This window comes from Hirundo rustica, chromosome 1 (genome assembly GCF_015227805.2).
Source record: "Hirundo rustica isolate bHirRus1 chromosome 1, bHirRus1.pri.v3, whole genome shotgun sequence".
NCBI lineage: Eukaryota > Metazoa > Chordata > Aves > Passeriformes > Hirundinidae > Hirundo > Hirundo rustica.
Genome location: NC_053450.1, coordinates 40,652,084 through 40,724,172, shown reverse-complemented (window position 1 = coordinate 40,724,172; position 72,089 = coordinate 40,652,084). Strand labels below are relative to the sequence as shown.

General features: G+C 38.2%; 1 protein-coding gene across 1 annotated transcript; it reads right to left on the bottom strand.

Annotated features, from left to right (window-relative positions):
* Nucleotides 1–18,383: 18,383 nt before the first annotated feature.
* On the bottom strand, nt 18,384–54,732 carry ALKAL1 (ALK and LTK ligand 1). The gene is made up of 5 exons (XM_040080352.1): nt 54,426–54,732; nt 28,040–28,093; nt 24,132–24,212; nt 21,857–21,933; nt 18,384–19,026 (listed from the first exon to the last, which is right to left on the bottom strand). Exons 1-4 carry the CDS (start codon nt 54,730–54,732, stop codon nt 21,869–21,871), a joined length of 507 nt encoding a protein of 168 aa, XP_039936286.1. The 3' UTR covers nt 18,384–19,026; nt 21,857–21,868.
* Between the last annotated feature and the right edge of the window lie 17,357 nt (nt 54,733–72,089).

The following is a 72,089-nucleotide window of genomic DNA, read 5'->3' as shown; positions in this document are numbered from 1 at the left end:
TATTTCTATGGATGACTTAGTGCCAGTTGTGTTACTGAGGGCTGCAGATATCAAGCTTGAACCAGATTGTGTCTGCCATCAACTTGCCAGACAGAGTTCATTACTTGCTCTTGCCTTACAAGAAGTTTAAAATGTTTTGGGGCTTCCAGGAACTAAGAATTTTTTTAAAAAACATGTTATTGGAGTGTGTTGGCCGGATCTATGCTCCTACAAGAGCAGACAGCCACCAGGCTCTATAAAAGAAAAGAAAAACTCACTCTCTTCTAACAAGGATTCTTCAAGTTCTTCCAGATATTCTGTTTTAAGAGATGCTTAACTCACAATGAATTGTATAAACTTTGTAAGGTGGGTTTTGCAGAGTCATGTCTGCTCAGCATAAATAGAAGACTGTCTCATGCCTCATGCCTGAAAAGCTGTAAATGCAAGTCACAGGAGAAAAGGACTGCATGGATTCATAACAGTGACAAAAGAATTCTGAGTCAAGCAGCATAACAGGAAATGACATAATTTTTTGTTTTAATAACATTTCCCCTTCCTTCAGATGTTAAGTGTGTAGCTAGAGACAGATAAATCATTTTGCCTGAGATACTACACCACTTTGCAATAGTGCCTTAGGTCTGTGATCAAATAGCATTTGAGAGCATTTTTGCATGTAAAACCATGGTTCAAATTTTTTTAATTTTATTTTTCAGCACTAAGACAAACAGATGTATTTATTTTCCTCCAATTAACTTCAATGTTCAGTGTTCTATTTAGGTCCAATCTGCTGCGTGTTTGAAAGCTGCATTTGAAACTTGTGAATTAGCATGCTACCATGTGAAGGACAGTTTCCTGATGGTGGGAAAGAGTTTAAATGAATGGCAGCTCCCAAGATTTAAGTGGTGCTGCAGGGTGTTAAGCTCCATAGGAGATTTTGAGCATGTCAGAAGTGTCAGGTACTTTATATTCATGGACAATTTCACAAAGGAGTTGATGGTGCTGTCTTTACGTTATTAAAGGTGAAAGGAATGACATGGTTACCGAGTTTAGTGACTTCAAAGAACTGGGCCTGTCACATGGGTTGCTACAGAGCTATTTGTATTGAACTATTTTAAGGCAAACATTCTTGTCAGTATTTGCTATTAAATTGTTTAAGAAAGGCCACATTGAGCTTTTAGTCAAGCCCTGTAGTGTTCTCAAAACACTGAAAATTTGCATGAAAGCCTTGCAGCAATGTGCTAAGTTGATATAAATTAAAACATCTGTTGCAGGATTTCTCCCTGGGTAATTAACTAAACTTAGCATAATGGAAAGGAACAGATTTACCACTCAGCTATAGAAACCCATTGCAGGGAAATAACTGCTAAATTTCTCTTCTTCTTAATTCTTTTCCTAATATCATATACTATTTTTTTGTTTCATTAAAATGAAAAGAATACTGAGTATCCTGTACATCAACACAGAAAACTACAAGTGTGTTTCTAGCATCCTTTTCTTTTTTTTTTTTTTTTTAATTCCTGTTTGCAACTCTGCCATATCATATGAAGAAGTGTGCAAGCTATTAAAACCACAAGGTGTTTCAGGTTGGGGCTTATTCATAATCTCTAAGTGAAGCTTTCCCACTTGATGTGAAACACCCAACACCCACCACCAGCATCCCTGAATGTTACATCACTAAATGAGCTTGGTTTTTCTCTGTGCAACCAGTCCACCTCTAAAGGGACCTGTTTCAAGACAAAGAGCTGGGAAACCCTGTCCCACATTACAACTTCTTCCTCTAATTCAGCAACGAGGAGTATGAATTTGGCAATGACTGTGAAACATCCCAAGAAATTGAAGGATTTTGGACTGGACGTTAAGGTAATCAGGACTGACCTAAGAGGCTGTATTTTTCTCCCCTGCTGTACTTTATTGGGGGATAGTATTATATGCTTATCTAACAGAATGCCTCTCTTCTCTGTGGGGTCCAAAGAAACATAAATCCATCCAACACATTTCCTCAAGACTTCTGAGAGTTCCTCTGCCAGCATTCCGAGCTCATAGACACAGGCCTGTGGTGGCCTGGAAGCTATAGATCCAATTTAGCATGGCTTTGTGCCCAGACTAAAACATCTTGCCTCAGCAGAGCTGCATTAATACCTAGATGACTTTTGGATTGCAAGGGGCAAGCATGGCCATGCAGGATGGGCAGGCCAAGAGCGCTCGCCTGTGTGAGACTTATCTCTGCTCGTAAGCCCCTTGGATAACCGGGCTGATGGAGCTCACCAATTCTGTCAAGAGCGCTGTACATGCCAAGAAAAGGCACCCCTAGGAATCTTCTGCTGCAAACTCTACCACCTCGAGAAATTTAGTCTTCCCCAGAAAAAGGAAAGGATTTGGTGCCAGGTAAGTGCTTAGGGACAAGAGGATATTTGTCCATCATGTGCATAGCCTTGTGAAGCAGCTGAATAACCTTGTATTAAAGGCACATTAATGCATTATAACCTTGAATAGGATTTAGACTAAATATTCTATTGCTGCAGTGTATAAGGTAGCTTGTTCTGATCAGCCTAATTAGAATATTAATAATGCAAATTTAGAGAACATGTCAGATTTTTAGACAAAACAAAATCGATTTTATTTCCACCCAGTATGTACAGTTGCTGCATATACTTCCAAGATTGTGTATGGTAGAAATGATTTTGGTTTTCAGACTCTTCCCAGAAAAGACAAACTGACATTTTTCTGCACTTTCTAAATAATTCCAAGTACAAAATCAGTTGTAGGAATGTGGGGGTGAGTTTTATTTGCCTTTAATAAAAAAAAAAAAAAAAATCATTAAGCCAAAACACTCACATGACCTACAAGAACTAAATGTTTATTTTTTTTTATTTCTGGGAAAATTTTACTGTCTATTTTGGATTTCAATTAAAATTTCATGTTCAAATTTGCCAGTGACCAGACCAAGAAGTAATTCAGGTCACAACTTTAGTGGATGAATTAAAATGAAGAACAAGGCTTATAGAAATTTGAATTATGGTGTAATTGCTTAGTACTATAGGAACATAGGATATGCTGAGTCAGAAGGGATCCATTAGGACCATTAAGTCCAACTTCTGGCCCTGCACAGGACACCTCCAGAATCACACCAGAAGCATTTCATATAGGCTTTAGATTACTGCCAGAATGTTGTTTGCCTCTATAGAGGTGTTCCATACCTGACATATATTCTATGAATATTAAATATTATTAAACAGATAGGAATGAAATAAATTACAGAAATGTATTACTTCATTAGGAGCAACACTGTATTTTTACTAAAATCTGGAGGGGGTATCTCAAAATCTCATGTCTGAGTAGGCAGAATTAGTTTTCTAAATTGTGCACAGGCCCTTCTAAGTGATGCATTCGAGGGAAAACAAAAAGATAAATTGCTAATAGACCATGATTGATATATTAACCATTGCTGTCATTATCAATTTGCTATTTTGAATAACCTTTAAGGATGCAAAGAACTGCAGAGAACTACAAAGAATTCAGACATTTGATAATTCATGTCAATGGATTCCACTTTCTGATGTTCCAGTCAGGTTTGTAAGAAGAATCATGCTTACATAAAACTATAGAAACCACTATATCTCAATATTCAAGAGATTGCTCCAAACATTGCTGAAATAAATATTGAAAAGCTGGTTAGAACTTGCCAGTTTCTTTTAAGTTACAACTGTAAGTTTCGTAAAATATCATTTGAAAAACAAGATCCATTGGAATCCTTCAACACAGCAGTGGAAACAAAAAAATCACGTGATCCATCTGAAAGATCTTTTTAAACATTGCTGCTTTCTTTTTTCCTCATACATGGAAGTACATGAACATTTTGCTATTAGAATCATAAGCCTGAAAACACACTAAAGTTAGGAAATTTTTGAGGATTGTGTAATTAGTTTAACTAAAGCTTTATCACTGCTTTTGTTTGACTCTCTATCCCCATCTCAGCTGAGGTATTAATTCCTATTTGATTTTAATAATCCTTAGCTGTAGGTGTGCTGAAGTGATACAAACACACTATTCTGTGACTTTAACTGCTACCAGTCTTCTAACCAACTGGTGGCCTTCCAGCAGTATATACTCAAATACAGTATAATACCTTAATTTCCACTGGCATTTTGCCATGGCTACACTATTGTCATATTTCTCTCCTCCCAGTGGTTAAATGTTTGGAGCACAGGTTGTTTTATTCTAGCCAGTAAGCTTAATAAAATATAAATATTTATGGATACAAATACAATTCCAGCATCTTATCAAGCTGGCAAAAATCTCCTCACATATCTGGTTCAAGGGATTTGACTACTGAACTTGGCAACAGGAAAAAGACGCTAAATATGACAGTGAGTTTGCAGGAGATCATTAGCAGTGACCTGCAAGTGAAAATACACTGCTGCTCGGATTCAGTAACATAACCCTACACAAAGTGGCTTAGAGAATAAAACAGACTATTGAGGAAATTAGTGTCTTACGGCACATTTTCCTATTGAACCACAGAAATCATACCTCTCTTACTTTTCCATATATTTTCATGCTATCATGAGCTTAAAGGGATAAATATTGTAAGATACAAATACAGAGATTTTTAAAGTGTTTGTTCTACTACTGACCACCATAGAGATGAGGGCGGTGAGCCTAGAATAAAAGCAGTGACTACAACTCTGGGAAAAACATGGGCTATATTACAGAATAAAAGCTAATGAAATTATTCCAAGGAGTAAATCAAAATTGGGGAGTACCAGCAGCAGTTTCTTCTTTGGGCCATTGTTTCCTGAATTCCTTCATGGGTTTACATTTCAGGCAGGGAAGAAATCATGAAATCTTAGGGAAACCCTGTGATCCCATCATCCTGTCCTTAGACAAGGGAATGTAAGTGCAATCACTCTTTAGTTCCAATTTCTGATGTAGATTGGGAAAAAGAACTGGGGAGAATGGGTAGGAAGAGAACTGGGCAAGGGAAAAGCTGTCTCTAGGATTCTGTGGAGACAGCTGAGGTATCAGTTCAGTAGGTGGAAAAGCTTAACCTTATCTGTCTTCTAGATTTTTTATGTAATCAAAGAGAGATCTGCCATAGCATGTCCAGACTTAAATGTCTTATTAACCAAAGTAAAATGAGACTATGTTTGCCAACTCTGTCTTTTCAAGGTCCCTTGGATCACCTGTGCACCATTTAAATCATAAATATACTAATAACTTTTACCCTTTGGGGCTCTAATCACCTAGGCTTGAATAACCCTCAGATCACAGCCTCATATTCAGTTCAAGTCCACTACCCAAACCAGGTGCAGCAAACAGAGATAAGGTCTGCAAGACTTTGTTGATGATTATTGATTTTTCTGAGAGCAGAATCTAATTAGATGGACTGGCTTTAAAACATGCTGTATGTTGATAGCAGCAGTGTTGCCTACAATATATTTTTCCTAAATATTTGGTCCATTAGAATGTAAATATTCAAAGAGTAAAACTTCCACTGTATTAATTGGGAAATAATTCTAGTGATATCACTACAAAATAAAAACAAATAAAGTTGGAATATGATTTTCCTTTAGTTTTTATGTTTTGCCTCATTCACCATTTTGAAAAAAAAGATGCTCATACAAATGTTAAAAAAATTTAGGAGGCAGCTGAATAACTCAATGGTTTTAATAATATTTTCTTTTTACAGAACTACACCATCTACTGTAACTCCAAGACATCTTCTGAAGAAAGCAGTAAAGCAAGAAAAATAAGAGGCTGAAAAACATCAAACAGAGAAAACCTCCTTGGCCTTTTATACCTTCCTGTCAATAATTCTAGGGCCAGTTTTAGCACAAGTCTGCTTCTGACATGGTAATATTTCCTGTGCAATACATTTGCAGGGACATACACATCTGCATAAGAGAGGAGAAACAAAGTAAATATCCTAAAGAAAGGATACAGAACAAGCAGAAAAGCAGAAAAGCTAAAAAAAAAAAAAAAAAAAAAAAGTTTTGCCTTAGCAGAATGTACTCAAATATTTCACTCCCTTTGGAAAAACTCATTGCATCCTCTTTATTGACAGTGAAGCAATGTGTCTTTTTCAGCATATGTGCCCACATATCATCTCCTTGATAGTGTAAGCAAAGAGACATAGAAACAGAAAAAGAAAAGCCAACTCAGGGCAATTATCTCCCAACTTTTCAAGCAATACTCCTTTTACCTGGTAGAGTTGCAATTCCAGCTGTCTTTTCCAGCCTGTAACTTTGCTTTTAATAGCAAACAGAGCTTATTCTGCAAAGAGCTCTACCAAAGCTACTGGACTGTATTATTTTACTGTTTTTAATAGTTAATATTTCAAAGACAACAAAGAAGAAAATGAAGAAAATAACTGATGGATAAACATTTGTAGAAAAGATGGAAAAGTAAAGATAGACCATTGTCTCGAACATGTGACGGTTTGTTCAGGTTTACTGTATTAATTTTGAATGATATTTTATGCCCTCAGGGAAGGTAGTTCTGTTTATTGTACAAAATAATTTCCTAAAATTACTTACCATTTTAAAAGTAGACTCTAATTTTTCCACCTCTGCAAAGATACAGCAGAAAACTACTCTGAAGTCTCCAGATACATCCACATACATCCTACTTTGAAACACAAGTGATGCCTGACAACAAAATTTCATTTGGAAATAACAGTTAGAATATTAAACATTGCTTAGTTACACCAAAAGTAAGAAAATAATGGAGAATAACTGAGCAAATCCAAAACTTCACTTAAGGTGTTACATATTCTTTCTAGCAGCTTACTAGCATTTCATTGATCTATTCTGAGGAAGTTAAGAATTGGCATCACACGAACTGTGGGTAGCAAAAAGCCAGCTGTATGCTTACATGAGATTGTCACTGTGTGGTGTGCTCTGAGAGTTCTGGTTAATAGTAGCACACAACAGGACACGAGTACAGCAGAGAAACAGAAGTTCCATGCACGTTACCAAAAGAAGTGTGTGGAACTATTCATATATTGCCCATAAGGTTGCTTAATGATGTGCTAAGAACAACACTATACTATTGTTTTTGACTGTTTACCTGTCCTTGCAGTGTTCTGACACTGTCTTCATAAGGCGATGCAGTCAATCCTGATGATCCAGACCACTGGAGTAATTTGTGTAACTAAAGTAATTGGTTTTCAAATCACATCTGTGCTGCAGAGTAAAATGTTTTCCTAAGTGAGGATCTATGTAATCATCCATAAGGTCAAAGGGTCACAACACATGTGTTACTACCTCAGAGCAGGTCTGTCTGAACATTGTGGACAAGTGCTGCTGAGTGCCAGATGGCATAAACACAATGCTAATGTGATCTTCTTCTGCTGCACAGAACTGGAGCTTTGCATCCTTTGAAGACACACACCACTGATGTGAATTAAGTGCAAATCTGCCCCCTGCAGTCACCAGCCTCTTGCAAACATGGCCTTCATGTCTTTCCTCATGTTTTATATCAGCTGATCCTTGTCATCGTTCAGATACACAAAGGACATATGGTGAGGATCTCTGGCATGCAGGGACTCGGATTTGGCCAAATGGGAAGCAAGCCATGAAGGACACAGAGAGAATGTTACTTTCATCACAAGCCAAGACTGTGGGAACTGTTCTAGACATTAGCAGACCTCTATGTAGAGGTTTTTCAGCATGGAAGAAGATGCATAGCCTATTTCATGACAGCCAAAGTAAATAGTGTTAGCAGGACTCCCTTATTTCTCTATTTTTGTACTAGACATCAGAGACATTTGCCAATGTGATGGTGACTGATATAAACTCAGTGCACAAAATACCATCTTCATTGCTATTCATTGGCAATATTTTAATGCTGCTGCTGATCCTCTTCTGTAGTGACCAGTCAGGCCAAAAAACTGTTGAATTTTTTTCTTTTTTTTTTGAGTAAATCACCTGAGGGGAAGTCAGGCCAATTTAAAAAAAAAAAAACAAAAAAAAAACAAAAAAAAAAAAAAAAAAAAAAAAAAAAAAAAAAAAAACCAAAAAAAAACAAAAAAAAAACAAAAAAAAAAAAAAAAAACAAAAAACAAAAACAAAAAAAACCCCACCACATAAAACTCTTTTACTCTTTTTAAATACTAGGCATCCTTTTTTTTTTTTTTTTTTTTACAAAATTATTGAATAGTAATTTCTAGTCATAGCCTGTTTTTCATCCTCAGATAATTTAATGTTCCATACAGCAAGAATTCCTGGGTGGTTTGCAGTTTGTACCACTCTGGAGAGACATTGTCTTTTCCATTTCTCTGGTCAGCAGTTATCCAGGACTCACATAACTACTCAAAGTTAATGAGTACAGCATAAGAGCAATGCTGGGAAAACATGCAAGTGTTTTAAACATTTTAGATAAAAAAGAAACATTCGCTGTGTTCTGTCAATTTCAGAAAAAGTTAAGTTACAAAAAACAGTTCTCTCTATCTGATCTCCTGTCACATATACAGCCACTAAGAGGGAAAGCCAAAACTATGAGATGTCTCATTACCTATTAATTCAGTCATATAGCAGGGATGGTTGGCTTGTTCATGTCTGTCCTGTGTATTGAAAAAAGCTGTCAAGAGACAAACTTAATTTTAATAGTTTAGAGAATAAGGGAAAAGAACTGTCATTCAAAATAGTTTTTATAATTTATCCTGGAAGTACAAAAACGTTTCTGACAGACAATTTATTTCAAACTTCATATCTGAAATTTCAGATACGTCAAGGTTATCTCTATGCTATGAGTACAGCATCAAAACTTCTTCGTTTTCTTTTGGAGAAAGGTAGGCCTAAAATGTTTTCCAGGACTTCCTAACTATAGAGTATAGCCATTACCACTCTCCTGAAGTCTTATTAAGAAAGAAACAGGCAAAATAAAAAGCATAAGCTTAAAGACCAGAAAGGATCATTAGATTATCCAATTTTTTACGTGTTTCAGGCCAACACATCTTAATATGTTTAGCCACTTACTAAGCCTAATAATTTATGAATTATCCTAGTACATTTTTTTGGAAACCCTCCATTTTAAAGTATTTCCTCATGCTTCGGAAAATTAAAAATACCTCAATAAATTAACTTTTTTTTCACAGATCATTAGTGATTTAGGACCATTCTAAATTTAAATCTGCATAACACCAGCTTCCAGTTTTCGGTCTTTATTGTGCCTCTCCATACAAATTTATGAAGTCCCTTTGTGCCTTACTCTTGGGAAAGTAATTAAACATGGAAATCTATTCATTGCTTGGTAGCCTTTAAAAATCAACTAGGCAGATTGAGCCCTTTAATTCTGTCATTCTAATGTATACTTTCCAGCTCCCAGACATTTGTATTCTGTCCCTGCTCTCTCTCCACTTATGCAACAAATCTACATAGCTTGAAGCTGTACAGATAAACTACAGATATGGAAATAAAAATATGAGTTAAAGGCTGTGGTGCAACATCTCACAAAGGTAGCACCACTTTTTTCTCTCAGTAAAAAAACTTCTTAGCACACCTTATATGAACCTAGAATTCTTCCCAGGGCTTTCAGGAAGTAATTCTTCATTCTGTATTTATGGTCTGTATTCCATATTTCTACATGTGTAGCCGTAGTTTTGCAAATATTAATGCAATATTATATCAGGCCTGTCTTATAAATCAGTCTGGACATCAAATAATCCATATGATTATATTTTTGTGATTGCTTTATATGACTGTTACCAGCAGTAACTTCATAGTTCCAAATCATAAATCAAAAATATTTAATAAGCTTTGAAAACATTAGTTGATGTGGAACCCCTTTACAAAAATTCTCCCAATAAATAATGAGTTGTCATTGGCAGTTCATTTCAGATTAGCCTGTCAGCTGTTTACAGTCTCTCTACAAAGACAAAATACAGATTATAGAGCATAGAAAGCAAAATATAAGTGAGATTGAGGAAAAAAGATCTCATACTGCCTTTTTAAAAAGAAGCTGATTGAATTCGCCCAATAAAGCACATAAAAGTCAGATGGATAAAGTGTCTACACTTTGGGGAAAAAAAACTCTGAACAGAGTCTTTATTGCACGTTGGGTTCCTCATTTAGTCGTTGTCAGTCAGTTAGGATCTCACAGACTGTGAAGCAGCAAACTGAATAGACATGGTCTCCTCCCACTTCTAATCTGTTTCTCCAGACTCTCAGCCTGTTAAAACAAACTGCACTTCTCTGCTTATTTACATACTCGAGTTTGCTCTGGGAGGTGGTAAGAAGGTAGAGAGTATATAATTCTTAACAAAGGCTACAGCCACAGAAACACTGCGAGGCTTAAAACAAGAATGCACTTTCCAAGACACGTGGGATCAGAATATCTTAGTTAAAACCTGTGCCGTTACTGGTTTTGCTATGCCCAGGCAAGTCTCAACATTTTCTTCCCATTCACCAGTTCACCTCTTCCATATGATTAGATGTCAAAACAAAACAAATTAATCTAACTTTTATCAGTGAAGAGGAGTGCTAAATCTTAGAGCGCGTGAGTCAAGTCTCAAGGTCACCTCCAAGATCTTTTCTTACCGTTGCATTACTTCAGGTAAAAAGTGACAGGAATTCTATTTAAGAATAACAGATTTACTGTACTAACAGCTTCATTTAGTGGAAGTTTTGACTAGATTTCATCTTCATTTAGATATTTTGCAAATATCATGTTGCCAGTTATTATTAGACCTTATGTTAATTTAAAAATAAAAATTCCACTCGACAAAAATATGTACCTCCTTTGGCTCAAAGCTATCAATCATCATGATGAAGTGGATATAAGTTATGAGATTTCCATGGAGGAAAGAGTACCGGACCAGTGAGAGAATGTTATAACCCAGCTGTAGCAATAATTCCAAGCAGCTTTTAGGCAGTGAAGTCTTAATAAACTTAAACACTAGTTTAAGCCAGATTTATTGAAGCAGCCTCACATAATGTGGTTCTGGTTTAGCGTTTTCTATTCTGGGCAGAGCACCAACTGGAAAGAAGCCTTGGAATATGCACTCCCTAGTCCACTAGAGTCCTCTGAAAATGTCATATACCTTTTTCTCTGCTCTTCTCTGTCCTCCCATCACATGTATTACTAATGTTAAATAATAACATAGTCCACTATTTTATGATGAAAAAGTAAAATTAAAGCAAACCAAAAGGATTGTGTTTTTTTCACCAAAAGAAGATGCATGTTACTAAGCCTACACCTGAGACAGCAGGTTTTTGACAGTTCCCATATGGGAATTTGCCGTTGCCTTGAATATCTCTGAAAGCTCTTAGTGTTGCTTATTTCGCTGGTTGGTTTGTTTGTTTGTTTGTTTGTTTGCTTTTAGTTAGGAAAACGATAAGTACACTCTAAATTTTCTATTTGCATACTCTGCTCTTCTCTGTCCTCCCATCACATGTATTACTAATGTTAAATAATAACATAGTCCACTATTTTATGATGAAAAAGTAAAATTAAAGCAAACCAAAAGGATTGTGTTTTTTTCACCAAAAGAAGATGCATGTTACTAAGCCTACACCTGAGACAGCAGGTTTTTGACAGTTCCCATATGGGAATTTGCCGTTGCCTTGAATATCTCTGAAAGCTCTTAGTGTTGCTTATTTCGCTGGTTGGTTTGTTTGTTTGTTTGTTTGTTTGCTTTTAGTTAGGAAAACGGTAAGTACACTCTAAATTTTCTATTTGCATACTTCATGATACATTGTGCCACTCATTCATGCTATCTTGAACTCCCTTTTTTTTGAAGTGTAATTTGCCTTATGTTTCCCCCTTCAGAGTTCTAGAATGGCTTTTATTTAGATTTTGTATTTTATTCATTTCCAGGAGCTCTTGTAATTTCCATGACCACTTATTCATAGGTTTCTTTTGTCCTCCCTGACTTACTCAGAGGAGTTTTTCCATTGGTATCTATTTCATTTCTGTTTACAAATTTAAAGGCATATAATATAATTTTGGGAGTTCTAACAATCATTCCTTCCTTTCAAACATAAGCCAGTCTGGAATTCATCTCTATTCTTTCCAATAAAAATTTATATACATGAAAACATAGATTACTTCTCTTGTAAAGCACATTAGTCTTCACCGTACTGTGGGGTCTCCAGGATCTCTTTAAGTCTAACGAGATTCTTGTTCAGTCCTAGTCTAATAAACTAAAAGCAATGCCTGAAATATGCTGCTTTATATTGTGCTAATAAGCCCTCAAGTTTTTTGCTGCTTCTTCAGAAATTAGTACGGTGATGAAAAGATACAGTGTGACCCGTTCAGTGTTTCTTGTTATTATACAATGTGGAAAACTGGAAGGAGAATTCTCTCAAACTGTCTCTATTACTGATGCCATCAAGTCTTAATGAAAAATTACTAGAAAAAAGCCTCAACGCAAAGCCTTCTTTAAGAAAAGCAGCGATAATGACTCACACTTTCTATCAGACCTGCATTGGGCTTGAGGAACTGCTTTCCATGCTGGCCTGGGGATATCAGACTGTGGAGAACAAGGCAGTTTGCCCAAAACTTTGACACTCAATGTGGTGTCAGTCTTCAGCCATGAGACTCTGTAGGGATTAACTGCAAGACTTCAAACGGTGTCATGGACACACTTATTTCATCTGGGAAAATGCAATATAACTCCATAAACTGACAAATTCCAGTCTCATCAAGAACAATTCATCCCCAGAACAACTTAAAAACACATTCCTGTTGTTCAAGTGAGAACAAAGTATAGGATGGTGATTTATGTGCTGTGTCAGCCTGCTGCATATCCTGGGTCTGCGTGTGACTGGGCATGTTCAAACCTCTAGTGTTCAGAAACAGCCATTTCACACTTTGTCTCTGGTTATCACCTGTAAATAAACCACAAGCCTGGTTAATGTGCCCTGAAAGCTGTACAGTTCATGGAAGAGAGGTACAAATTATTCTGATAGTATGGAAAAGATGAAGGAACTCTTCAGGACCAGGTAACGTTTAAGACCCTTTTCCCCCCCATCTTGCAAACATCAGTTTCTAATGTCATAAGTGTTATTTATTGCTTTTCTTTGGGGTACATGAATGGAAGAGACCTCTTAAGATGCAGAATTAACCTATTAGATGAAGGCATTTTAAAATCTTTTAATTAACATAATTTAATAAACATAATTGTGCCCCCTAATAAGAAATATTTAAAAGAGCCATTATAAGACTGTGTCAGAATCTGACAGTGAAATTATTCAGGGTATTATACTTTCAAAACATCATCCAGAAGTTTTTCTATAGTCAACTCCCATCGAGTACATCTTCATATAGATTTTTGAGACAGCAAATTACACCAAGGAGTTAGTGATTGACACTGTATGGGTAAATGAGTGAGGACGTGGAGATCATTTGAGGAGAAATTATTCCCATTGAAAGCCCTAAATAGCTCAAGTTCACAGAAGTTTAGAGACACAAAAACTTTAAGTGCCATTTCCACATAGCACTATCTAAGCACTCAAAGTGACATTCAGGACTGTATGAGTTATATAGATTTTCATATCTTCTCGTTGTAGCAGGGAGAACACCATAAGGCAGGGCATATTTATTGGGAATAGCAGGGTTCAAAATGGAAAAGAAAGGAAAGGCTGCAGTTTATTTGCTTTCTTAGTCCTCTCTTATAACCAAATGCAAAATATACCCCTCTCTAATGAAGCACAAACAAAAATTGACCAATTTCAAGTACTTTTGTTGATGATAAGAACTCACTTTGGGTACCAAAGACAAAAGCTGACCTGTAAAATACTCTTACCAGATCTTACAATACTGAGTGAGAGGGAAGCAATTAAAACAATAAATTTAACCTGGATAATCACAACACAATGCATATGAGAAAAGCCATACTACATTTTATGCACAGCTATAATGATGGGCTTCAAGCTAACATTTTCTGAGATATGGAAGTGACATATTTCCATGAAAACATAAATTCATTGTTCAGCACTAACTAAAGTGAATGTTACTAGGAAAGAAATATCAATTACACTAATTGGAAATATTTAATTTATATACTATTTAGACAATGAGTTCTAAGGGAGGCAACTCCATAAATGGAGTTCATATTGCAGAGAACAGAAGACTACTGCAAAATGTGTTTCATAAGTGAAGGTGCATCACCATCAATGAATATTTCAAATAAAGGTAACAGTTTTGTTTGTAGTAAATTCATTAGTAATTATTCCTTGAAATTGTTGCTTCATATATAAAATGCAAAAATTGCCATATTCAGTGTAAAAATGGACAGAAATTCCAAGGACTATTCTTTTTAGAAGAAATGTCTTTAACAGGAGGACATAAAAATTTCCTGATACTCAATTAAGCAAACAAATCAACTACTAAAGCAAGGGGCAGAATTACTGCACTTTTATAGAATTACAGGAGTGATAAGGATAAATGAGCACCAAAGCTAAATTAATTACACTCATTGCATGGTGAAGTGTAATTACGTTAATAATACTCTACATGGTTGGTAAAGTGATGCTGGTATGGTTGAAAAAATACTCAGCCTTGGGTCTAAAAGTAAAAACCACATTATCAAATAGCATAAATTTGTCTGCCAAAATAGTTAAGAATTGTCATCTTACAGTGAAGCTATACAAAAAGCTTCAAAAAATATTTGCACCGTGTTCTTTCTTTGGTGGATTTTAATGGTAACGTTTGATAATAATAATATTATTTTTAATGATTATATTTGATTTTTGTGGTTTTTTTGATATCTGTCTGTGAGCAGAAGATAAAGCTTTTGTATTCGTAGAAACAGTGAGGAAGTAAGACTGGGTGGAAAGTTCAGCTTATAGTATTATATATTATTATATGGTTAATGGAGGAGGCAAGAAATTAAATGTAGACCAGCAGCAAGTATTAGGCCTAGGGAATTCAAACCCATACTCCAGATCAGTAAGTGCTGCCTACCATCACTCCTTTTATTTGTACCTCTCTTTTGCTTCTCCATAGTTATATTTCCCAGCTCAGGTCCAGGGCAGGTAGCCCCTGAAAATGGCATGGTGAGAGCAGTGGGACATATTTCAGGCAGATACTTTCTTTCCCATCATGGCAGCTATTCATCCTGGTCCTCTGCTCCAAGCAGTTGTCACAGCTGAAAGTCTTTCATGCCAGACCACCCTGTGCTGGGTAGCTCTGACAGGTCTATAAGCAGCATCTCTATTTCTGCTGACCAGCAAAAGCTTCTGACCCAGGGGAATTAGATATCCCATGGTGGACAAGGAGGATCAGGAGGGATGAAAAGAATGTCTGTGAGGTGCTGGTTTCTTTGGCCATGTTGAAATAGTTAGGATTTCTACATCTCTTATGCCTAATGTATTCATCTATCTAATATCTCAACTTTACCCATTTTGGAAAACCAACATAACCATCTTTTATATATGATCTGAACATATATTCATTTTGTTGTTTTACATCTTAGAAACTCTCCCAGCACTTTTTCTGGTCTTCAGAATAGGTGACCAGTGCATGTGTCCGAGGTTAATCTGACAGTTAATCTTTTCCATATTTTTGTTTATTCTCATTTTTAATGTATGATGGTATAATTTTCTTCTTAAAACTAATGTCTCATTCCATGTTAAAATTCCAGTTTCTGACACTTAGGTGTTCATACCATCACTTATTTCTTGTGTTAAAATGTTGGACTCCTATGTGTAGTGTTGGGTTCTTTTAATTTTTTTTAGAAAAGCCCCTCTACAATGTTCCTTACAAAACTCTGCTTGGCTGTCTTGTTCTCTGCTGTCAAATCTCCAAGTGATGCATTTAGATATCTGACAATGGAGTCATTTTCCACTTCACTGATCATCAACAGTTCATTGTTTTCATGTACATTTACCTCACACTGTCTTACTCTATGGCTTTAACCTCTCTGAGATGAAAATAGAGTCTCTGTCCTGCATTTGAGCAGCACCAAATCACAGACTTGGAAATCTTATACAGTGTTGTGATAAAAAATTAGGATGGTTTCATCAATAAAGACAGAAAATTGAACTTTGGGTTGTAGTATCCATTCACACAGATCCAGGTTAAATCGCTGTTGGCCTTATGCTGTTGGCTTTCTCTCTGCAATGTGCCAGACCAACAACAGTATTTGCTGATAGTGGTTTTCTTTAGTAATTCAGAAGTCTGGTGCAATGAAGTTGTTTGAAAGTGGTGAACAGTTTAGCGGAGTGAAAAATTGAGATGAGGCACCACTGCAGATGCTGGTTCTATCCAATACTCTTCACCGGGACAGAAATTAGACTAAAAAAAATTTGAGCATGCAAGGACAACACGGTAATGGGGAAAGCCTTAATCAGAAGTGTTTCTGAAGCCAAAATATTTTTTGATTAAATTGCATTATAAAAAAATGAAAGAAAATATGGAAGAAAAATCGATCATGTGAAAACATGACAAAACTGCAGTTTACTTGAATGTATCATCTCCTCTCAGCTTCTATGGTATTTGGTTCTTTACTGTGTTTCCAAAAACCATCCTCTATACTTGATTCCTAAAATATAGAACCATTAACACATCTTAGAAGGACTACAACTTGTTTCAGGTTAAACAGGAAAGTGACTGTGCTATGCCATTTTGTGATTTTTATGCTACTAACTTTAGTATCCCTGCATCTAAAAAAATAATGGAGTATAGCCACAAACAAATGTGTAAAGGGGTTGTTAACAAAAGTTGGTTTAATTTTTAGCTATTTAGAGCATACTAAGCATCAAAAAGAAGCCAAACAGAAAAAAGGGTTCCATACCACAAATGTCTCATAGAATAGTTTTTTTCCCAGGGAGGAAAAAAAAAAAAAAAAAAAAAAAAAAAAAAAAAAAAAAAAAAAAAAAAAGGGAAAGAAAAACTATGGGGTTTTATCCTTTTAATAATTTTGTGATTTTTTTTTTTTCCCCCTCATAAATATTTTACCTTGTCATACTAATCTCTGCTTTACATCTTTTTAACGTCTGTGGATCTTCTTTAAGACAGAGACTTGATCACTTTTCTACTCAATAGAAAAAATATTTTATTTTTTCAAAGGCAAACCTCTTGATTTACCACATCAGATTTGAGCTCAAAAAAATCTGTTATTTAACTCAAATTAGGTCTTCTCATTGGAATTTAGGTGTCACAAAAAGTAATTTTCAGAAAACAAACCCACAAAAACTTGAATTCTTTTCAGTTCCTTGAGGAAAGAAAGGAGAAACTTTTTTTTTTAGATCAAGAAGCTAGCAAACCAGAGTGGAAATATCAAAACAGGACTAAAGACAAATGCTTTTCTTGGGGCCTGATTGCCTGTTCTGAGCCTCGTCCTTTCTCCTCAGCTGAAGGGTTTTAGCCAATAATTCTTCTATAAAGTATGTTAATCACAGAGATACAAAGATATCCTTCTCACCATTTAAACCACTGGGGTTTTCACTATGAATATTGCTTTCTACATGGGTTGGAAGGAGACTTGAAAACTTTGCCCTTACCAAAAGAACATGATTGCAGAAAGCTTGAAAACCAATCCAGTTAATAACAAATACAAAGAGCACAGGACAACCTTCTATCTAGGACTATAGATGGAGTAAGTACTTCTAAAATTGTGGGTTTGACTTAGAGCATCAGAGGACACTGCACATCTTCAGTGCAGTAATACACTGAACATATCAAAAGAAGGAAAACCCCTTTGAATAACAAGGCAGCTCTTTGCTATTTGATGAGGAATCCCAGGGCAAAGTTTTCCTATTCTGTAAAGGGAAAAGTGCCGGGCATAGAAGCTAAGGGGCTCATGAAGCCCACAGTAGCAAAAAGGGTAGAGATAATATTTAATCTGAAGAGATTAGCTTGAATGGTCAATTAATCTCAAGAATTGTGATTTGAGCGTAGTAATCAATGTGTGTTGTCAATTACTCTGGATCTGACCATAAACCCCTCACAGGATACTAGGCTCTTTGCAAAGCAATCACATGAGCTTGCAATAAAAGAGATGAAATAGCAAATGGATTGTAAATGTGACCAATACAATTGGATTTTAAATAAAAAATATGTAGCAGTTGTGCCTTGGATTCTTCCCACATGTTTAAGACTGATGTATCACTAGTCATATTCATTCATTATACCCCTTTGATTTATGGTATTATACTTTAAAGCGTTTTTTCTTCTGTTAGACTTTTTTATTACCCTCTTTGCATACTTGCAGATGTTTCTGTTGTTCACACTAGGTACATGATGCATTTTTGTTTTCGCCTTATTCAGCTGTAGCATAAATGGCTGAATAAAATTTACCTCATGAAAATGAAATGTTGTAAAATATTAAACCCACAAGTTTGAAGATCTCAGTGGAAGATTATTTCAAGTTCACCAGTAGATTTAATATATATATGTGTGTGTGTGTGACCTCTTAATATACTTAAATAACCTCTCCTGTAAAATAGTTTAATTTTTATGTTCTTTATTCCACCAAAACTGCATTGCAGTTTTCCAGTCTTAATATTTACATTATTTGCAACTCTTTCCATAAGTGCCGGTACAAATGTAACTGATGAAAATCCAGAATAGTCATACAAATGTTCCTGAAAGCAAGGTGCATTTCTGAGCAAATTTTTTCTGATGCACAATAATATATATGTATATATTAACAAACCATCATAATATAAAATATCTTCCATGGCAAGTAAAACTTCCCCACTTACAGCTTATTCAGATTTCAGTTACACAGACTTCTGCATTTCAAGTTAGTGCAAATAATGAGAGTAAGAGCCTGAGCAGAATGATGTAAATACAACAGAACAAGAGAAACAGCAAAGTTTTACCAACTCCCTGCATACGGTTATAACATTTAATCAGTATATCATTAGTATTCTTCATATACAATGTATTTAAATAATTGGCTTGTCTGAACTATAGGCAACAAATTTACAAAATAAAATAATGTTTCACACAAATATGGAATGTCGGACAAATATATGAAAATAAAATGCATCTAGTAACAAAACATTGTAAATCAAAAAGATAAAAGATGTCTTCTCCATTTTTGAAGATTTCAAGGCACTTTCTTGGCAAATCAGAATTCTCTCCTTGGTAGAAAGTCTGCAAGAGAAAAGGACATGCCATTTCATAACTAGTTTCAAACCAGAGAAGCAGACTGCCTAGTAAAATTCTGTTCATAAACCAGAGTTTCCTGCAGATTGCATAAATCATAAGATCAACTTCAAATGCCAGTGAGTCTTGCCCTCGTGATCACTAATGAATTTTGCTGTGGCAAACCCTCAGCATCAATGCCGAGAGGTTTAACACATAGTGGTCTGCGCTGCTGCACCTTGCAGGGAAGTTCCCCATGCACATAGTCCTACATTCTGAGTTTCATCAAATGCTTTACTTCCATTTGCAGGGATCTGACTCAGGAAATGAAAACAAACCCACCCAAACTTCTAAGAGCTGTAAAGGCAGCATGTGCCCGATATCCCGGCCCCGGAGCCACCCCAGCGGCTGCCCCGGGCGTGGCGCCTCTCCATGGTGCTGAAACATCCCTCCACGGCTTCCACGACCACATCCCGCAGGCAGACGATTGTCTTTCCCCAAGAAAAAGTTCATTTCGAAAAGGGAAAGACCACATATTCTTTGTATACCCAGATATTTACAGACGAGGAAGGAAAATATTTGCGTAATAGCACTGCAGTACTTTTTTTTAATGAGGAATAGGCAGCTTATTTTAGTACTGGCAGGAAAAGCCTTAAAAATAGCTGTCAGCTCTTCAACTGAGAGTCTTCTTCTTCAAGGCAACCAAGAATCTCCAAGACTCTGTCAGATGTTTAAGTGAAGGCATATTTTCTTACAGGCAACAGGATCTATGGCCATGTCCTCTCTACACTAGTGGGAGAGTGGTGAGGAAAACAGATCCCTTGTGCCGAAAGATGAAGTAGAGACAATCAGAGAATCATGTTAGAATTGCAATGTTACTGAGGGATGAACGTAACTCCTTCATTGCACTACTTATTAGCAGGGAAGAGAGAGTGATTCCTGCCACTCTTCACCCTTCTCAAGAAAACGTTTCCATTCCAAGAATCAGTGGATACGAGTAAACATGAAGATCTGAAGATGTCTTATTTATAATGGAAACTATCCACTCTACTTAGTGGGGGAATGTAGTGAGGGAGCACAGAGACAGCTGGGAAACCCTCAGATCATGGCTCTACTTTTTCCTATAATGTTTTCAATATTTTTAACAAAGTAGAGATAAAGCCAGCCTAGATACAACTTTAAATGAATGCAGTGCATACGAGCTGCTAGCAATGCTTGCCATTTAAAACATTTTTTCCCTATTTTTCATGTCTTTGAGTGTATTTTTGGCAGGCAAATTAAACCACCTGGCTTTACAAATCATAGCAACTTTTCATCCTTTTATGTTTTAAAGATGGAAATAGAATGAGATAGATGCTTCTGTACTGTGGATATGTAGGCAGATCTTTGACTCACTCTCTTTAAAGAAAAAGAAAAAAAAAATTGGAACACCAGAAATCTCTCTGAAAGCCCTGATACATGATTCCAGAGGTGTAAATGGATACAGACAAAGGAAAAACAGATACTAAAAAGGTTAAACTGCAGAAAATAAGAGTGGTGGGATGTTTGAGAAAGCTGAGATATAAAGGAGAACACTAAAAAACAGGAATTTAAGTACCCCTGCCCCCTTTTTTTTTTTTGGGGGGGTGGGGGTGGAATTCAGAAAAGGATTCCCGCCTTGAGTCATGAAAAGGAGATACAGGCAGAGTAATGAGATGCCTAGTCAGTCTCTGGTTCATTGTCCTTGGTGTATTCAAAATCATCTGCAACACCTGGAAATCAAGAGGCCAAAGAGACTGAAAATAGTTAAGAAGAGAGGAAGAGAAAGGAATTATGTCATTTCTTCTCAGGACTGAAATATTGCCATATTCTTTAAAGCACAGCCACCAAAATGAATCCCACCTCCATTTAGAAATCTAATCAGCTAACACTGACTCATATCCTACTCTTTTCTTATTCTTGATTAGTATGAATTGAAGTCTTGATGCAGGAAGAAGTGACATACACAACTCCCTCAAGCTCCAAGCTTGCCGTTTTTTCAGGAGGAGGTGGTGAAAGGAAACCATCCTTAAAGAAATTTAAATAAATAAAATTCAATTGTTTTATACATTTTAGTGGTTAATAATAACAACCAATGTATGTATTTTCAAATTAACCTTTGAAGGTATAACCCTCTTATTAATATTTATACAACAGTTCATTAGGAGATGTTACTTTTATCAGTGATAATGCTGTTAAATTAACACATTTGACATGTTATTCATAAACAAGAATGGACTGGTTTCTTTCCCAGACTATTTAGTGAAACCTTTAACTTTCCATGTCTTTATGTTCAGTTTCTTTCCATCACCATGAAGAGGTTATTAACTTTTCAGAAATTCTTAGGAGACAATATGGGAATGAAAAGGGGTCCCAGAAATGAAGTGACAGGCTATCTAAGAAGATTGCATTGGTAGACCTGAGATCAAGACATTCTGCTTCTTCCATGGATTAATAACAAAGTCCTCTGCAGAACGGCCTGAAATAAATGTGCTGATGATGTCCTTGAGCATCTTTATTTCACCAAGCAGACTACTTCTTGAAATTTTGAATAGTAAGGGGCCACCCAGTGCATAATTGTGGACTGCAGTGCCACAGGTGACTTGGAATAAATGGTGACTTAGAATGGGGCCTGTCAGAGCTTCTGTGCTTCTGTGTACTTCCAGGAGGAGCCAGTCAGTTCTGCAATGCCAAAGCTGCATGTTGATACATTCTGATAATACCATGGTTTTGTATGCACACCTGATAACAAGGTACGAGTGTGAAGTAAACCCCTAGACAATTCAACAAATTAGAAAATGAGGGGGAAAATGGTACTTACATAGCAAACATCCTAGGACTGTGTACACAAAGGGCTCATTGCTAATCTCGTTAGCAATCTTGCACACCTTTTGTAATCTATAAAACAAAATTACCCACAGTAATAATGAATCTCAGTTGCCAGATACCCACGAAAGAACTGCATAAAAATAAATGTAAAGTTTGTATTTGAATTTCAGACACTCTACACAACAAAACTGTTATCTGATGGAAAATCATGAAATTATATGTGCAAGATGCAATATTAGATTGTACCGTAGCATAATCAGTGCTCTAGAGGAAAAGTACAAGTGATGGCACGAATTAAATTTCTACCAGGTAGTTTCCTACGAGGATGTGGAACACCAGGAATTTAACTCATTATCTGGGAGGCTGTTCTAACTGTCAGACTATGGCTGGACATCAGGCTGTTTCAAATATTTTATTGTTCCTTTTAGTATTAATATTGATTCAATTCCCTATTTTTCACGCTGAAGTACATCTCCTAATCCTCAGACTAAAGAGACTAACCTCCCACTTCCTCTGCTGTGTGTTCTTGGTTCAAATGACCACTTGGTTCAAGTGGACCATGAGTCACTGCCATCCTTTCTGATATTTGCTAACAAGAAATATATAGATGCTAATTTCCTCTCTTGCTTGATAAGTATTTTAATAAAATTTAATATAAATTGTGCCAAACAGCAAGAAAGAGATTGCTATCTGGGTTTCAGTTCCTCAGAAAATATTTGTACAGTGTATAACCACGTCAGGAGAGGAAATAACTCATCCTCAGACATCCCATGATGACTAAGATGTCCCCAAAAGAAATATCAAAACCCTCTAAAGACACAGGGAAAGATCTTGGCTATGATCAGCCTGAGTGATGGATTAGGTGAAGACAAATCTGAAGCTTCTGCTCTCCTTTGTAGAACAGAACAATTCAGGTGAATGTAACTCATTGTCTGCTTTGGGTTTCCTTGATGCAAGGAGAGAAAAAAACTCTGTTGTGGTTTAAATCACCCTTTTTATTTTATATTTTGCTTTGATAGTTGAATTAAAAAATAAATTTTTCACACCATTCAATATCACAGTCTTGTTTTTAACTTTAAGAAAAGCTATTTAATTAGAAGAAAAAAAAAATTACTGTGTTTCTTTAAAAGTAAAGTGAAACACTCAGGCAATACAGAAGAGTCCAAATAATATTCACATGCTCTGGACCCATGTATCAAGGCATAAAACACGCAACATGGTATTTTTTTTGTACATCATGTAATAGAAATATGCCTTGACTACTCCTCTGTCTACACAGAAAGCTGTATGTATATCTTTTGAGGATCAGCCATGGATTCCTAAATTCCAGCTTCTGATAAGTGTAAAGGCAAACAGAGGTGAGAGCTGCTCCACCCCCTTTCAAACACAAAATCCTCTGAGGTGCTGAGCTATGGTGAAAGAGCATCTCAGCTGCTCACAAGCAGTTCTTCTAAGTAATGCAGTCAGAAAGTGCCATTGTTTTTTTAAATCCTGAAAAGTTTCCAAAACACCAAATTTTGTCCACAGTTTGTTCTTACACATCCCTAATGAGATTCAGCTTCTCTAATTAAAACACACCGACTTTAATTGAATTGTCCATTGCACTAGAGAATACTGGAGTAACTTCTATTTAAGGAATTTCCATTTTGGTTTGCGATTTTGTTTGCTTTTTTATCCATTTTATCCAAGAACACTTCTATTTTTCAGTGTCTCTGACAAAGTTATATTCAGGCTGTGTTAAAAGAAAAGCTTCTGTAGTCTCAGAGGAAGGTTGTTTGATGAGAACTGAAAGTATCAATAAACAGAATGATGAATGAAATGATTTTATGTTAACAATGGCCATATAATAGAAAATTATACTCACAAGCTGAAATATACAAAACCCCTAAGATATAACCCTACTATTAAGCATTAATAGAAGGTAAGGAATGGCTCAGATTTTATCTTGTACAAGTAAAGCTTAAGACAGCAGGAAGGAGAATATGTTTTCACATCTGTCCTGTGCATAAGCATGCCCTACTGACTTTTTTCAGTGTAGTTTTAATTTCATTTCTTTCAGTATCACTTTGAAGGAACTCCATGATTTTCAGCTGACAGCACGTGCATCAACAGAAAATCTTCATATATTAGAATACTTTGGGTATGTTTTGTAATGTAGTGCTAAAGAGCAGCTGTTAAAAAAGGACCAGGACATCAAACACATAGAAAAAGTGCATTGCTTTCAAACAAGTATCACAGCTAGCATTAAAAGGTACTTTGCTACTTACAGGTTGGCGTTGAGCAGTCCCTTGTGTTGTGATACAGTCGATGAAAGTGCTTGCTACACTCTGAGGAAAATGTGACTGGCCCTGTTTGAAAGTAAGGAGGAGTTAACAACAAGCTCTCAGTGTCACTGCTCTACAGTTTTAATGAACGACAAAAACACATAGCAGTAAGTTAATTTTTTCTTGGCTAAAACTGCATTTAGTGTTTTACTATACCTTAAACAACTATGATGCAACACAAGTATAATAATGCTAGTGAAATAACAGAAAGAAATTTTGTTGCTGTGCCTTTATGCTCATGATATAAAAAACCAGAAAAATGACACGTGAAAATGACAGTCTGGCTTAGCCTTGAAATTCCAGTAATTCAAAATAGGCAGTAAAATTTCTTATATGATGAAAAATAGAATGGCAATTACAATAGAATCTAGTTTGTTCAATAGTTGTCTGTAGTCCAGTGTAGAAGGAATAATGCACCTGGACTGAGGATACTATTTGTAAAGTTAAATAAAAGCAACATTTTAAGCAAATATGAGTTTATAAACCCTGGAAAGATTAAGTACTATCATGTACTAATGCTTTTAATTTGCACATAGATGGTTTATAAAATTCTTAATTTACAGTGTGGGTGTTGAGGGGAAAAAAATGACAGCTAAATAACATCTAGGAACCTGATCTACTATTAAAATAATCCTAGTAAAAAAAGCATGCAAAAGATGTGCAGAACACAGGTTGTGCTTCACCTTTGGCATGGCAAATCCCTGTATGTCCAGGGTATAGTGTGCTGCTCTCTCCTCTGGATATACAGTGCCATCTGTTTACATTATTATTTGATAAAAAAGGTGTCCCTGCTCATAGCCAGGGATTGGAACTAGATGATCTTTTGGGTTCCTTACAACCCAAACCATTCTATGATTCTATTTTTCTATAGAAACATGGCTCAGCTGTAACAAGTAGCTGAAGACCCCTTCCAAAATCGCTGATGTCCCTGGGAAAGTATTACTGGTGACATTCAAGTTGAAAAAGAGAGCAAGAATGTAATATTTGCATCATGTAACCTGTTTAGCAAGACTGCCACTGACAGCTGGGGACAAATATCCTGTGGTTTGGACAGAAAACATTGACATAAACTGACATTAAGCAAATAAAACTAAATTTAAATCTAAATTTAGTACAAGTAGGAACCCTGAATAAGAATAGCTTGTTTCAAGCAATGCTACAAAATGATCCACATGAAGCAGACTTTGTTGGCCAATTTTCCTTTCAGAGGAAGACAGGAAGCATTTCTGGGAAAAAAGTACTTGTTTCATAACTTGAAAGATGGTTTATGAGCCTGGTAAAATATATCAAGCTAATTCTCTCTGGATGGTGAAGCGAAACTGCCATGAGCTCCAGAGAAGATTCCTTTCTATGACAGTGAACATACTTGAAGGTTAGATATATTTCACAGCAGTACATGGATTTCAATAGATTTTTATCAACCACAAATAAACTTTTCAACAAACTGGAAGAGCAGCCTTTGCAAGCCTAAACTGGAATATTTTTTTATCTGAGTGAGTAATTAGGCTCAAGGAAAAGTATGTAATTTGAAATTATCCAGCATTTATGGAGACGACACTGGTTTGTTTTTTTGTTTTTTTTTTCCACTAAATAAATTCCATGTCCCTTCAGATAATTTATGGTTTTCTAGCTCTCCCTGTCATCAAAAAGAGGCAGTTAATTTTATTTGCGCCTTACAAAACACCCTGTGTCAGCTGGCTTTCCAAGCTAAATTGATAGATTGCTTTGTGACTCACAAGATTATTTATGATTTTTCCTATAGTCAAACACTGTTACATATGGTTCTTATTTGGTTTTAAAATGTGTCTATTATTCCTGGCATATGAGAAGCATGCAATAATTTTCTTAACCCTGCAACTGTAAAGATAATGAACTATAAAGATAATGTTGATTTCAGCTTCTCTATTTTTTTTTTTCACAACTTCATTAGTTTACAATGTCCTAATTCTTGAGCTAGTAAAGACTACAATCAAAGTTTAATTAATGAAGGTTGCTAGAAAATTATGATTGAAACAGCATAACAAAACTCAAAGTTCCACTGTATTTTAAGAAAATGCCTATGGATTACAGGATCTAATAAAGCTATGGAAAATAAAATAAAATTAAAAACAACAGTAGGCAGAGGACTCCATCACTGAGGATCTTAGGATATATTTTAAAAAAGAGTGAAAGAGAGGAAGAGGAAGAGAGAAAGAGATGGAGAGATAAAGAGAGGGAGAGAGAAAGAGATGGAGAGATAAAGAGGAGAGAGAAAGAGAAGAAGCAAGAAAGAAAAGGAAAGAAAGGAAAGGAAAGAAAAAGAAATAAAGAAACCAACTGTAGGCAGAAATTCTGAGCTAACAAATAAACTTTCAGTATTTTGGAATGATCTTGCTTTCCTCATTCATTCCAACTAATCTTACTCAAGTAATTTCAGCAATTTTGATGGCAACTACTCATGCAGAAAAGGACTATTAATTTAATGAATGGCTCCAGAGACAGGCCTTCAAGTTTGCTTTTTTTTCTCTTTTTCTTTTCTATGATTTACCACTCTCAAACTACCTTCTGTAAAACTCATGGTTGTTTTTCCCTGGTTTTGAGTAATGAAATTCATTCTGTATTCATTACTTAGCTTCTCCAGATTCTTATGTTGTGATTTTTATGGTAGCTGAGGAGTTTCCAAAGCTAAAAATGAAAAGGAAATGGATTAAGTACTAACATAAACAAATGTTTCTTGTCTGTCCTTCCCAGGAGAGGAATATTCAGTATTGCTGTGTTACACAGCATAGCATCGTTGGAAGCTCCATGTTAATTTCTTTCTCAAATGGACTGAAAATGGTCAGGTTCACAATTACTCTTGTTTATTGCGAGGGTGAAGGGCCGGCTGGCTCTGCCACATTTCCTGCAGATTCTGTCGGGTAGCAGAGAGCCATTGGCAGAAAGATACTTAAAGTTCTGCTTTTCCTAAAGGTTTGAATACACTTCCCTCATGCAAAAGAGACCACAAATACCTTCCTTTCTTGTCAGGCACTGCCTGAAATTTCCAGCAAAGAGGAAATGCATAATTATTTCCAATTCTCTTTTTCATGCTCCGATGGCCAACTATTTCTCTAGCTTTTAGTATCAATACTTCAAATAACCTCGAAAATTAGCAAGAGATTTGCCATGTCATACTTTGAGACCTTCACTTTTCTGAGTTACAGAAAGTTGGAACTGGAGAGCAAAGATGAATGCAAGCACCTTGTCATTGGCAACTCATATTGCATATATTCAGAGGGTACAATATTTTTCCTCTGTAGTTACAATATTCTCCCAAAGTTAAGTGCATTAGGGAACTCCACCTGAGTTTTCAAGTACTTGCCTGTAATCATCATAAACTTTCATATTTGAAACAGCAGGTTATTTTTATTTTTCATTTACACAAATTTAATCCTTCCTTGTTCTATCTGTTTCCACTATTAAAATAAGTATCCACATGCAGACATCATGAGACAGATGCAAAAAATCATCCCTGATTTGGTGAAAATTTACTTGGTCACAAAGGTCTGTTTCTTAAAGATATGTGCAGTCCAGTGAGAAGTTCTAAAATCAGTGAATGTGAAAATAAATATGGAAAGCACAATAAGAAGATAAAAGTTAAACAATGACATTTAAATAATGTTTTAACTTAGCACATTTTGATATTTATTTTAGGCCATAATTCAGTTGATTATTCAATGAAACTAGAGTTCTTCAAAAATTTCTAGTTCTAAAATATGCATATTTAACTTTGGAAATGTTAATCTGGTGTTGAGCCTCAAAAAAATTAGTGGTGTGACAATTGCAGCTTCTTAGAATATGTACATGTGGGAAAACACAAGCAGCTGCCTTACCTGTAAAATGTTTTATGAACTTGTCTTTTAGACTAGAATCTCTTGGAAATATTTCTGAGGAGAGAAGAAAAAAAATTAAATTTATGTAGCTTAGGAATTACAACAAAAGCCCTGAAAGCATAATATTCCAAGATGTCAGATGTACAGAGACCAAACAGCTTCCCAAATTAACTATAGATTTAATTTTTCATAGTTGTGGGGGTGGGGGTATGTAAACAACATTGTGAAGTATTTCAGGTAATTCCCAGATAAATACTAAATGGTCATCCTACAATCCACAATCATTTTCTGACACTAATTTCTACACATCTTAGGTCTGAGTAGGCTGTAAGTATAGAAATACTGCAAATAATATAAATAAATTATCATACTTACAAGTATGTGAGTACCTGAAGAAATTATGTAAAATACTTAGATAAATACAAACTAAATGTCACTTTTTGGGTTTTGAAATAACAAGTACCTGGAGAGAAAAGTCTCCTACAAATCACTTAAAACAGACATGGGTGTTGCACATTTTCATTGCAATATTAGTAAAAAAAAAGTGTCCTGTGAAAACTGCTGTGAATTTTAAAATATTCCATTTCCATTTACAGCTCTTTTTTCCCCCAGAAATTACAAGAGAATAGAGCCTCAGAACATATGAAAGAATCACAAAGAACAGAAAAGGGAACTAACACAAAAAGATAAAGTTCCTTTTTCCTTTTTTCCTCTTATTTCAACAGGACGCTGCCTCCGGCTGACAGCAAAAACTTTTGACGCAAGTACATATCCTCAGAACCAGTACACCTCCCCCCAGTCTCACAAATTTTTCACTAAAAACTATTACAAAACTTCTGGGTACCTGCAGTTTTTGCTGGAGACATTAATAAGCTGCCTGTTATGTTAAATTCAATGAACCCTCCCTGGCAGTTCAACAAGAAACATGACTAACTTGCAGCATTAGGACCTGCAGTTAAATACATTTATTCACTAAAAATATTTCCTTTCATCTAAACTAATTTTAAATCTTCGTATTCTCCTACATTTTTTTTTTTCAATTCCCAATCTGAAACAACATTTAGCTCAGAAGAGAGCTAGTTTCCCTTCATATTACAGGAATATGTTGGTCATCTGCCAGGAGAAATTCTTACCACTGGCTTTAGGCAGTTTCTCAGAGGTCACATGGATGTATTTTTAGGCTGGGATTTCAAGATAAAATGCCCAAGTCTTACTGGGCATCAAGGTTAGGAGACCTACTTTACATAAGATTCCTTAAAAATATCAGTTTTAACTAATTTATTTTCTTATTGTAGGAGAAATGCCACCCCTTCTCCAATAAACTTAGAATTTTACTGATAAGAAATGTCAGGTAGTTTAAAATTATATGGAATGAAGAATACAAAAAGGCAAAATAGGGGAACAATTGGTGTGAGTTTTGAATAAGATGCCTCAAGTGGACAAGTACTGATGAATAAACACAGCCTGTTGAAGGATAGGCTAGGAACAGACCCTTCTTGCTTCAGACAAAGAACTTTTAGATACAGACACTTGCAAAGTACATAGAATTTCCTGTGGGAACAGTAGGTCCTTTTTGCCCCATAAAATTCTCTGTGTGCCCACAAAATCCTTTAGGAAAAGTCTGTATACAGCCAAAACCACACCCCTTAATGCCCAGAAGGTGAAACAGGAGGACAGACTGATGCTCTGTCAAAGAGCTTTGCATTGCAAGTATAAAATTGCAGCTGTAGCTGTGTTGGTAAGCCTGAGAAGGAACACTGCAGAGTCTGCTTTCCATGAGTAACCCACACTGGCCCCAGGTTCACGCCAGCCCAGCCCGGCCTACCCCAATAGGGAAATCTAGGTCAGTTGCGTGTTGAAAAGCAGCCGAGCGGCACCGCCTGCGTGCGCACTGCTCCCCTGCTGCGGCTGCTGTCCCTCCGGGCAGCAATCAGCTTTTCAACGTGTGCCCGTGCTTCAGCTTCCTTTAAGTGCTCCTCTGCTTAATAGCACGGTGCATTTGCTGGGTAAAACACAACTGGAGAGCCCCCAGCCCCGCACAAAAACAACCTAAGCTCGTTTGTACAAGAATCACGGGTAGCGCAGGTTACTGGAACGCTTCTGGCTCCAATGGCAGAGGCAACTCCCCCTGAACCATGAATAGCCCAACACAAGCACAGTCATTTTCTCCCTTCTTCCAGCGGCTAGCCAAGCCCTTCTGCCTGTACACAACTGCAAGTCTGAGGTCTCAAAGGACTTAGCATTTCACTCGAACTAATTAACATCTTCTTTGAATAGAATATGTGCCACTGACTCAGAATCACGGAATCACAGAATTTTTAGGTTGGAAGAGACCTTCAAGATCATCAAGTCCAACCCATCTCTAAAACCTCAACTAGACCATGACACCAAGTGCCACATCCAGTCTTTTTTTAAACACATCTAGGGATGGTGACTCCACCACCTCCCCAGGCAAGCCATTCCAATACTTTATCACTCTTTCAGTGAAAACCTTTTTCCTAATATCCAGCCTATATCTCCCTTGTCGCAGCTTGAGACTGTGTCCTCTTGTTCTGTCTGTTGTTGCCTGAAGAAAGAGACCAACGCCCAGATGACCACAGCCACCCTTCAGGAAGTTGTTGAGTGTGATAAGGTCACCTCTGAGTCTCTTTTTCTCCAGGCTGAACAACCCCAGCTCCCTCAGTCATTCTTCATACGGTTTGTGCTCTAAGCCCTTCACCAGCCTCGTTGCCTCCTCTGGACGCGCTCAAGCATCTCAACGTCCTTCCTAAACTGAGGGGCCCAGAACTGGACACAGCACTCAGGTGTGGCCTGACCAGTGCCGAGTACAGGGGAAGAATGACCTCCCTGCTCCTGCTGGGCACACCATTCCTGATCCAGGCCAGGATGCCATTGGCCCTCTTGGCCACCTGGGCACACTGCTGGCTCATGTTCAGCTGCTGTCACCAGTACCCCCAGGTCCCTTAGTCCTGGGCACTGTCCAGCCACACTGTCCCCAGCCTATAAAGTTGCAGGGGGTTATTGCGGCCAAAGTGCAGGACTGGACACTTGGACTTATTAAACCTCATCCTATTGGACTCTGCCCATCTCTCCAACCGTTCCAGGTCTTTCTGCAAAGCCCTTTGTCCTTCCAACAGGTCGACACACACCCCCAGCTTAGTGTCATCTGCAAATTTACTAATGAAGGACTCCACGCCTTCATCCATGTCATCAATAAAAATATTGAACAGAACTGGCCCCAGCACAGACCCCTGAGGGACACCACTGGTGACTGGCCCCAGCTGGATGCAGCACTGCCCACCACCACTCTCTGGGCCCAGCCATCCAGCCAATCACACTGATCACACTGCAGCCAGAAGCAGGATATCAAGTCCGTACGAACTTCTAACAGGCTCTTCTATAAAGCAGAGAAAAATCACCATGTAAAAGGCCCCTGAACTAGCTTCTTCTGGCTTCTAACAAGTTCTTAGTTGCTCCAGTCATATTTCATGCATTATCTATCACCTATTAAGGTGTCCATTTTCACACCAAAAGTTCATATCCTCACAATGCAAGTTAAATTCCTTTGGCATCGTAATTTCACAGAAGAAAAGCAGAAGTGTTAATGTAATAAGATAGATTGGCAAAGTATCACTAAAATCAAAACACCTGAAAGTCACACTGGGAAAAACTAAAACAGAAAAAACAGGAAAATGAAAAAATAAAATGTTTTAAGTGTGAAACCCACATGAATGGGAAATAATTGAGTGGAGGCTACTTACTCAATCCATTCTTGCCCTCAAGTCTATATTACACAAACTATTGAAATACAGCCAGCGTATATCCTATGGGATATATGAACATTGGTTTTAATCAGCTGGGAGAATATTTAAACTGTGGCATTCTTGTGCCCAGGCTTTCAAAGTCTGTACTGCTCACCACAGAGTACATCTGAGTTAAAAGGCTCTTGAGCTATTGACCCTGTGTTCATTCTGGGCATAATCTGAGTTTATAATCATAAATAACCTTAGTTCAAGGATTTATTTCTTATTTACGTTAGGACCTCTACATGTATCCTTAGATATTTACTCATCTGGGGCAAAATATTGCCTGTCCTTCTACAGACAGCACTGGCCATGGGCAACTAATGGTGCTACGATGGATTTGCTACTGGCTCTTCTGTCTAAAATAGCAGGAATATTTATGGTAAACTCTAGGGACAAGACAAATTTAGAGGGTTTTCCAGCTCTGCTTCACAGACAGAATGGTTAATTTTATAATGCAAAGTTGGCTATAAACCAAACCATACTGTTAGTTTTATCAAGCTGTGGCATTTCAGAGATGTCATGACTTTAGGTAAGAGATGACTAGATCTGCTTGAGTTTTATCCCACCTGGGATAAATGTGATGATGGGGAGAGCTAGCAAGGTCTGAGCTGGGAATCAGTAAGCAACAGCTGATCCAGCTCTCCTCTCTCAAATTTTGCTGTAGACTTTACAAAGTTGATTTAACCACTGTTGTAAAGCTAATTCCCCAGATTCTTCTTTCAGTTGTTATTCAGCACCTAGCAGCTGACAAGAATGTCCCATTTTTCACCAATTTGGGTGAAATTACAAAAAGGTACAATATTAAATAAAGCACAGCCTGGTCTCATGTTTGTCTTCAGCTTGCAACTTAAGACATAGATGCTCCACCTTCAACGGATCTTTTCACTTTTCTGTGCCTTCAGTTTATCTATGTTTCGTCTGTTCAGACCGCGAAGTTGTGACAGCAGGTGCTGATTTTTACCCTGTGTTTGCACTGTCTCCATATCATGTCACCATAGTTGTGCCAGAAACATTAATATCCTAATGGAGTATGAATAAAAAGAAGTGTGATCACAGCCCTGAAATAAGCCAACTCCACCCAACAGTTTGTTGACTTGGAACATAAAACCTCCACATCCTCAGGCAGAAAAAAAATCAAGATCTCCATTTGTTTATGCTCTCAACAGACAATTTTTGTGTATTTTTAGTTTATTCAGAGAATTAGTGTCAATCAGACAGCAAAAGTGCTCCACTGGTCAAGGCTGGGCCAATCAGAAGATAAAAAGAAGTTATTGTGCAGATGTAACTGCAGCCAGAGAAGAGCAGATTGAGAACATTGAGAGGAACAACTCTGCAGACACCAAGGTCAATGGAGAAGGAGGAAAAATGGGAGGAGGTGCTCCATTGTGATGGAGCTGAGACTCCTCTGCAGCTGGTAGTGAGGCAGCTGTGCCCCTGCAGTCCATGAAAGTTCAGGGGGATGCAGAGATCCACCTGCAGCCCATGGAGGAGCCCGCACCAGAGCAGGCAGGTGTCTGAGAGGAAGCTGTGAACCTGCGGGAGGCTCATGCTGGAGCAGGCTCCTGGCAGGGATCTGCAGAGCCATGGAGAGAGAAGCCCACACTAGAGTAGGTTTCCTGGTAGGACTTTTGACCCCATGGGGACCCACACTGGAGCAGGCTGTAGAGGACTGTTGCGTGTGGGATGGGCTCCAGCAGGAGAAGTTCATGAAGAATTGTCTCCTGTGGGAGGCATACCATACTGGAACAGCAGCAGAAATGACATGCAATGAACTGACCTAATATCCATTCCCTGTCTCGGTCTGCCATTGAGGGGGAGGAGCTAGAGTTGAGATGAAGTGAGGGGCGGGGGAAAGTGTTTATAAAGTTTTATATTACTTCTCATTTTCCTGCTCTGATTTTTTAAGTAGTAGATACAATTAGTATCTCTAATTCCAGCCTGTTTTGCCCATAATGGCATTTGGTGACTGAACTCTCCAGGTCCTTATCTCAACTCATGAACCTTCATTATATTTTCTCTCCCCTGTCCAGTTGCAGAGGGGAGTGATAGAGTGGTACTAGTGGGTGCCTGACATCCAGCCAGAATCAACCCACTACGGTTGTGCATTTTCTTGTTTCTATCTGTGAAATGGCAGAAGATAACTGTCAGCAGTAAGATGTAGCTGACTCTTCTATTATCAACCCAGATGCAGGCTTCCAAAACATTTTGGCATGAAAATAGCATGTGGGTTTGGGGTGACGTTTTAAAGGACAAGACTCTACAAAGTTTCAACTTACAGCTATATTGGTTCATAATATACAAATAAATATTGCAATCATTGAAATATCAAGCTCCCAAAAACATTGGAACACTGTCAGCAAAGCTATCTCAAGTACTTACAAAGACGAATCACATTTATTTGGATGGAGTCTTCTCTACTAGAAATTCTCCATTTTGCCTAAAGATGGCAACTCTTGTCTACTGCAACAATACCAGGTGGAACACTACTAGGAGGAGGTTTGCATACTTTCAACAGTCAAGATGGTTTAGTTAGCACAGAAAACAAAATGTTTGGTGATAAAAGTGATAATAAAATCTTTCAAATGTAAATTGGTAAAGAATATTACAAGTTCCCAGAAGAATTGAAGCAGCAGAGATGAAATTCACCCAGAACAAGATAATAATACCCAAGTAAAGTGATATGCTAGAAGATGAGTGAATAGAATGACATTGCAATGCCAGGATGAAAGTATCCTCAGAATGACTGTCCCAAATGTAAGTGAAATCCTAGAAAAACAGTGCTTAAAAAAAATAGAAAATATATTTAAAAACTTAATGTCCCAAAACATCCTTTCTCTGCATTTAGTCCACATACATAACTATTCCTACAACTTTTAAAATAAATATACTGCCTTAGTTAACAAAAAAAAAAAAAAAAAAAAGTTTTGCTCAAAATAGAAAGCAGTTCAAGGAGCAAAGATAAGGCATTCTAGTGGAGAAGAAATTGTTAATGTTCATTTGATAAGAATTCAGTGTGGTGTGGAATAAAGCACAGGTGTTATACTTGGGAATCACAGAAAAATACCCTGTGAATAAATGGAGCATGAAGTGTGTGCTTAGAGCCCTGACCTGGGCAGAAGAGGTAGAAACATGTGGTCACCACTTTGGGCAGCTGCCCCCTGGCTGGAGCACTTTCCACACCAAGGTTTCACAGTGCTTGGGAGAGCAGCTGCTAACACAGCCTTCAGCAGCAGATGACATTAAGCATGGCTGAATCAATTAGCATACACTTCTTTCTTCAGTACCTCAGCCAATTAAAAGGTCTTAATTTCCTCCTTTCATTATTACACTTCAGCAGTGACTAGGTTGCACAAAAGTCTTACTTCTGGGCCCAGGGCTGGACAAAGTCCTCACCTGAAAGACTGAGGACTTCCAGAAGCTTTGGCTAGGCTGGAAATGTTATATTTTCTATGCTGCTATGCCATTGCTACCAGAATGATACTACTTTTTGTTCTGTACAAAATACACATATCAGTATAGATTGAAAATTTCTCTTGTTCCTCATGTGTCTGTCTGAAACAACAGAGAAACAGAGTCTGCACTTTGTTGAAAATGCGCGACATTTTTATTCCCTACTAAGGGACCACCAATTGATTCTGAGGTCCTTAAACGTGCTCGAAATCCTTAGGATGAATTTGTGGTTGTATTACAACTCAGTTCTCAGACTAATAGATTTAATGCCTTTCCTACTGCAGTCTCCCATAGACAGGGGAAAAAAACCCTTTGTGCAACAAGGAGCAACTCCTTCCATCCTTATCAATCATAGATCATTAAATATTTTATATTATTTGTGTTAGAAATAACTGCCATGTGAGAAAATATCTACTTAAATTATGTACTTTAATGCTCTTAGACTACTCATCTTCAATTTCTACCACGTAAACTGTATTTCTGCTTTTGTTTTGTTGTTTTTCTTCCAGTTTTCTGCTATTAAAAGTGTTACAATGATTTCTAATTGTCTTAGTAATTTGTTTGCTTATATACCCCCAGCCCAACTCACATACTCTGCTTTCCCTCCACTAGATCTGCAATTCATTCCTTTAGGGAAGGGAAAATATCTATTTCTGTGTGCGGTATTCCGAGAAGCCACTGTGTTACTACTCCTGTTAAGTAACACACACAGTTCCCACTTACTGAATGCTTTTGTTTTGAGACTTTGATGTGTACATACTGAGCATAGGTGGAAAATGAGTCAATGCTCCAGACAGACACATTCCTTTCTGGATGTAATATTGCTGTTTGAAATTCAAAATTTACCAGATTCTTCCAAGTGCTGTCCAATGAAGACTACAATAACTTTGCGAGGTTTTTTCCATTTTCTGTCACTTTCTACCATAGCAAGTGAAGAATTACCTACTATCTCAGCATTTTCTGGGGAAGAAAAAGCCTCAGATAAATCCCCAAAATCAACACTGCTTGGATTCACAGAGGTGTCTGCTCAAGAGAAAATCCAGAATTAATATATCACTGCATACCACTGCCATCTACTGAATGTAGAATATGCTGAAAGTACTCATGCATACCTTCTTGCTCTGAGAGCAGAGCTTAACAGGCTTCACATTACACTGCCTAATGGGAGCCCTTTCAGTTCCCACAACACAAAGTATACACCAGAGCTCAAGGGTTACATATAGAGTGCAATTAAGAATTCATAATTAATGACTTTTATCCTCTCAAAGAGTAGACATGAACACTATTCTAATCCCTTTGGACTTATTTGCTGTCCATAAAATTCTTGTTTGGCATTACAGCTTTATTTATACAGAAAACTGGAGTATATTGTGATATATTATAGTACCTCACTAGTCAAGTCCTAAAATGCTAGTTCTGCCCCCATGTCTAATAAAGTCTTCCATGTTTAATTATTTGTCCAGGCTTGAAAGAGTGTTTCTAAAGATACTTAAACCAATGACTTAATATTTACTTGTCTTGGTATTCATTCCAGTAATATTTTTCTGATGTGAACATGACAAAAAATACTCTTCTTAAGCACAGATTAATTGATATATCTTCAAATTCTCCCAACTTTCATTCTGAACACAATATTTGGTCTTCTACATATAAATTTTTAAGGTTTTATTCTGGAACATTCACCAGAAACTTGAGCAATGAAGTGGGCTGTGACATCAGGCAGTTCAGAAGTACAATGGAATGACGCCAAAGAGAGAGCCTACCAGGGTCTGCTTTCACAATGCTGATGAAGTTTACCATGTCAGCCACCACTGGCAAGAGCACGACATTAAAAAAATCAGTGCTGTTATTAACTCTGCTAAAGATGGGTGTAAAAGGAAGCACTAGCTTCCAAAATCAGTCTGGCATTTAGTCACAATTGCTATTTTTGTCCTCCCTTTGCTCTAGAGTCAACCATTCACTCTTATCCCAGAATGTCTACTCATGTATGTCCCATCTCTCTTACTCACCCTTGCAAGTCTTATCTACATCAGCTGCTCCCTTAAAACCAGGGGGATTAATGTCCATGGAACATTCAGGACCATAACTGCAATCAATTTGGTTCTATGGAAAGTGCAGTATTGCAAATACTGGACATTTAAAAAAAATGTGCAAATCATTGTACAATGGGATTCCTGTAACTGACAAAAAACCTCAAAGCAGATAAGGACACCTACAAAGAGTAGTAAAATGTGAAAATAAGCCCATTATAAACATACAAAGAGCAAAGACAAAGCTTTCCTAGTTCTGCATGCTTAGATTTTTGTCTGTAGATCTATGTTGTGTCCTCATAAAATTTGTTTGATGGATTGACATCTGCACACTACAGATGCTAATAGATTTGAAGTACTTCAAATTTCTCATTATTCATCTTTGGCTTGGAATGGAATGTTCATTATTTCTTTTAAGATTTCTAAAAATAGTCCTGAAATTTAATTTGAAATGCTGCCTTTTTACAGAGTCAAATTCTCCTCTCACTGGTGGTCGTATAGTCCCTCTCACTCGTCACTCATTCATGTAATTGCAAGAGAATTATGGAAGGCGTTTTTTACTCAAGTAGTTTTCAGCTTTATTGTTATTACAGAGACCTTCAGGTGAATGTCCAGAAAACAAACGACAAACATGGGACACTTAATTTCAGTTGGATTTATAAAATTTATTTGAGCAATGGGGCAGTAAACTTTAGGAACACTGTTATAAATAGTATGGAAGATTCTGTACATACTATAATGTAAATAGTAACACAAAAGACGTGACTCAGACCTTTCTTCAAGAATAAAGGGGTACTTATTTATCTTTAATAACTGATAAACAGGCAAGAAAAGTCTTGCATTAGCTAGGCACTTTCCATTTATTTGAAAAAGGTTATGAACAAGATTCTTGGGTGGGCTTCCGAAATAGCAGATAGCTGGATCCAATAAATCCAATAAACTTCAGCCAAATGATTTTAAGTGGGAAGTATCAATTTTAATTCAAAATAATTCTCATTTATGTTTTATATGATATCATCCCCATTGGATCATGGCCTATGAACACCTAGGAGGGATAATTTCTCCTTGAATCCTCACTACTACCTCTCTCCTATAGTCTTTCTGATTAAATCCTACATCTTACCTAAAAATTATGCAAGCTTGTAAGCCATGAACCAAAACATGGTTGTTAAACCTTGAGAAGAAGTATATTTATTTGAGACCGTGTTTTATCCCTGAATCCCCCATTCTTTGTTTACTGCAAATTATTAAAAGAAGTCAGATTCTGAACTAATTCAGTTTACTTACTACTACATATGAAGGAGCACATGGGCTTAGAAATTAAATGTCTCAAGCTCCTTGCCACATTTCTGGAAAATCTGTAAGTAACATCCTACTGATTCAGCACTAGTTTTTATGAAAAACTCTCTGTTATCCAGGTACTTTCTGGATGTTTCAAACTACGAAACATCACTGTTTTTAGGAAAAGCAAATTAACTTTGGTATACATCATGAGACATAAAACTTTTAAAGCAGTCCATTTTTTTTCAAGTTTCTCTTTCTGAAGCACCAAAGCCATAATTGTGCTGCTGTCTCAGAAGGCGTTATGTGCTCATTTCTATTCTAAAATTATATTCTAAATTTGTGCTCATTTGTATTCTAAATTTTCTTCACTGCTGCAGTTTTTTCTCCATTCATCTCTGGCAGAAAATGAATGAAGTCTTTTTTAAGAAAGCGAGACCTTCAGTCCTGTAATCCTTGTACCTCTCTATCACAGGACATACTGAGAGCAGATTGCCCTAGCCAAGAATGTCAGGCTATTGCAACTAAGATCATGGTAGGCTTGCAAGTGTCCATTCCAAGCACAGTGTGGGATGGATTGTGGGAAACCTGCCTTCTTTCATGCAAGTGCGGGAAGAAAAAGTGACACAAAGTCCTCTGAGACAAACTTTTGCCTCCAGGTTTTCCTGTGTTTCATGTGAAATCAATTTGTCAATAAAAACTTGCACAAAATCAGATAAGTAAGAGTAAACAAAGCAAACACATACTGATTTTACTTGACTTTTCTTTTTCCTTCTATTATGCTGCTAATTGGAAAGAATACAGATGTTCTTTCCTTTCCCAGCTTTCTGACTTGAACTCCAAGGACCGTCTTTGAGCTTCCACAACTGTGTGCAGTCTCAGTTTTCCACTCTCTGTGATACACATCAGCATATCATTCAAAAGCAAAAGCACCTGTAACAGTTGCAAGGGTGGAGACTGGAAAATTCATCCCAATGTAAGAGAATAAAAGTAGAAGAAACAGGCATAGGAGTATTTGGTGGTCTTGTATCACTTGGAGCACTTTCAATGGATAAAAACCACATTCTTACCTTTACTCACACTGAGGTAAATCCTTCAGAAGCTATGGAGGACAACTATATTTAACAAAGGCCCTTCAGTAGCCTTAGAAGCAGAAAAGATTGACTTCCAATCAGGGAGGATGATACAGATCTGTTCACACCCATGGTAAGGACCCAGACAGATACTTCCCGCACTCTTCTCCGTCCTTGCCCTACTCTTGCCAAGCCATTGCCCTTTGCCTTCTCTTCTCCCTTGCATTCTGCTTGGCCTCCACACCTTATCTGGACTCTGCTGAGCTGCGAGTGGGAACAGAGACTGACACGAATGGTTAACAATCGTTGCTATGAAGACAACTAATGGCATGAACAGTAATTCCAGGGAGGCCTTCCCACCTCAGCAGAGCAATGACTATTTACGGCCTGAAAGGGCTTGCCAGCCACCAGTTCAACATCCTCTTAAGGGCAACAGATTATCCCTAGAGCTGGCTTCTCCGAGACTCGGCACTGAACTGTAGGAAGGACAAAACCTGAAGCTGGAGGGAGCTAACTCACTCAAGCTACAGAAGAAAGATTTAATTGTGTCAGAAGTATCAGATTAGGTGGACTGTGAATGGGGAGGATAGTTTCTCCTGCTGTGAACTATTTACATTTTTCAACACTGGGAATATTATGTTCCTCCTATTCCCCTCAAACTTTGATTTTTCTTTGATTAATTCAACATTTGTTAAGGAAACATAATGGCTCGCTAAGTGCTTAGACACCATACTTTCATTTCTCAGAAAAAGAAATCACAGCTCAGTTCTGGTTAAAAGATTGCTGTAATGGTATTATCATCATCACAAACTTGAAGAAGCTAAGCCCTAGCTGCAGAATGAATGCAGAAACCAGCATGTAAGAACTGCCCTATCTAAATCAGAATATTTCCCACAGCATCTTCCAAGTATGTCCAGAAATATGATACTAAATAATTTCTCTATGCTCTGTTCCTTTTTAATGAATTAGTTACATGCTGTACCAAGTCATTCATCATCCAGACAGAATTTGTACAAGTATATGTCAGTCTATAAATTGGTTGTAGATGTTTCCAAACATTTTTTTTCCTGTCACATGTCTACCGGTATTTAACCCTGTCACTAGTATTATGTAAAGGATCTTAGCCAGATAATGGAAACGTACTTCAGTTGCGCATGTGAAGCCTTCTCCCAAAACCATCCCATTTTTCCTTAATGTAAGATTATCAGTCAGCTCCAGGTAATTCAATTTTGGTTTTTAACGAAAAATTCCTTTCAATTTTTCAGTTGCTACTTTTGGATAGTTTCCTCATTCCTATAAAGTCTTCATGATTAAATATGGGATTTTAAAAAAAATAATAGAGAATTTAAAGATACTAAAGAAAGCATTCATTAGTGTGAGATTAAAAGTGGTGAGATTAAAAAAATTTCTCCTTTCATTCATAAAAGTAACAAACATCACTTAGATGTTAATTGCAAGAAAAAAAACCACATCTCTATGAAGTTATAAGTCTTTCAAAACTAGTTTTCCAAGGGGATATTTGTAAGCTAATGTCTTTGAGCTGGAGCACAGGTCTAATTCCAAGACTGGAAGAGCTGTAATGCAAGATTACAATGAAGGAAGGAAAATAAGTATACATCTCAATGTATCTCTTTGAGACTGGCAACTGCCAAAAACCACTGTCTGAACCGGGAGTTCCAATTGCTGTGGTTAGTGACAGAATCCATAGTTTGAATGTCAAATTCTGTAATAAAAAAGAAGAGCAAGTAAGGAAATGGATTCTGTTTAGAGTCTTAGTTTATGTTCACAGCAATAAGCCACAAAGCAGTCGTGTAGAAGCAGCTCTCTGGATTCCCAGCTGGTACAATCAGTCTAGGAGCTGGTGTACTCTCAAATAACACATTTTTGAAGATTGAAAAATGCTGGAAGGAGAGTATGCCCTGATTCTGTTTCCCTTGATTTCAACAGGAGTAAAAGCAGGTCCTCAATCTGTGTGTAATTCACATGATCTACTTAGCTAAACAATTAAGTCACAGCTCTGACATCCGATATTTATTTTAAGTTCTTTGAGCCAGATTCTCTGCTCTGAGCCAACCCTTTTTCTCTGTTCTGTTGGCACAGAGGCTGTAACAGCCATGGATTTTCCCAGCTGGAGATTCTACCAGCATGAATAAGTCTTTACCTGTCTGGCAAAATCATCTTCCATGTTATTTCCTCCCCTATGTCACCCTCTGAATCTTCACCATACTCTTATGAGAAAGAGTAAATAACTAGGACAGGGCTACATTCCTCATTTCCATGCTTCAAATATCCTTAGCCTGTACACTTGCCTCTTCCAATTAAACCTATATGGTTAATTTTAAATAATCCTTGGGCTATTGTAACTGAAGTAAAAGCACAGCCTTCTCTGGTGCTCCTTCTGTGGTATTTCAGAAGACACACAGCTGAAAGTCCTTCCAAGGTCTGTTACCAATGAGATACCTCAGAAACGCTAAACCCATGCATTCTGGGTCACTTCTATCTGTGCAGGCCATGATTAATAATTTAATCATAGTGCAAGGTCATCCCTAAAGAGCCTCGATCCAAGCATGCCAACTTCTTAACCCCCAACTCCACTCTAAGAGAGCAGAGGCTGTGTGAAAAGAAAATCAGAAGATAGGTTCAACTGAAAAATTCCACACAATCTGAGCAGAGTGTTTGTCAACCACTGCCTGAGTGGGGAGCTTTATGGCTCCTTCTACATTAATGCAGGAGATGCATGCAATGAGAACTTTAAGTGAGACTAGTTTAATGGAGATGAAAAAAATCAGGATTATTTGAGTCTACTTTAACCAACAATGCAGTGTGGAACTGCTCTGCTAGGAAATGTGAATGCTCATGGCAGAGGGACTGCCTCCTATGTGTGCTGCAGGAAGTAATGGAACAGTGCTAAGATACTAGAAGGGATCACCAATTATTCAAACTTCATCCATACCTTTGAATATGTTCAGAATGTCAAGGAATTAGTCAAGGATCTGAGTCCAACCTCAAGATGCACTCACACCTCAAGCCCTTATGCTCTTTTTTGATTGACTAAAATCAGGAGCTCTCCACAAGTAAAAGCTGGTACATAGTGTGTACATAGGCCACAGCTCTTCCCCAGTGCCACACAGTGGCTTCAGTGTCACTAACAGATATTTTCACATGATAGACTCTGCCTTGGACAGCTGAACAGTCATTGATTTCGGAGGCAACTGGAAACTGGTAGCCAACAGGTTTACCAAACATAAAAAAAGGACAGAAAGTGTGCTTTCTGAGAAGAAACTAAAGGACTGCTTGGGCATCTCTCTTATTTTATTGTATCCCCTTTAGTTGCCAAATAGTTGTTCCCCACTTCTGGGGAGAATGCTATTCTAAGGTGTGAGTTCCAATGAACACTTACAATGTTCACCAAACAGCAACCTACCACGTTTATCTTCCAAACACAAGTAGGCTCAGAGCTTCATGTGCAGAGATTGTTGGCCAAGGAAATGAGTCAACTTGGGAGGTAAGCAACATCAAAGAGAGCAACATTCAGAATGCAGCAGCCTCTTCTGATCCAATGCTTTTTAATCAGCCACTTTCCAATAATTCATTAAGACTTGAATAAAGAGATTGAAGTATTGGCTTCTTCTAGGGCTTCAGCCAAGCATAATGAAATTATACCAGGATATATTTACAAGGTTGGATATCTTGAACTCAGCTGTAATTACGTTTATTAGTAATTCTTCAATAGCTGCTCAGTAAGCATATTTGTATTAGTTAATCCTTGCCTGTGGAGACCCTTATATTAGCTTGGCAAAAGAACATTAAGAAGGATGGATTTCTTTTTCTTTCCCTCTCAGCAAATCCGTTTTCATCAGAAAATGCTATGGGATCAAGAAATAAGCTAATTGTAGAGTGTATAGTTACTTTTCTGCTATTACTATTAGCGATCAGTTTAGAAAACAGTTAAAACAAGAAGGGATAAAGATCTAGGTTAGCATATTCTGTTAAGTTTTCATTTGAAACCTAAAAAGGTATTTAACTATACTTTGCATTATGAGACTCTGGAACAGTACCACATATGTACAGATGTAAACATATGTGCATATTTCATCTTTTTTCTTTTCTCCTCTCCCAGAGGTTTGAACATGCAAAACACTAAAATACATATTTATTTTGAAAAGTAAATTTTAAAAAATCTCAAAACTATTACAGATCTCATGTATGAGTTTAAGCAAAAAATCTCTCTTTTTAAAAGAAAATCTAATAAACAGGATGGCATACCTCTCAAATAATTCAAATGAGAAAATGTAGGATATTATGAAATCCCTGCTATTTTGAATACTAAGCTGTGAACATGTATTCCCCCTTTCCAAGAGGCAAGATGTATTACAATATTAATTGTTCATTAAACTTACAAAAGGATAATTCTCTGAAAATAATGAGACATATATGAAAGACTGGTTGAACTATTCAAGGCATTATTTACTGAAGCTATCTTTCCCTATTCATATTTTTTTTCTATAACAGAAAACAATTTTCATTAATTCTTCCATCAGCTACTTGGAATCACTAAACTATTGAGATATTTCAGATGAATCCAGAGACTCCAAATTATGCTTGGAGGGTTCCTGATTGAAGGCAAAACCATTCTTAGATTAAGATACAGAGACTATATATCTGTAAGTATAAAGAGGAAATTCACTTTGTGCAATTCTGCAGGACTCTATGCAAAGCACTCTGTTTTAGCTATCACGGCTGCTAATAAATGTAGTTTCTGGAATATTTGCATAAATTAAACACAAGAACAGCTGCAGTACATCAAAGGCAATATAGTTGAATCGACTGAATGAAAACTGATGACATGTGCTTAACTGCATACAAGCCAAACTCAGCAGTGACAAACATAGGCAAACTCTATTGGTGTGAAAGGAAATGGAATCGAGTTTGCTGGAGCTTAATTAGACCCCGTTCTTTTTTCTAAGTATGAGTAGGCTCCAGGTTGATTGCTGTGCAAATGGTAATGTTTAACTGTGCTTTACACTTCCTGTGCTTATTTAAGAAATGTTTTTATTTCTTTCCAAATTAGAACAGATACAGAACTGTCACAAATGGATTAATAATACACCATTTCTCCATTATAAATACTTTATTCTAAACTACTATTTTAAAGATGTTCCCAGTGATCATGTCAGGTTTATACTTAGGCTAAGGTAATTTTACCCTATCATAGATACATAAGGATACCACCTATAAAGTACAACTGAGATAAAAATATTTTATGTGAGTGTTACATATAAATGAATCAAAGACAGTGAGTTACTTAGGCATATTCATATTGGAAGTTTTATCTTCAAGGACCATAAACAGGTTTAGTAATATACATGTAAACATACATTTCAGTGAGCCAAAAGCTGCTGAGCAGAAAGAGCTAACCTTAAATAAAAAAGCAGAAAACACTTTCCATATTTTGCGACTGAATACCTTTAACATTCCCCTGCTTTTTTAATACCACTGTCACTGTTATAATATTTTGGAATTCTGAGATAGAATGTAACTGCAGAGAAAATGCTACCCCTAATACTTGAGAGGGTCTCTATTTATTCTCAGATAACACTTAACATATTTGTATTACTTAATCTCCGTATTTTCTCCTTCTCTCATTCCTTGTTCTGAAAAGAAACAGCTATCCCAGCCAAAAGAAAAGAGGGCTTTTCTGGGGGTGCTGCTCAGTTCTGGGACAGTGGACTTCAGCATAAATGTGTAGTTTGGACTAGTTTTGAGGATTTTTGCACCTTATATAAGTGATCCTCCATATTCCCATGCAGCTGAATCACACATCCACACATGGAGTGACTCTATCATGTAGATAATGCAGAGCCACCCTGTTCATGAAAAATAGATCTGAGTGTAAATTTGCTGTACCTTTGCCAATCTTATCCACACAAATTATCTGTTTTGTAGTAATCCCTTTTCTGAAAGAATGAAAGTTGCCTGATATCTGGAAAAGTGGCTTGGTATTGAATAAAGGAGGAAATCTGTAAATGTTACCTTCATATACAAGCCTGGCATTTAACCATATAATAATGGGAAGCCCAAATCGTGGTACTTTTCTAACTTACTACTGACCAAGAGGTCCATTCAAACTTTAGATACATAGTATTAAATACAAGAAATTAGCCTGCTCTAGATGGCCCTCTGACCCAGAAGGTTTCCCTGAAGGCCACAAGAAATCCTCTTATGTCTCAACCATAACTCTTTGTTTACTGTGTAAAAGACAAGTTTTGAAAATATTTTTCCCACATTTTGTAAATTGAAATTTCTGTGACAGCAGAGCAGTCTCTCATGTTAAGCATGCTATGTCATTAACAGACAAAGAAGTAATTACTCTATCATGATTAGAGTAATAACATCACAGCTATCTCCTTACTTATTTTAATCCAATAGGATTTAAGGGTTTTATTAATCCAGGGCACATATCCACTACTGCCACATATACTGACAAGTATGCCTTTTCTTACACTTCATCTCAAAGCCATCACAAACATCACAGGTTAAGGAAGAAAAAATTTCTAACTGTTTTCCAGTAGGGTTTTATTTTGCTTTTCACTTTATTTTACAGGGTTGAGTATAAAAGGAGAAAATAATTTGAGTGGCAAAGTCTTCATTAGATTTGTGCCATGCGACTCAGGACGCTGTCTAAAATCTGCAAGGAACATGAAAACAGTTGCTTTGCTGATGTAACTTTAAAGGTTTTCCTTTAAGCCAAAGACTCAGATTTCAATTCATGTACTAAGAAAACACATACTAAAATGCAATTGAACCAACATATTTCAATTGAGAAAGAAGAACTTAATAGACTTTAAAAAACAAAAACAACAACAAGACATTTACAAAAAAGTTTAAATATTCTTAGCATTCAAAATTTTGCCTTTACCATGAGTGGGTTTTGCTTGGCTACATACATTTTAACTGGGTGTTTAAAAACAATGTATTAGGATCATAAAGTAGCCACAATTTGTAACTCCAAACAGTATTTTACATTAATGTTAAAGTCTATATTAAACAAACACATTTTTAAGTGCTATTTTGGCAAAATAAGTATAGCACTGCACATCAATGATTTTTTTGGACAAGCAGACATAATAAAATGTAGAATAATATCAAAATGGCCACTAATCAATCAAATGATTGGATCTTTCATGTGTTAAATCTTGTTTATAACCTAAAGAACTGTGTCCTCAGTATGTAATCAATAGTCAATTAAACCCCTCACTAGAGCAACTGTTTTGTGATTGGCCGGCATTAAAAACCCACAAAACTTGAGTAAATAGACTGTAGGACTCACACAAAAGCAGTAACCTCTAATTCACAAGTGACAAAATGAAGCAGTCATCCTTAAATTGAATAGAAAAACCTAACCATTCACTACCAAAATCAAACATAAGCAAACAACAGAGCAACAGAGGTTCTTTTTTTTTTTTTTTTTCAGTACAATGTCATCTGAATGCAAGTAAAGAAAAAGAATAGTCATTTACCATGACTATTAAAGTGTACTTATTTTGCATGTTTTAAAACAAGTCTTATGTATTAACATAGGTTCCATTTCAGTTTTGGGGTATTTTTTACTTCTGTGAAATATACTAGATAAACTTCTGAAAATTTTACTTTCCGAGAAAACAGGTAGGATATAGTGGTACATGTTCCTCTTCCAAAAACTACTTTCAGGTCACTTGGAGAGATGTTCTTTAAGAATAAAATGATCCCAATGCAGACAGTGGCCTTACATACACTTTAGGCATGGAACCAGTCACCCCCTTTTCTCTGCAGCCTTTCGGTGGCTCTTTTTGTAGGTAGTGGATCTTTCTCAGGTATCTCACTGATAATGAAGTTTTGCTTATAGCTTTCCAGAGTGACTACTACTTTGCAATTATTTTTGTGCTGTGTTAAGCACTTTGGAAAACATAAGCCTTCATAAGTCACATTGGTAACTCTTAAATCACATGTGGGTCTAAAACATCACATCATTCTCATGCAAATTGCCTTCAGGCCTTATTAATTAGAAGAGGAGCCTGCATGCCTAGATGTATGGATGTATGTATAATTTTCTTTTTATGTCTTTCTCTCTGTACACATACTTATCTTAAAAGCAACATCATCTCCACATTTGAAACAGTGTATTTTCAAGGCCAGATGCTATCTATCAAACAATAAATGTATTACAAAGCCTTATACCTGTGCACTACCTTTCTCCCACCTCTCAGAAGCTTTCCCTGGCAGACTACTACCTGAAATAACAAAGCACAAACACACAGAGACCTGCCATTTTTTCTTGATAGAAAAATCAAACTGTGTGTAATGTAAAGAAAAAAAACACACAAAATATATCAGGTGTTCAGTTTGCTCACAGGCTCAGGGCCAAGCTAGACTAATACAAAATTCATGCTGCTCCTGAATTACAGAAAGTAATGCATACAGATCTACTTTGAAACAAAACTTCTGTTTCCTTTGCTATTCACTTTGCTGCGTATTGGAGAAGTCCTAGCGTACTTCAGGCCCAATCCTGGTGCAATACAGTGAAAATTCTGACACTCGCTTTCTTGGGGCCAGAGCTGCACATATTAGTGTGTCTTGTTATGCCAAATAAAAGTTTTATAACAATATGAAATAGGACTCAAACAAAACCCAGAAGATCTCTCAATATTGATCAAAGCAATAGCTCAACAGAAAAACTCTTCCATATGCTGACATCCTATCTTCCTCCTGAGTCAGCACAGTGCACTCAGAAATGTTTGCTGCTCAGGGTACTGCAGTTCAACGAGGTTTCTTCCTTTCTGTGCCAGGACAGCACAACATCTCAGATATCAAGTGCCCTTCACTGGGATTAATGGCAGTGAGAGCAAAACCACTTGGAGACCACTTCATTTGAAGGACTACTCTGGTACTTCACTATATTTTACATCTCCATGCATGCGACAACTACGTTTTCTCTTTGCTCACTCCCTCGTCAGCTCTCAGGGCTGCTCCATGGGCTTGATATTCTCCACCACAATATGGAAGACTTCTGCCTCATCCTAGATTTCAGATGTCGTTGTTCAGTCGCCTGGCTCTACTGTCTGGGAGTTATGTTTGCCAGACACAGAACATTGCTGTTAAAAGTCACATTGCACAATACACCTAAAAACCCAAGCGGGCAGGGAAAGGAATGTAGCAGTGGTGTGACAGGTCGCAAAGCCATCATAACCACGACTGATCCAAGCTCTGTGTAGATCTGAAGGAATATACAACCTCTGGAGCATTTGGGACTTTCTTTCATCAAAGGAAATGAAAATCTACCCTGCCCACTTGTATTTTTTGGGTGGAACTGACACCTAACCACGGCACAAGAGGAGACAATGGTTATTTCCACTGAGCCCTCTGGGACTGTTTATATTTCTGCCTCATGGTGTGGTGAGGTCCTCACAGCGCCTCTGATCCTGCCCCAGGAACCACTGGCCTGGGAAGCATATTGCCCTATGGAATCTTCACTCCTCCCAGCACCCAAGACAGTTGCCTCGTCCCAAGGCCACTGCCATGTAGATTTTCAGCTGAGAGGAACAGTACTTGATTCATTACATTTGTTAATTTATGAGAATATATTTTCTTTCAACCACTAGATCAGGAACTGTACAAACTTAGAATTCATTTCCAGATCATGTCATAATTTCACCTCATTAAAAATGAAGAAAAACAAGCCCCTTTCCCAGTTGGAATATGAATTATATTAATCTTTCAAGAGCAAAATATGTTTGCCTGGTTTTGTTTCAGAAAAGCTGACCTACCAGTGTGACTGTAAAAATAATTGATTCAAAAATGTCAGTTACAGAATCAGGAATGATTACTATAAATCCGAAGATTTTTTTGTGTATTTTTTTAATGTAACAGTTATTCTTTTTTAAACCAATTTCATCTGCTCTTTTGCTAATTTCTAAGATAATGTGGTTTTGGTAAATGTGATTTTGGAGAATGTAATTTTTATTAACTCTCATCTTCTTCTAAGTCTCCTGAATGCCCAGCAAAACCTATTAATACAATACAGTTTAAAAAAAAAAAAAAAAAAAAAAAGAGAGAGAGAGAGAGAGAGAGAGAGAGAGAGAGACAAGAAACACCCCACATATCAAAAAACCACCCTTAGCTTTTTAACAGGAATAATAATCAGATGTGGTTTAAATAGTACAGAAGACTGTGTTGTGTTATGTCATACCATACATTTTAATTTCTTAGGGACTTAGGTTCTTTTTTTTTGTTCCAGATCTCTAATGACATTCACTGATGTAGTTTAGTATTAGGCACAGCAGGTTTTGCAGAATTAGGGACTTCCAGCTGTAATTATCACTACACTTACAGGAGATCTTTTCAAGTGAGGAAAAAGAACAAAACTTTTCTTATGTCTTACATAGGATACATAGGTTTGATTTAATCATAAACTAAAATAAACCTCAAACATATTTTTCAAATGTAATTCACGATGAATAATAGTTAAAGTAGCACTATGTCATAGGACAACTTACAGAATTGTGCTGCTGATGTGTAAGAAATATTGGCATAAAAGTGAACTCCTAAGTGCAACCCCAAGGTTAAATATTTTGAGGGCTGAATTCTCTTCTCTGATATGTTATTCTAAATCTGAAGTAGATATGCTCAGGAGGCTAATCTGAACATACTCATAAACTCAGAGCAATATTTATCTTCATTCCTTCATGCTTGAAAAATGACTACTCAAAATGTTTTAAAATGTCTTGTTGGTCTCCCAGGACAAAAGAGAAATTTCAGCCCCCTAATGCTTGTAAGTTTAGATAGCTCTTTCTTCCACCATGGTGGGCAATATGTAAGGAAAGAATAGTCAAAACAGATTTCTTTATTTCTCAATATATCTTTAAATCTAATTACATGGAAGCTATTCTGGTTTTGAGGAAAGTGTTTGAATAAATGTAACAAAGAAAATCTAAGAAGAATGACAAACTATTCTAGTTCCCCTGACGTGACATCCAAAAATAACCTGAAGCTGAATCTTCTCTTTGTGAAAATACATGTTTTCTTCATATAAAAAGCTGACCACAGGTATGCATCAGAAGCAGGGGATGGTTATAAAAAAGATTATCCATTAAAGAGCTTTCATCACTAAGCTTAAAAAACTTTAAGACTCTTCTTAGTAGGAAAAAAAAAATCACACTCAAGCATAGAAACTTCATGGAAATAAGGCAAGTAAAAGATGTTATGACAGAAATTTTAATCCCACTGGATATAATAACTCAAAGGAGCAACTTGTATTTTTAGTGACATCCTACAAGGAATCCTACAAAATATGAAGATTGCTTTTCAGTTAGTTGGAATTTCTTCTAAAGGTACTGTTCAGAGTAAGCGCTCACTCTCATTAATAAGATCACCAAGAAAAACGGACAGATCTGTGTGAGATAAGAGTTTTGAACATGTAGGGATAAAAGAGATGAGAAGCTAAGACAGCTAAAGTACTGGTGAAACTGGTATTTCTATTGCATATATGAGTGTCCTGGGTCATACAAGAACCATGACACAAATTTTCTAATGGTTAAGAAGCACATGACATGGAATATAACCCTGGTCATTAAAGGAGCAAGAAATATCTAAAGAGTCCTTTCCAGGCAGTTAACAGCGTCTCACTGTCCCACACAGCTGGGCAGGTTTGAGTGCCTGCTCTATTTCAGGCATGCCCCTTTGCTCTGTGACAAAATCACATGAAGTAGAGCAAAACTCTTATTCCCATGGCATAGCTCTGGCCCAGAACCTGTCTGTGAACCACCTACAAGCCACATCCAGATGGGGTATCACAGAACAAAACCACTCTTGCTTTCACATCCTCTTTATGCATCTAAACTTTATGGTACGTGTGCAATGTCTGACAGGTAAAAGTTTCACTGTTTTTTTTCCTGCCTCATCAAAGACCCCCTATGGATGCTGCGTTTTTCCATTATGGCCTGAGCTAAATGAGAAGGACCCCATCAGTCTAAGGAGGAGGTACCATCCTCACTCAAACCTCATCCCTGGACATGTGCTGTAGCCACTTGCCCTGTGCTGCCCCCAGAATTCACCCAGTGGTACTCCAGATCTGCTTCCTGACTTTACAAATAGTTAACCAAGCCCCAAAACAAAATAAAAGAAAGGTCAGTGTGGAGGTGTGACTCAGTGAGTGGCTAGACTAAAGCTGGAGAGAGTCCCAAGAGTGAGGGAATGAGAGAGCGGGAAGAGAAACACATTTCAGTCCTCCTGCTACCCAACTCATTGGTAATATAGAGTAGTATTTTCAGAAAAGAAAAAAGGAAAAGAGAAAACACACAGAAATTATTTGCATTCTCTGTTCTGTATACAGCACTATTCTGGATGCTCTTTGTTTTAAACAAAAGAGGTAATTAGCTGCTCAACTGTCTTTTAAATCAGACACTTGTGTTTGATTTTCAGCAGCTACAATGAAAATACATAACTCCAGTTTCAAATGCTTGGTTGAGTACTCAACTGAATGCAAAACTTCCCTGTCTGAGGGAAAGATAAGCCTTTCTGTTCTGCTGACAATCAGTTACTACCAGCTGGAGTAAAAAGCTGCCATTATTGTGTTGGTGACAGGAGTTATTAAAAAAATGTTAATTACTTGTAAGAAAAGCTTTGTCACACTCCTCTATCCCAAAAAACAAGTACAAGTGATCAAGACAGGTACTAATTTGTATCCTTGGTATTGGTAACAAAAAATGAGATTAATATAAAAATGTGACTATTATTTAAACTGTAGATGTGCTCTTTCTAGGCTGGAGAGACAGCTACCTTTGCGGCTGCCCCTAGGACACTGCACCTATGCCAGGGATGACTGGAGAATTTCTCTAAGGTTGTTCAGCTGTTCCTTTTGTGTACAAGTTAGTTACTAAAAATAACAACTAACAGAAAACACAATCTCACTGTGTATAATACTGATGGATTTTAAAAAATTCCCCTTCAAAGTTACATAAATATTATGAAATATTTATGCTTTCTATAGTTAAATAGAATTATTTAGTTAAGTGTAAACATCTCAAATGGGAGAGACTGTTGTCCAAAACAGAATTTTTCCTCAAACCACCTGATAATAGTAACTATTGCAATAATTATTGCAAAGTATAAAACTGTGACTAATTCTCAGGTTTATACTACTCTATCTTTCATTCTCTTGAGGAGAATGTAAGCTGTTATGTATTCTGCCTTGAAAAGGTATTTTACTTTTTTTCTTGGGCTGAGGTCTTGCCCACAGCACCTAAAGAATTCAAACCACAATAAATAAACAATTATGACCAATCATGCTGATAAGCTGCAGCATCTTCCTCAGTCAGCATACAAATCTGTGGTGGTCTGGCTTGGGCTGGTTTTCCATAACTACCAGAGACTTTACGGTCTGAAAAAGCAAGAGTATCTGGAAGTTCACTGTGACAGTACAACCCCTTATGGATTTACAGTTCAATAACTGGAGCAGATCAGATTGAGAAGCTTCCAAGGCCAGACCACTGATTACTTTTTGATTGATAAATTTTAGCCCAGTTTCCTAAGAATGTACAGCAATCTCCCCGAGCAAGTGCCGCCCTACCAACCAGTTATTCACCGATTAACTTCTGAATTTGTCACTCAACTTCAAGTTTTTCCAAAATGGGGCTTAATTTCATTTTAAACAGACTACTGAACAGAAAAGAATAAGTCTACCAGTGAGACTTGAGGAGGGCTGCATCTCAGCTTCACCCATTACCAGCCATCAGCCACAAGGGCGCTCTCCAGGGACACAAATCCCTAAGAAATGGAACTTCCTTGGGTTTCCTCAGTTTGGTTTCTCTGCAGCAAGGTCTGTGGCTGGCGACAAGAGAAAAATATTAGTGGGCTACAGCCAGGGACAGTCACTAGGTTCTTCTTTTTTGTGGCACTGAACCATTGTAACCCACAAAAACCAGCTCCACTCCAGGAGGAAATGTTTTCGCATGGCTCTGCATCAAGCCTAGCAGTGTCAGTCTCCTGGCCAAGGACAGTGTGACTATCACCAGGCAGCTGTGCTTGGGTCTGAACTGTCCCTGCTGTCACCGCCAGGCCTGGCCCGTGCCAGCGCTGGAGATGACTCCCCGCCCCAGTCTGAGCATCCTCCGAAAGATGAAATAAACCCCATGCCCAGGATCTTCTGCACCTGCCCTGCAAAACTAGATAAGTGCATCACATGAGAACCAGCAAAGTTGAAGAGGAGGTTTAAAGGAGTACGCCTAGAGAGCTGTCGCTCAGACTTGGTCATTTATCCTCTTTGTGCAGATCAGAGCAGCAGTCAGGACTGGGGAGAAATGGGGCTCCCCCACTGCTGCGCTGCAGTGTAAGGAAGTTGTAAGGCTTGCTCTGAGGGGCTGTAGATCGATGGTAGCCGCAGCTGACCTCCCGGCCGAAGCTGCCGAAGCCCCATTGACCCTCTCCTCCCTTCCGTCTCGGTTACCTCCCCAGCTCCAGCCGGGGAGAGGGGCTGGGCTGCGCTGCCCTCAGCGGGGCTCGAACTCCGCAAAGGCAGAGCCGCCGCCGTGGCAGCCCCGGGGCGATGGGAGGGAATCCCCCGACCCGCTCTCCGCTCGCCCACTCCCTCCCGCCGCGGGATGCTCCGGTAAAGGAGCCGTCGAGCTCAGCGGCTGGAGGAGGCGGCAGGGACGGGACCGGGAGGGAGCTGCACCCCCGGGCTCCCTGCGCGGGGCAGCGCGACGTCTCTTACCTCCGTGCCGGGCGGCGGCGAAGAGCCGAGGGGGCGGCGGGGCGGCGGCGGCGGCGGCGCGGGGGTCTGTCGGAGGGGCACCGGCTCCGCTGTACCGCCGGGAGATCACCCGGTCCCTCCGCGGCGGGCGGGGCGGCAGCGGGCGGCCGTCGTCGCCCAGGGCTTGGAGGAGGATGTCGAGGAGCGCCCCCCGCTCGGCTCCGGCGGCGGGCACGTCCCTGCCCTCGGCGCCCGGCGGCGGCGGGGCCGAGGCCAGCAGTAGGAGGACGATGGCGGGCAGCGCCTGGCGCTTCTTGGCTCCTCGCATCTCTGCGGCGCTGGGAGGAGGCAGAGAGCGAAGGCGGTCAGCGCCGGGCCCGGCCCGCACCCCACCCGCCCGCCCCCCATGCCGCGCCCGGGGCACCCCCGCCCGCCGCTCCCGCACGCCTGGGCCGGGCTCGGCCCGCCGAGCGCCGGCGGAGGGGCCGCGGAGCCGGGACCCGACGGGCCGCCGCCCGCTGGCCCCGCGGGGCCCCGCGCAGAGCCGCCGAGCTCGCCCGGCTCCGCGGAGGCTGCGTTTAACACACACGGATTAGGGGAAGGTTATTAACCGCGCCGCGCATATTCGCGGTACGGGGTTTTGCAGGGTCCCTCTGCCCCTGGAGCCCCGCGCCCGCGGGTGCCTCCTGGTTCTGCCTCCTGGTTCTGCCGGCGGAGCGGGGTGGCGGGGGAACTCCCGCGCCCGTCCAGCCTTGTCCAGCCGCCCGGGCAGCGCCGCACCGGGGCTTCGGGGAGCGTGTACGGACGGCAATCGGATGGAGTTCAGCGAGGAGCGAGTTACATTGGAAGTGCCGCAAATCAGGGTGTAAAGGGCGAAAACAATTAACACAGGCAGGGGCTCCGAGAGCAGCACTTAATGCCCTGAGTAAGCTATTCTAATTATAGGAAACGGGTAGGATTAAGAAGGAGGGAGGGAAATTCTGTTATTTACAAACTGTTTTCTATCTGGCCTGCCTTGCAAATCCTCTTGGGCAAAGGAGTTAATCGTAGCCTCAAGGGAGCCGGCTTTCCCGACGGCTCCGGGCTCTCCCTACGTCCCTGCCATGCCGGGGTGCACGGCCAACCCGGGCAGTAACCGGGGAACGAGCCGCGGTTCGCTGCCGGGACAGCCACAGCGCCTCGCTCCACGCCACGATCCCCTCCGCAGAGCCGGCGGGCGGCCGCTTACCTTCAGGCAGAGGCGAGTCCGGCTGGGTGCCTGCGGGCTGGGGAGCGAGGTTCTGTGACGCCGTCGCAGAGCCCGTGTCCCCGCGGAGGCTCCGCCGGGCGCGGAGTGGGGCGCTCGGTGCTGCGCCCGGAGATGGGGGATGCGCCCTTCAGGGCCATGCGCTTCTCTTATATAGTCCACACCGGCGTACTCATTTGAGTACTATCGACTTTAGGTGGGTGGCAGTCGATGGAGACACTTCTGGTAATCACTCTTGGGCTCAGAGAGGGTCTTTTCTGACAAACTTCCTCCTCCCCGTTTGTCCCCCGGTGGATGGCAGCTGAAAGCTGCGTTTGAAGTGACTCTGATCTATTTGTGAAATTAGATTTCCCTGAAGATTGGGGAACGCTTACTAATAAAGCTGCCGGCTCAAGAGATTAAAATGTGCTTTAACTTAGCGGGATTCCCTTGGGAGTACAACAAGGAAACTATTTAATTCCCCCCTTTTTTTATTGAACCAAGAAGTCGTGAGCAAAGCCTGAAGTGTGTATAAATTTGGTTCTGTTGAAGTGGTAGTCTGGTTTTGGCAGGTGAATTCACAAACTATGAACCTTGTAAAAGTCTGCTTCTTCAAAATAGCTTTTTTCTTTTAATTTTTGACAACCAGACTTAATGAAAAGCTCACAAAAAAGGTATCTACCTAACCAAACCATTAAACCCACTGGTAAAAAACTTGCCTCCTAGAGCAGGTAGATCAGCCAAAAATTAGCATATAAAATCTCGACTTTCAGAGAACAGTTGTATGCAGGTGGTCTTGATAGATTGAAAAGCAATACACATTTTTTCAAATTATACCAGGCAATATTTTATGTTGGTATTTTGCAAGTATAACTCTTTGTCATAAGTTACCACTTAGATATCTACTTAACAAGAGTGGGACAAAAACAAGAAAAGATTTGAGATATCCTTTCAGATGTGAAAATGGGGAATTTAAATTTGAAAGAGATTTAAATTATTCTGAATCTGTCTAGCACACACCATTTTCCTATGAACTTTGTCTCTTTCCCCAGACTCCTTCATTCATACCCTTCTCTGGTTGTCTCAGGCAAGACACGCTCTGGGCTGTATCTCTCAGCACCATTGCTGGTGATGGGAACCAGCTTCTTCCCCACATCATCCTCTGCTTGAGCCATCCTCACTCATCTTTGGGGATGTAATCCCACAAAGATCAGAGGTCAAACCATGTTTAACTAATAAAGGCTTGCAAAGGGTTTTATCACACAAAATTATTTTAGAGGTCAGTGTACTGCACCAGATACACTGGTCTGACCTGTGAATTCCCAAGGTAACTGAAGCAAGATGCCTTTCTCTTTCGTGCTAGGTGATTTCCTGCTTTTGCATCTTTATTGAGTGCTTAGAGAGTTTACATTTGTCAAGCTTACTTGTTAAGTGAAGAGAGAAAGGGGAGCACTAATCAGCTGAGAAATAAAGCAGCAAATTAATGAACCAGCTGCAAAGTAAATCCCAAAGTTTCCCTCCATTTCCTTATTTGCTTCTATTATCTTATTCTTTTATTTTGCCCACAGAGACATATATTGACACCACAGAATGGGACTGATTTTTTCTATGGAACCTACCAAAGTACAGCCTTGGCTCGAGCCTCTCTGCCCAATTTCATTACTAGGTTTACATCTTCTAGACCTGGGATCAGGTCACATGGGAAGGAAATCCATGTGGCACTGTTAAGACAGAACAATTTTGCTGCTCATAAAAACCCAAAAGTCTGTATTGGATATCTGTTTGAGGCAGATAGCAGAATGCTCATAAGGATTAAAAGCAGTATTTCAAAAGGCAAGCAGATAGTCCCTCTTTCTCACCCACATCCCCAGAGAAGATCTAGGGAGTCCGCAGGCTGGCATGGCTGACTGTGCAATCTTGATGGACAACATCCTGGATCGGTCAGTTTGGGAAATTTCTAACCTCTGCAGCAAAGATTCTCAAATATGTCATCCCCACACAGTGGGTTCCTAAGATACAAATGCTGCTACAAATACTAAGGCCATTAAATTTAGTGCTTTAATTTAAATGTTGATATTTAGGGTTTGAAGCTTTGTATTGGAACGCAATTAGGCCCTTTACTGTTATGAGCCACCCAGTTTTACCCTTGTCTTTAACCTCTGCAGTAACTTGTTTCTCTGCTTTGGAAGAGCTGTATCCGTCTTTCCTTGGATGGACATTAGACCCACCCAGAGGGCAATGAACTAGTTTATAATTAGTTTTAAATTAAACAAAATAAACAGGTTAATTCCTTACCCTTCTTTTTTATGTTAACTTCTGGTATTTTCAAAAGAATAATCAAGAAGTCAAGAAAATAGGAGAGTGGGTGTCCCTGCAGAGCAGCTTGAGAGGCAGATCTATCAGCCCTTGAAGATACTGCAAAGATTTTCATTCACTTTTGTATGAGTTGGGACAAGCCTTGAAATGAAAAGAACCAATTAGAACCATAGCACATCTAAATCACAAGTTTTAAGTAGCTTTTTCAGATTCTTTCTATGCTCAAGAACCTTAAAGTCTTGTGTAAAAACAAAACAAACAAAAAGATTTGTTTTCTATTATTGTGCAAAGCCTTGTCTCCTTTTAAGTTGCTTTGATATTTGAGTTCATCAGAGAGAAGTCGGAAGAAGGAAGACTAGATGCATCCAGAGGATGATGTTTTACTAATCCTTGGCAATTCTGGCAGGATGAAACCCCATTCTCACCAGCCCTTTTGTTAGTAGCTCTAATGTTTCTCCTCATCACTATATGGAGAAAGAATCTCAGCATGAGACTTACATCAAAGAGACCATCTTAAGGCTTCACTCAGTATCTTACTTAGGAACAGAAAACCTGTTAGTAGTGAGCCTAAATAAGTCTGGTTATGTGCTTCCTATAGCTCAGAGATTTAAACAGGTACAACACATTATTTTTCCTTTTTATTTTCTGGTCTGCATTAGCCACAAATATGTCTAATTGAAGTTAAAAGGCAGCTAGTTATGCTGAAGTATCATAGGGCTGAAGAGACTCAGAGAGATGATCTAGTGCTTTCCCTTGCTCAAGGCAGAGACAGCTGTACCTATGTCATCAGGGCTCAGAAAAAACTTTTAATTTCTCCCGTCAAGCTCAACACTTCATCACAAATCCATTAAATGAAAAATTGGTAAAGAAGTGGTTTAGAAGTGACATTTTACCTCGGGATTTACACTGAAATATAAAAATTATCTAAATGTGTTCCCAAAGCACACACTCAAATAAAAGACAGGCTAAAGAGAAGATTTAAAATCTAGGTGTCTTGCTGTCTCTACATAAATCTGTCAGCCAAAGATTTCCATGGCCACTCATCTAAATCAAGAAGAAAAACAAAGAAAACCTGTTTCTGTTGAAGTTCATGGGAATTTTCCTGTTGACTGTGCTGAGCAGGGATTTGATGCAGGGTTGTTACTAAAGGAGAGGTGAAGAAGTGAGAAATCACCTCAAAAGTATGAATGCATTAGCCAAAGCTTTAAATTATAGATGGCTGTTGTAATTTCTGATAAGTAACAGAGGATTCCAGCTGTTTTCAGATCACAGCATTTCCTTAAAATCGGAGTTTTTACACAGACATACACATACATGCCTGTATTTGTTGAGGCTCAGTGCAGAGGCCTTTTGAATACTTTTTGCGGTCCTTTGTTTCTGTGAATCTATAAGGTTTTTTGCAAGTGGCATTTAAGGCACAGGTCATGCTAATGAATGTCTGATGGGAAGGCCATACAGTGAAAGAAACAAAACAGTGTTACTAAGAAATGCGTGAGAGAGAATCAGCGTGCTGCATTTATATCTTAAATGAAACATAACTTGATTTTTTAAACATTTTTGGTACAAGTAGTAGAGCAGATAATTGTGGCATGTTCTTCATTGGACTTTAGATATCCGCTTCCAGTGGTTATTCCATGCAATAAAGATCATCATCTTTCCCACTGAAGAATAACGTACAAGTTTATTATTACAAACATATCTAATAATTTTTAACTACAAAGCTGTAATGATCTTTGCTGGCCTTATCTTGAAGAAATGCTACAATGAAGTCACCACCTTTAAGATTTGGGGGGTATTTTGCACCTGTAATTACAATATAATGCGTAATTTTTTAGGCCCTTTTTCTCCCCTGTGCTCTGGAAACATGAAGTTTCTGACACAGAGATTTCAAACAATAACCTGAAAACTAACCAAGTTGTTCAGCAGGAAGCAAAGAGGATCCAGGGAGAACAAGGAGCCAAGTTTGGTAGGACTGTGAAATAAGTCCTTCTATATTCTTTTCTTTTTCCTGAAACAATTTCAGTAGTGAAGGTTTTGTTTCTGCACTGGCTCACTGTCTGCAGCTGGGTCTGTTCAGCTGAAGGTGGCACATGGGATAAACGACTGAGTCTGAGTCTATAGATGCTATTTCACTATCTAATCCAAATAGTTTTTCTCTTAGCCTAACTCATATTAAGCAATAATTAGCAAGAAATGAACATGGCTTGCCTTTTAAATTGTTCCTTGGACAAAATCTTCTACGAGATTTTCAAAAAAGAAAAAGAGAAAGACTTTAAAACCTGGAAAGATTTTCCAGGACCTAAGAGTGGTGTGCTGAGGACAACTGGTTTCAAGGGCTGAGAAATAATCAGTCTGATCAAAGGACCCCCTGAACCGCTTGCAGTTCTTCACAAATGCTGGAACATGGAAGATATGGAGGCAATAATTTGTATTACTGTGACTGAAGATTTACAGTTTAGCTTATTTTAGAAAATATCCAGTAGTGCCTTGGTTTGTTGTCACCTTTTGATTTTGACCAGAATTACATTTAAGAAGGACAAAGCAGACCCTCCACCACAAGAATCCTGCTGCAGGTACCTGACTCCAGAATACCAAAAAATAGATACTAAATTCTCCCACTGGTTTGAGTATTTTTTTTTCTACTGAGCCCAGATCCTCAGCTCTGTCAGATGCACTGCAAAAGACAAAAGTTCTTTTTCTAAGGTAATGACAGCTTATTACGCCTGTCATTACAGCAGCTAAAAGAGTTTATTTGAAGATGCAGCAGGTTTAAATTAAAGCTCTTGCCTGGCACAGAAGACATCTTCACCATGTGCCCTTTGTGACAGCAAATTCATGACAGCAACTTACTAACAGCACCAAAAACTGACTGGTGACCAGAATAATTGTGCAGGTGACACGGCTTCCTTGGAAAGATCCATCTGACCAACATGAGGATCATCACCCAAACGTTTCCTCTAAACAACACCAAACACTTACAAAGAGTGACAGTTTCAGGGCTTGGCAACAAGGGCAATATCAGGACTTTACATTCAAATCATGGAGTCACTGATTCAGAAAAAAAATGCGTAATTTCATCCTGCAATGAGAGCCTTCATCAGGGGAACCTGAACCTAAGGGTTTTTGTCGATGGAAAGGTTCAAGGGCAGCCTTCCCTGTAGATGGAGAATCACTCCAGGTGTGCTGCAGCATAGTAGTCTTAGTTTAGAGCTCACTGACCTCCACTGCTGAAATAATCAACTTTATAAAAAAGAAAAAGAAAATTTGGATGTAAGTGTTGTGTCAGTGGTGAAAGAGGAGGCTCAAATTTTTTTTTAGAAAAAATGAACTGTAGCAACCACCCCAAATGAAAAAGTCTCCCAGCTTAGGTTCACGTTACTTCCAAAGCAGAAGTTAAGACATTTGATGCCATTCCCTACAACAAAGATGTCTTCTGATTGTCTATTACTTTAAGGATAGATTTCCACAGTTGTCTGCTGTAAATCCTTGCTGATTTCTAGTCTGATTTCTCATCAGACTGGCAAACTTTCCAGACTTGCTTCATATTGATGGTTTCAATGCAAAAGATTTCTAAGAAGCATTTGACTTGGTGCCACTTGACAGTTTAGACAAGAACTTTGAATGTTAACATAGTCTGAATTCAGTGGATTAACTGGTTCTCTGAGGAGTTTCCTACCAAAAATATTAGTGGGGTAATGTTTATCTGGATAAAACACACATCAATGTTGATTTGGTAAGAGATTTTCAGCACAGATTGATTTTTAGACTGGAAGGAGGTAAAGAAAATTGGTTTCTGTTCTGTAGGCCAATATGGGCACTGAGACTGAGGGGGCACAATCAATCAGAACACATCCAAATGCAGAGTGAACCTTTCTGAGGGTGGATTCCTGCCGAAAAAGAGTTGGCCAAGCAATGCTGCTGATATCCAGGAAGAAGAATCTCAAATAATGCTGTTTCTCACTGATGAGACTGCTGATAAAATCTTGTACTGTAATCATCAATTTAGACCTCAGGGAAAATAGCAAAAAAACTTAAGAAAAATAAGGAATGGGCTTTTAAGTTTGGAAAAAGTTGATTTAAAGCAAAAGACTCAAGTTTATCAGAAATAACTTTGGCTTGGTCTAAAAATACCTACTCAGAAAAATAAAAATTTGATGTTAGGAATCACTTTAATATAGGAACACGAATTTGTAAAAGGCCATCATGGTCATTTGGTCCACAAACCTGAAGCTGTAAGAGTGCAACAGAGACCTACTTCAAAGAGAGTATGACATGTCCTCCACATGCCCCTACAGACTTCAGATGACACAGTATTAATAAATAGTCTAGAGCAAATTTAAAGTGCCTGTGACAGCCCAAAAATAAATTTATCATGTCTGAAGGCACTTCAGGAAAAAAATCCAGAACAATGCCAAAGCCTTAAGGCCTCAAAAGAGCAGGGGATTTTTAACATAAACAAACCTTAGGAAGCAGGTCACCCCCTCCGTATGATTGTCAGAATTCCTCTGCCTATCTGACCTAGAGGAAAAGTTTCATGATGACTCCAGCCCTGGTGACTGACTTAAAGCTGAACCTGTGATCATGACACACTAGCCAAGCAGCTGAGAATTTTATAAATTACTAATGGATCTTTTTGACATATTGTCTCCAGCTGTGAAAGTCTCCAGTGACTCAAAGGGAAGGGAAAAATACTAATCTGTTCCTCCTCTCTGCCTCCGGAGGCAAACAAGGCATCAAAGGCATGCCTAAGTAATAGTTCATATTTCATTAGGTGAGAACATGGGGTTAAAGCAATGGAAATTAAACAGGTGAGCAGTGTTTCTGTTACTTCTAAATTCACTTGGATATAGGTATTGTTATTTTTAACAGGCTACAAGGTCTGGCACTCTTCTGGTAGTAGGGGCAGTGGGACCAATGGCTTCATCTTCTTCCAGCTCCCATCCCCAGTCCCCAGGTTTCTTATTAAATTAAATAATGGTTCTAAGGAATATTTGATAGTAGATTTGCCTTATTTCCTAATAAGTCCATCCTTTGATAAAATTATTTTGTAAAAAACCTCTGCCAATGACAGAGAAAATTCACCTTATCATAAATGATGTAAAAGTCTCTTTGGACCTTATAAATAAAAGAAATAAACAGTTTGATTTGTTAGCATCAGGTTTGAAATGTTTTTAAGGACTTTGACATATCCCCGATCCCAACAAAAGCTTTTGATTATCGTAAGAGTAACTAATAAATTACACATTATATAATTTATATGTGGGTTTTTTTTTCTGATAAGTTTGAAAATAACAAGCATTTATTTTTGCTTCCTTTCCACTGTGTTGCGACACTGGACTGTTGAAGAACTCAGGTCCAAAATTATATCAAAAAATAAAAGAACTAGATCTTCCTAGCCATCTTCAATTTGTCCCTTTTTTGTCCTCTTTTCTAATGCGCTTCCTGCCATGCTGCTCTTAAATCTAAACCTGTTCCTTCAGCTGCCTCAGTTTCTCCTTGGTATTAGTTTTTTTGATCCTGCCTTCCTCTTTTCAGACATCCATCCCCCACACCACTTTTTTTTTTTTTTTTTTTTTTTTTTTTTAATTAAAATGATACGTGACACTACAGCTGAAATATAAAATGTGTTCACTCGTGCAGCTTTTTACATGTCCCTTATATTTCTAACAAACAGAAAGCCATTTACTGAGTTCTTTGTTACCAAGGAAAGGAAGAAGAAACCATGTTAAACACATGCAAAATTTCTGCTAAACATTAATTTTCTTCCTGATCTATGACAACTTAATAAAGAAGCTCAGTAACCCTTTTAATGTTTTTTAATAATTTCATTTTAATAATAATTTTAATTTTGGTGGTGATGTATTTCTTTTTTTTTTTTTTTTTTTTTTTTTTTTTCTGTGGTGTTCTCTTTCCAAATTGACTTGGACATTTTTAAAATAATAAAGATTGACTGACAGAAAATCAAGCTGTGTTAATTACACAGTGTATTGTTGGAGATTATTTTCAGTCATATTAAAACTTGGAGTTGTGCTGAGGTTGTACATTCCTTATTCTGAATTACTGCATCTTATGCCACAAGTCCTGGCAGTGAGACCCTATGGGAGCTAAGCTGTGCCTACATAATATCTTCCACTGGATCCCTTTCTGTTCACCACTGAAGGGGTTCCACAATTCAGATAATGCACTTTACATCAGTGTCATCTCTCTGTCAAAATGGGACCACTTCTAATATGGGAAGGACCAAATGGAGCAGAAAACATAGAAAAAAAAACCCCTAATATTTGTCAATCCTTTAAAATAATAGACAGGATTAATATGAGGCACACCATGATCAGAGTCATAGAATAACCTGAGCTAGAATAAAAGAAGCTCAAGTGACCGTTTTGAGCTGAAATCCATTCCTAATGGCTGGTTTCCCCACCAGCCCCACTCTATGGGTCACAACTCCTCACAAGAAGAATATGAAGAAGTGGATGCCACAGAGATGTCAGTCAATTGCTGGTAGCAAAGGAGAGCAGGAGCGTCTCTTCCAGAAGTATTGCTGTCATAGTGTTCATAAATTTGTGGGTCCAGATGAGACTGTGGTGCCCTCTGCCCATCTCAACAATGTTTGAGTGCACTGGACATTTCAATCATTTCGACAAATGTATAAGAGTTTAAGATATCCTTATATTTTTCTAAATATAAAAGACAAAGGCATACAGAGCAATTCATTAGTGCATGAAGAGCAAACGGAACTAAAGACCTTTTTGAGGGATGCCGTGCTCTGTTTCCATTCCCAGGGCAAGACAGAATTTACTCAGCAAGAAGTGGACCCAGGACTGCATTCACTACTGCTCCATCTCTCCTGTCTCATCTCTTGTTTTCTTTCTTCCACAACTCTCATTTCATTATCACTGCAGGAATTTGAATATGCTGCTAAGTAAACTGCACTAGGCTCCTCCTGTGCTGCCTACCCACCTCGTAGGCAACACCAAGGTGTGCAAAACCCAACAGAAAGCTAGGCAAAGACTGCATTTCCCAAGCCTTCTGTACACTTCTAAATAAAAAGCCCTATTAAATTATTTTTATCTGCCAGATGTGATGATTAGACATTTTATAAAACACTGAAAAAACATGTTACTAAAGCTAGTGGATCTAAGATAAGCAGATCTCCTTGGCCCAGACAAAGACCCTTAGCCATTTGAGGAGAAGGACTAAGATTAGGGATAGCCTGCCACACTGCCTCTCTGTAACATATGGGCCTTTACCAAATCTGATTTCAGTAGGTTTAAGTTATTTGGATGTAAGCCCTAATAAATATTTGAAGAGCAATTTAGAATTGAGAAAAAAAACAAAAACAAAAACAAAAACAAAAAACAAAAACAAAAACAAAAACAAAAAAAAACACCAAACAACAAAAAAAAAACCACAAAACTTTTTTTTGCTTTGTATGACAAAGTGTCAGCTCTGTAAGGCAGAAAAATAAATACTGCAGACAATGCTGGAAAAGAAAGAAGAGTATGGATGTCTCTGACAAATGGCTCCAGTGACACAGCGGAAGCACTCCCACTTGGTTATCTGAAACAGCTACCTATCTAAAATGAGCTTTGCAGGTACTTTAATCCCTAGCCCGATTTTCCCTCAGTAGAAGATTACTGAAACAACAAAACGATGCAGAACTAAACAAGGACTTAATCGGGCCATTGCCTTCTTCAGTTCTATTCACCTCACCTTTGTCTCTATAATCTCTTTTTATATTGTCAGGTTCATTTGCAGAGACCTCTTTTGCTTTCTATGGAAAGCTTCTTTTCTACTATTATTATGAACAATAATAACACTGAATGAGTCAAGGAGAGAAATTAACTGGGGAAGATAACAAGCTAGTGGAGGAGGTAGAAAAAGCTTTGAAAAGAATGTTGAGTGAATACAGTGAGGGAGGATCAGTGATGCAGGAAGGAGGAAAGATGCAGGGCACAGAAGGGTTAAAAGAGGAGCTAAAGAAAGTCTGAGTCAATGCAGAGTAGGAGGAGGTGATTAAGAAGAAATCAAAAAGTTGAATGTGAAAAGGAAGGAAGACTTTTCTCACAGTGAAATCAGAAGGGTAAGGGGAAAGTAATGGAGAGAGATTAGGCTGAATGGGCTGAAGGAAGGAAGTTCTGCTCCACACCTTTTTTATAAAGTGAAGAACCTGAAGCACATTAAGGAGGAATGAAGGAATTGGAACACATGAGGTAGACAAGAAGAATAGTGGGCAGTGGTAGGAAAGAAAATTGTGAAAAGCAAAAAACATGTGTTTGACATATGGAGGGGAAGAAACTGAGGTATTGGTTTAAATATTATATTCACTGTATTTTCTTAGAAAATGAAGGGGTCTTTTCAGAGGGACACTTAAGTTGGAACTGAACATCTTAAAACAGGAGTTAAAAAACCCAAGCAAACAATTTTTATAAACTGAAGGAGAGGTGTTTACAAGAGAAATAACTCTTCAAATATAGTAATTTTTGGAGAAAGACCACTGTCAAAATGTCACCAAATACATATTTGCAACATATAAGAGCAGGTCAGATTCTTTTCACGCACTCTTCTCAAATATGAATTGTGTTAAATAGATTTTGGTTGGTATGTTAGCTGGATTTTATGTCATTTACTAGCTGAAAAGAATTCCAAAGCAAAACATTTTCTCTGGCTTAGGGTGTTATAGAAGAATTTGGTTTGCTACTGAGGTAAATGAATGATGAACTTGGCTTTGCTGTTGCATAACCAGGGGTGAGGTTCTTTAGCTATCCTCTACTCATGCAACAACCCTTTTATAAATTGATTCTGGGCATTTCTGAAGCATGACATGCTAATAGATTTCTATGTCTAAAAGCTGGCTCATCAGGATTTCCCCCCGGATTCTTCCCATTTTCCCAGGTCATTACTATCTTTCTGAAATGCCCTTTTCATCCAGATTCAGGATGAAATATACATGTGTGTACATATGTCTATGTATAAGCAAAAAAAAAAAAAAAAAAGAAAAAAAGAAAAAAAGAAAAAAAGAAGTCATATGTGTCTGCATATATGTACACCTACTTTAAAATGCTATTTTCTGTGAGGAATTAAGTCCTTATTCCAGTAGACCATAATGAATCTTTGCTGTTCTCTGCCATGAAGTTTCTAAGGAGGAAACTACAGGCCAAAATTGGGCAACATTATTTCAGGGACCCCAGCTGATTATAAAAAATGTCATAATGTTGTCACTGCACATTATTACAATAAAATATGATCTAGGGCATGAGGTTAAATTGATAGACCAGAGCTTTATTAGTCCTGCATTAAACAAACATAACAAAATACTTTTTCAAGCTCTAAGTATGGGGGAAATAAGAAGGCAAGAGGAAATAAATGTAAGTAATTTAATTAAATTTAAAAATATGTATTTATGTGAAGTAAAGCTTCTATGTCAAAAGTGTTTGCTCTTACATTTCTCCTGTTCCTATTTGTAAGAAAAAAACATTCCTCGTTTTGGCAACGTTGAGGAAAAAAAAATAAAGCATGAGCTGAGAGGATCATAAGTTCATTCTGAGGTTTTTCTGATCTTGGTTCTTTAAACCAAAGGGCAAAATAATGGAAATACTAAAAAAAACAAACAATAGCAAAGGCCAGAAATGCTGTCATAAGTACAACACTGCTTCAGACCACGGAGCAAGCTCTCCATTTTGGCTGCTACTGATGGCCAGCGGAGGGATAGAAAAATCCTGAGGATGCTGCTTTCTGCTGGCCAAAAGCACAAGCAGTGTTTTGAGGAATGCAGTCCTGGGTGGCTGCACCAACCAGCCAGTGGTTTTATCTAGCCAATGTATAGAATAGGGGGGGAGAGAGGAGGCTGAGGCAGTGACACACAGGTGTCTACTGTGTGGGTGACCAAGCACTGGAACAGAGTGCCCAGAGCAGTTGTAGAACCTCCCTCCCTGAAGATATTCAAGAACCATCTGGATACAATCCTGTTCAATGTTCTCTAGGATGACCCTACCTGAACAGGGAGGCTGGACCAGGTGGCCAACTGTGGTCACTTCCCACCTGATCCATTCTTTGGTTCAGCATGATTCTGTGTGTTGAAAGCAAAGGTGACTGGCCCAAAGGACAAACAATACAAAGCCACAATTACTGCATTTTAGAAACTGTTTTCCTCCCCTTCTATGTAAAACAAGGGCAAATTATCACAGGAAAGAAGTGTAAAAGATGCAGGAAATCTCCTCATATGAAGATTTGTTGTCTTGGATATGGAAATCACTTCTTCCCTTAAACCTTAAACAAGTACAGAAAAATGTTATATTTTGTTTTCTTTTAAAGAAAAAATAAGTGAATCTTATTTCATAGAGTCATAGAATATGTTGTGTTGTAAGTGACCCACCAGGATCCTTGAGTCCAACTTGTGGCTCTGTGCAGGACATCTCAAGGGTCACACCATGTGCCTGAGAGCATTGTCCAAACACACCTTGAACTCTTGTCAGGCTTGGTCCTGTGACTAATTCACTGGAGAGTCTGTTCCAGTATTCAACTACACTCTAGGTGAAAAACTTTTTCCTGATATCCAACCTAAACCTCCCCTGACACAACTTCAGGCCATTCCTTTGAGACCCGAGAGTGAAGAGACTGTTACCTGTCCCTCCTCTTCCTTTCTCAAGGAAGTTGTAGACTGCAATGGGGTTTCCCCTGTGTTTCCTCTTCTCCAGGCTGAGCAGATCAAGCAACCTCAGCCTCTTCTGATGAGGTTTCCCCTTCAGACCTTCCACCATGCTCTTAGCCCTCCTTTCAACACTCTTTAATATTTTAATATCTTTCTTATACTGTGCCCCCAGCACTCCAGGTGAGTCCTCCTCAGTGCAGAGCAGAGCAGGACAATCCCCTCCCATGCCCTCCTGGCTGCCAGGGCACTGCTGGCTCATATTCAGCTTGCCACCAACTAGGCCCCCCAGGTCCCTTTCTGCAGTGCTGCTCTTCAGCATCTTCCTCCCCAGTCTGCACTTATCCAGGGCTGCCCATTCCCAGGTGCAGAATCCAGCACTTTCCTTGTGGAACTTCATAGTGTTGGTGATTCCCCAGGCATCTAACTTATCGAGGTCTCTCTGCAGAGCCTCTCTGCCCTTGAAGGAGTTGACAGCTCCTCCCAATTTGCTGTTGATGGCAAATTTATTAGATAATAACAAATTAAGAAGACTTTCTTTTTAAAGAGAAATAACTACAAACCAAAGTTTACAATATAATATTTCTTTTATTGATAGCAAATTTCTCTTCTCAATACCTCAATAATTTAATACAGCAAACCTGCAACATAAATATATCTATTGATGCCAGCATGCTTTTATCCCCTTAATACTGGCAAGCCTCTGTTGCCTCCCACTCTTGATTTTGTTAACCATAATTTAAGCAACAATCCTTTCAAGATTAAAGGATTACAACTCTATGAAAATCTTCTTTTACGAAATTCAAACAACCATTCATAAAGCTTGTCAGGCAGCTTTACTTGCCTCGTACTTCCGTAGCACAAGACCCTGAAATCCTTGGTCTGTGCTGAGCAGTTTCCTCCTGCAAGCTAGTAGTCTTAAATTTTATTGTGGTTCAAGTTGACAGTTTTCTTTACTGCTCCAAGCACCTGAAAAACATTCATCTTAAATGAATGAGAAATGAAATTTTAGGCTATTTTAATCACCATTCTGCTTTTACACAGAATATAAGTTCTCATCTTGGTAAAACTACAGTGATTGTTTAGAGGAAAGAATGTCAGCTGAAGTAATTCAAATTCCAATCTATAATTGGAACACAAATATGAATGAAATTTGGAGCTTCTGAAAAAATATTTCTGTTAATTTTCAAGAGGAACAAACAACTTTCAATGTGTTCAGGAAGGTCTATATGCCATTGACTGCAAATTGAAAAAATAATTCTTTCTTCCAAATTTGTTTTGACTAATTCTCTAATCTCTAGTCACAATAATGTTACTGAAGTATAAATTTACATGAGCAGAAAAACTTATTTTTTGTGTTAGTTACAACACAACTGCAGTTATGGCATCACTCATGGTAAATTAATATCATATCTTTCTAGTGTAAATAGCTCCAACTTCTAATAAAGTTAGTGACATTGAGCCATTGAGGATGTGTCTAAAATTAGTTTTGAATTACTTATATGTAGGTATGAAAATCTTTTAAACACTGAACATTCAAAATAAGGGTTGAGAAACATAGTGCATTATTACATTTGTTAGTTCTGTACAATTAGAACCCTTAAATATTCAGATATCAAAGATAAACGTTAAAGATATTAATAAGGGGTTTGTTACTTATTTTGTTTTGCCTGTGATTAATTTCATAGTTGCTGGTCAGTTCTCCTTTACATGTTTAAATTGGTAGAACTCTCATGCAGCAAGGGTTTTCCTTTCTTTTCTCTTAAGACCAGTTTGATAATAATAAACAGAACTGTGACAATCAGTACATTTCTTTTAGAAGATCTCGTGGTGTTTCTTCCCACAAGATTTATGCCATGAGCAAGGAACTAAATGTGGTGATCAGTGCCTTCTTTGAGAAGATCTCATGGTGTTTCTTCTCACAAGATTTATGTCATGAGCACAATTTTTTTTTTCTCTCAGGCAAAAAAGTGTTCTTACTTGGAAATTTCAATTTTTTAATCCCCTGGAGCTGTCCTAGCTAGGTGTTTGTTAGAGAGAAGCACAATCTCATGTGAATCATATAAATATGTATTGTAAGAGACAAAAACATCCAACTAAGACAAAGAAAGCTAGCGTAAGAAGTGCACCTTTCAGTTGGGCTAATACTCTCATTAAAAAAAAAGAAAAAAAATCCCTTTAACAGCAGAATGTTCAATTTCAGGCCAATTCTGTAAATTTCTAGTGCATTTTCTCAGTGGGATAGTAATGTTAGCTTATTTGTTGCCAATAGATGGCAGTGATCACTCAGTTTCCTTCAGAAATAAAAATTGTGTAACAAATCAAGTGAATGGGTAAGTATTCAGGCAGATCCTTCTATAAATCCTGAAGTTATTAGTATTGAGCTTTTAACAAGAACATTTCCATACTTTCACATGTTCCAATATCAGGTAGCCCTGTGAATGTGAATGTATGTTTCCTTATTCCATTCTTGGATTAAGGAAACCTCTTTTGATGCTTCCTTTGAAGTCAATTTCATGGCTTGGTGTCAGCCTACTGGACTGAAACCTTCCCAGTACACTACTCATCCCTCCTCAGGAGGCACACAGGCAGGTGTACTTCCTTTGCTACCTCATATCATACAGTTTGTCGGCATGTCTTCCCTGCACTCTTCCCTTTCTGGTTTCTGACATATCTCTTTCACTTAATGGACAGCTGCCAAGGGCAGCTCAGCAGGCAGTAGCCACCCACTCTCTTTGGAAAGGTACAGTCAAAAGCAGACTTGATGGACAGGAAGCTTTGGGGGATGACAATGGTGAATTGTTTGTGACCCTGGTGATGCAAAGGATCTCGTCATCTGGTGCATGAGATACATTCACAATTTCTTCTTTCACTCACTTCCGGTAAGCAAAACAGAAATCACTTGGGATTGCTGTGCCATCAGCATGAAAGCAACAGAAAAGCAAATCCTCACCAAGTCCCTGGTGGGGGGTTTTCTGATCCAGATGGTACCTACTGGGCTTCAGTCCTCTGCAGCTCACAGAAATATGGATGTGTTTTCTTGAGTGACTCAGAGCACGCAAACACTCACTCTTTCACAAGGATCAGCCACCCTCTTGAAAGGTCTGAGTATGCAGATGGGGAAATATGCAACACATTCAAAATTTTCTCTTTCAGCATTTGCACAGCTTGCCAAGACACAAGGTGACTTCAGCTCAAATATTATCTGACAGATGTGTCTTCTTCCAACGTATTTCAGTCTATATTAAAACATCTCATAGATTTGGTAAAGGAGTTAATTATTTACTTTGTTTTTAACTGCTTCCATGACAACTCTCAGTTGTTTACTTTCCACAGTCTTAGAGGAAATTGAACCTTTCCCAAACATTTCTTGAGCCTTCAGAAGCCTTTGAATTGACTAATCACCACAGATCCGTTTAGGGACTTAGACATTTTACTTCTCCTTTAAACACCTAAGTCAAAATCTCTAGATCCTCAAAATACCACACTTATTTGT

Excerpts from the sequence above, each read along its gene's own strand:
- ALKAL1 (XM_040080352.1), bottom strand. The coding sequence starts at position 54,732 with ATGCGAGGAGCCAAGAAGCGCCAGGCGCTGCCCGCCATCGTCCTCCTA. Across the intron at positions 24,213-28,039 it reads GTTCATAAAACATTTTACAG|GGCCAGTCACATTTTCCTCA; the intron begins GTAAGGCAGCTG and ends ACTTTCAAACAG. Across the intron at positions 21,934-24,131 it reads GGACTGCTCAACGCCAACCT|ATTACAAAAGGTGTGCAAGA; the intron begins GTAAGTAGCAAA and ends TTTGTTTTATAG.